The sequence below is a fragment of the Eucyclogobius newberryi genome, unplaced genomic scaffold, assembly GCF_026437365.1.
Source record: "Eucyclogobius newberryi isolate DKJ021-1_F unplaced genomic scaffold, fEucNew1.0.hap1 SCAF_2, whole genome shotgun sequence".
In the NCBI taxonomy this organism is placed as follows: domain Eukaryota; kingdom Metazoa; phylum Chordata; class Actinopteri; order Gobiiformes; family Gobiidae; genus Eucyclogobius; species Eucyclogobius newberryi.
In genome coordinates this window covers 40,432,604-40,499,340 of record NW_027315834.1, presented here as the reverse complement: position 1 = coordinate 40,499,340, position 66,737 = coordinate 40,432,604, and the positions used below count along the sequence as shown (strand labels likewise).

Genomic DNA, 66,737 nt, shown 5'->3' with positions numbered 1-66,737 from the left:
TCAGAATTCCTACTCAAAAACTTAAGTCAGAGTTAGAAAATCTAACTTGGTTGTGCCCTGCGTTTGGTGAAAGATAAACACCCGACAGATAAGATAATGCTAGTACTTTTATTTGCTCTGTCCACTCACTCTCTGTGAACCTGCTCTTGTGTTGCCTCTGAGCTTCTGCAGTTATTAATGTCCAGTTATGAGAATGTTCTGAACGTCTACATGGAGCTAATGTAAGCTAAAAATGTCTCTCAAACTTAATTGTATGAATTAAAATCTAATAACAGTGTCAGGTCAACTTAAAAGGACCCGCATTTTGTCTGATTTGTGCCCTTTCCTTCCTCTTATTACTGTAATATACTGGTAATTGTTTTTTCGAACACAGAAACTCTGAGAAAAGGTCACTCCACATTCTGGGTCACAACCTCTGTCACATCGCTGCACATGTCCAATCAGGAAGTAACATAAACAGGGTAAAAATCTTGAATATAACAATGTTCACAGTGAAAATAATAGTCTAATCCGTCCTATTCATTGAGTTTCACATATGAAGCAACAGCAGCTTCAGCAACGAGTAAAGTTCTGTTCCTCGACGAAGTGATGTGACGACTTTAGCTGAAATAATAATGTCCTCTGATTATAATCATGGTTCTGAAGTGGTGTTTGTAATTGGACCCCTGCCTCTCATCAGGGGCCGTGCAGGTCTGTGACACAGAGGCTGGAGCCGACAGCGACCTTGACATATCATCAATACTTGCTGTGAATGTTCTCAGAATCACACTGCGCTGCTGAGACGTCGAGGACCCGAAAGCAGAGCCTATTTAAGATGTTCTTGATATTTCTGTTTAAGAGCGCGATGTGGACTATTGCTACATGCTGTGTGTAATCATCCATGAGCACAGTGGGGTTGAGGCCTAAAAAGTACCGTGCTTTTAATATATTGCTTATATTGTACTTGTCACAGCAAACAAATCAATACCTTTTGTACTCTTATTGTGTGATTATTCAGATTTTAAGATGACTTTATAACAGTGCTTTTACTGGACATTTGGCTACTCTATTATTTTTTAAATTGTATGTACTTTTCATACAAATAGATCCATATGAAAAGTACATAAACTATTTCAATTTGCTTTTTTTTTTTGTGAAACACATTCATGAATAGCAATATTAATGACCAATATCAACTGTACACGAAAATACAATACACGTTCTAAAATAATGTGTCTCTAATGTGCGCTCTGACAAACACTTTTATGTCTACGAATATTACATCAACTTCTCTTTAATAATGAAACAAAAATCAATATGAGACACTTCATTTTCTCTTTGTGTTTTTTTTTATTCCCAGTTTGTCAAGCATAGATTATGTCAAGAACAGTGACGCCCACGGCTCGTCACTGTGGTGAATGTTGCTACTAAATCCAAACCATAGACACTTCTCAGTTTGTATCATTTGCTTCTGAATCGTTCTGAATCACATGACTCCCAAACCCGTCATCCATGAACACATCTTTTTTTTTTTTTTTACTCTGGCAACTCAACAGGTGCTGTGAACATATAGCACTTTTAATAATAATTGTATACTTTTGGGCAGCATCAATAATAAAAACATCTTTCACTTTTGTCAAAAAATAAAGAAAATAAAATTCACAAAAAGAAGCACTCATCACTTGTAAGACTCGGTGTGAAATGAAACAAACAAAAAAACATGGATCTCAACAGCTTGGATGCGCCCAAAAAACAGCTCCCACACAAATAGTCTTAAAGATATATCAATGTATATATATGTATGTGACCATATATATAGATTCTTTATATATGCTTCTCTATGAAAGCTTTACTCTGGCTATGAGTAAATACATTCTACGCTACAGTCACAGAACAACAGTGTACATTCCCAACCCAAATGAACGTGTGGCTATACCATCGACCAGGAAGTAAGCAGCAAATCGTGCGTGCGTGTGCGTGTGCGTGTGCGTGTGCGTGTGCGTGTGCGTGTGCGTGTGCGTGTGCGTGTGCGTGTGTGTGTGTGTGTGTGTGTGTGTGTGTGTGTGTGTGTGTGTGTGTGTGTGTGTGCGTGCGTGCGTGCGTGTGTGTGTGTGTGTGCGTGCGTGTGTGTGTGTGTGTGAGACGCCTAAAGATGTGTTCAGCAGTTGGTTAAGTTTGCATGGCCGGTGGAAACATGATCCACGGTCTATTTCTGCAGTTCAGCACGCTTCACAAGAGCCTCCCCGCATGAGCACGCCGCCCTCCTCTCACACACGTAATCGGCCTGGATGTGGTATGAAGTGGGCCAGCCAGGGATTCTCAAACTTTTCACCCCGTTAGAGAAAATATTTGGGTCTGGGGATGTGAAAATTGACACAGAACAGGATGCGTCTAGGAACAAACAGGAGCAAAACGAGCAAAACGATGTGAGTAGAGAGACTTCGTCGAGCTCTACAGCTTAAAAGGCCCATGGCGGATCTAAACTGTGCCAAAACAGAGCTAAGCAAGACCAAAATCAGGGTTGAAAGGTCTCAACCGGGTCAAAAAAAGGTTTAACTGGAGTAGACCAAACTAAGTCTAACCCGATCCAAAGTTAGACTGTGTTCACACTTGCACATTTACATTCACATCCAAATTAGGACTACATCAAGACCAAACCTGGACAGGATCAGGACCTAACCCTGACCCACAAAGACTAGAACAGAACCAAACCAAGTCTACAGCAGTTGCTCAAAATTTAGAACAAAATAACGACAAATGTGAACACGCCTTCAGTCCATCCATGAACTAATTAGGCCTAAACAGCAAAACCTTGACCAAAATCTAACTTGAGCTTAAAGTGCCTATGACAGGTTAGACTACTCTTTTTACCAACAAACAGTAGATAATAATAATAATAATAAAAGTAATATATTCTAGATTTAGCTAAAGATGTTACAAATGTTTGGCAATTATTCTAACTTCCTGGTTGTAAAAATTATGACATCACACTAGGAGATAATATCCCTGTTTCCTAGCAACCATGTTACACACTGGGCCAAGACTCCTTTGACGTTCAAACATGATTATTTGACAAACAAAACCGTATGAAAACACCTTCGTTTGGTTAAATGAGTGTTTAAAGCACGTCATTCTGAGTCTCCCTTGTGATGTCATCAATGTCTTTTAAAACTGCTCTACTTCCTGTACATTTTGACAGACATTTCAACATCACAAACGGCTTCTTATTGATTGGGTGTAACGTTTTCACTGGCATTTACAACAGGGTTTAATCCCAGCACATGAAGTAAAAATGAGAAAAATGGTCACAACCTGTCACACGCACTTTAACCTGGGCCTTAATGAAGACTTAATGAAGACCCAATGAAGACCTAATGAAGACCCAATGAAGACCCAATGAAGACCCAATGAAGACCCAATGAAGACCTAATGAAGACCCAATGAAGACCCAATGAAGACCCAATGAAGACCCAATGAAGACCTAATGAAGACCTAATGAAGACCCAATGAAGACCCAATGAAGACCCAATGAAGACCTAATGAAGACCCAATGAAGACCTAATGAAGACCCAATGAAGACCCAATGAAGACCTAATGAAGACCCAATGAAGACCCAATGAAGACCTAATGAAGACCCAATGAAGACCTAATGAAGACCCAATGAAGACCCAATGAAGACCTAATGAAGACCTAATGAAGACCCAATGAAGACCTAATGAAGACCTAATGAAGACCCAATGAAGACCTAATGAAGACCTAATGAAGACCTAATGAAGACCTAATGAAGACCCAATGAAGACCTAATGAAGACCCAATGAAGACCCAATGAAGACCCAATGAAGACCTAATGAAGACCCAATGAAGACCTAATGAAGACCTAATGAAGACCTAATGAAGACCTAATGAAGACCCAATGAAGACCTAATGAAGACCCAATGAAGACCCAATGAAGACCCAATGAAGACCTAATGAAGACCCAATGAAGACCTAATGAAGACCCAATGAAGACTTAATGAAGACCCAATGAAGACCCAATGAAGACCCAATGAAGACCTAATGAAGACCCAATGAAGACCCAATGAAGACCTAATGAAGACCCAATGAAGACCCAATGAAGACCTAATGAAGACCCAATGAAGACCTAATGAAGACCCAATGAAGACCCAATGAAGACCTAATGAAGACCTAATGAAGACCCAATGAAGACCTAATGAAGACCTAATGAAGACCCAATGAAGACCTAATGAAGACCTAATGAAGACCTAATGAAGACCTAATGAAGACCCAATGAAGACCTAATGAAGACCCAATGAAGACCCAATGAAGACCCAATGAAGACCTAATGAAGACCCAATGAAGACCCAATGAAGACCCAATGAAGACCTAATGAAGACCCAATGAAGACCTAATGAAGACCCAATGAAGACTTAATGAAGACCCAATGAAGACCCAATGAAGACCCAATGACGCCACAACCAGGACTAAACGAAGCGTCGCTCGGCGTGAACCGCATTCCACGTTCTGACCCTCCCGCCGTGTCAGAACCACCGACTTCACTCGCCTGAAACGTGCAGAAAAGCGTTTGCCTCTTTCGGACTCCCGTCTTATAACTCCCAAACCACCCGGGCGTCTCCCTTCTCCCTCCGCCAGTCTAAATCATCTCCCTCCAACCGCCCGACCTTTTGACCCCGGCAGAGGAGATGAAGAGGAGCCTCCGCCAAACGAAATCTGTAGCATACTTATCCGGCGTAATAAACACCGAGATGAACAAACATCAGCAAATGGGAGCGTGTGTGTGTGTTGTTTTTGTTGTTGTTGTTGTTGTTTTTAACGTCTCATGGCTCAAATCCTAAAAAATGACAAACAAGGCCAAACACTTGTCACTATAGATACAGTACAATCATATGTGTAATATCATACAAACGACAGAGCAAGGTACACGCCATGCAGTCTCAGTGTGCTCGGCTGTTATAGACGGTTTGACGATGCATCTGTTTACACTCTTTGCATACAGGAGGGTGTCAGGTAAGTGAGCCCTGAGTTACACGTGTGTCTCGATGCGGTTTGTGTACGTTCTGCGCCTCAGGAGGAGCGGTTTGTGCTTTTAAAGATGTCGAAACAAGTTGTGGAGGGAAAGGGAAGCGGTGTCGGGGAGGAACGCGGAACAGCCAACAGCTATTGCTCTCCTGTTTACACTTTGTGAGATACTTTGGAAGGACATGTGGTCGTTTGTGGATAGAAAGCGTGAGGTGAAGCTACAATACAACGCATGTCCTCTCTGGTGTTTTTGAGGAAAATAGAACTGTTAAAAAATGTGTTAAACCTGCAAAAAAACATATTCGTTGCTCAAAATTCTCAGACCAGAAGCTGTTTATTTTGTAGTATATTTTGAAACTGCAACTGTATTAATGCAGTTTCTCTTGCAGTGTTATTGTTTATGTCATTGTAGATTTGAATAAAAAATGAATCAAGGAAAATATTACTGTTAAAAAATGTGTTAAACCTGCTGCAAAAAAACATATTCATTGCTCAAAATTTTCAAACCAGAAACTGAAATGTGTAGTATTTGAATCCCTTTTGTCCTCTTATGTAAATTCCCTTAATTATTGCACTAAACCAGAATTAATTGTATTGAATTTCAACTGAAGAACATTTATTTTTGTAGTACATTTTTTAACTGTATTAATAAGCCTCTTGCAGTGTTATTGTTTATGTCATTGTACATTTGAATTAAACATGAATAAAAACAGAATAAAAACAAACAGAAAAAGCCATTACTCTCCTCGAAAGATATCGATGTTGCCATTTACTGCGCAGCTGCTAAAAGCGACAAGACGGCGCAAACACATCACGGCTGGAATCAAAAGATATTTCACGCTAGATGAACAAAAGAGGAAACAGTGGGATTCAAAAGGCCGAACTTATTTGGGCCTCACATGTTTCTCTCGTCTCTGGTTGTGATAATCGTGTTCGAACGGGAACAGCACAGACGCTCTACACTTTCTAAGCCCGGATGTAACTTTCTTTTCTCTTCCACATATTGCTCTTTGGGAGAAAACAATCTGTCAGAGTGGCACAAGAGAGCGGGGAATTGTAAGAATCCTGCAAATGCACAGAGGGAAAAAAGAGGATTTCATGTAAGTTTGGTCAGGGGCAAAAAATAGATTGCAAAGACGAGATATAATTGGCAAAGATGGATTTAAAGAGTATAAAAGTAAGAATCTGATGTTAGGCCAGTGACTTCTGTAACCACAAACTTGCCATGTTAATTGTATGTGTCTAAATAGTAATGTAATGTAACAGAGTACAAAAGTAAAAGTGCTGTAAAATATTGAAGTATCTGCATAATATTTGACATCAGATTCTTTTTACTTTTACCATTTGAGAGCGTCTGTACTTTCTATGACACGACTATGTTTTAAAAGCCTTTAGATGATTTTGATTTGGACTTAAAGAGTAAATACACATGACTAGATATGTATTATATATTCAGTTGCTTCCTCTGACCAAAAATAGCACCATTCTTTATCCAGATCTTTAATAGTGCCAATATCTGTGCGAAGTACTTCATGTCTGTGGGTTTAATTTAATGGATCATCTGAAGCTATTTGTGAATTTGTGTTTTTCAACGTTCGGTTAATAGTTATATTCTAAAAATGCATTTGATAATAAATTGTGTTAAAGCAAACATGACTATTTACTAACCTTTATATTCTAATTCACTATAAGAGTTTACAATTCTGCGACACATTTATGCACTGTGCACCGCGCAGGAGACACATGAAGGAGACTCACTGAACAGCAGAGTAACTGAACAGCAGAGTAACTGAACAGAAGAGTAACTGAACAGAAGAGTAACTGAACAGCAGAGTAACTGAACAGCAGAGTAACTGAACAGCAGAGAAACTGAACAGCAGAGGAAGTGAAGAGCAGAGTAACTGAACAGCAGAGGAAGTGAAGAGCAGAGTAACTGAACAGCAGAGAAACTGAACAGCAGAGTAACTGAACAGCAGAGTAACTGAACAGCAGAGAAACTGAACAGAAGAGTAACTGAACAGCAGAGTAACTGAACAGCAGAGAAACTGAACAGAAGAGTAACTGAACAGCAGAGTAACTGAACAGCAGAGTAACTGAACAGCAGAGTAACTGAACAGCAGAGAAACTGAACAGAAGAGAAAGTGAAGAGCAGAGAAAGTGAAGAGCAGAGAAAGTGAACAGCAGAGTAACTGAACAGAAGAGTTACTGAACAGCAGAGTAACTGAACAGCAGAGTAACTGAACAGAAGAGTAACTGAACAGCAGAGTAACTGAACAGAAGAGTAACTGAACAGCAGTGTAACTGAACAGCAGAGAAACTGAACAGCAGAGGAAGTGAACAGCACAGTAACTGAACAGCAGAGGAAGTGAAGAGCAGAGTAACTGAACAGCAGAGTAACTGAACAGCAGAGTAACTGAACAGCAGAGTAACTGAACAGCAGAGAAACTGAACAGCAGAGGAAGTGAACAGCACAGTAACTGAACAGCAGAGGAAGTGAAGAGCAGAGTAACTGAACAGCAGAGGAAGTGAACAGCACAGTAACTGAACAGCAGAGGAAGTGAAGAGCAGAGTAACTGAACAGAAGAGTAACTGAACAGCAGAGTAACTGAACAGAAGAGTAACTGAACAGCAGAGTAACTGAACAGCAGAGTAACTGAACAGCAGAGTAACTGAACAGCAGAGTAACTGAACAGCAGAGAAACTGAACAGCAGAGAAAGTGAACAGCAGAGGAAGTGAAGAGCAGAGAAAGTGAAGAGCAGAGAAAGTGAACAGCAGAGTAACTGAACAGAAGAGTAACTGAACAGCAGAGTAACTGAACAGAAGAGTAACTGAACAGCAGAGTAACTGAACAGAAGAGTAACTGAACAGCAGAGTAACTGAACAGAAGAGTAACTGAACAGCAGAGAAAGTGAAGAGCAGCCGCTATAACAACACAAACGCTGCTCATGTTTTCTGGCCGACAGAGAGCGGGGGAGGTCAGAGTTCAGGCCGGCTCCGTCCCTGAACGGGCCCAGTCTGCGGGGAAGTGAAAAGGTTGCTCTTTGCGATGTGAGCGTCTGTCTCATGAATGTGGGCCATCTGGACAGACGGGATCAGGCCGGGCCGGGGCAGAGGGGAAATGAAGAGAGATTCCTCGGCCACGAAAGAACAGCATCTGTATCGACTTCACTCCAGAGCAACATGAAGATGACGAAGGCTGGAACCTGGCGCGGCCCGCTTCTACTTTACAGACGAGAGCAGCAGATGTGACGAAGACGCTGGCGTGGCTCATGAACGTGGAGGGCTTTTCTCACAGCAGATCGTTTGGAAAGCCCAGAGATCTAGTTTCCTCTAAAGGCCTTAGCACCGGGATAAACTTAACTCACCGACGCAAGACGATCCAACGCCAATTGAGTCGAACAAATTCCAGCTGGTTATGTTCCGAGTAAGATTGATTCAAATGGAAGTCTGTTGACTAACCCTTCCCAGAGGCCTGAATAAGCTCATCTTACATTACTTAGTTGACAAATTAAAAAAAAAACCATGAGATTACTTCTTTTATGTGGTGGTACAAAGTGTCACATTTGACTTCAACCACATTATGTAATTATAATAATGGAAGAAAATTGGGTAATGCGTTCCGTTTCTTCACTTATGAGGCATTTGCCAGCATTTATCAGCTGGTTATTGAAAATAGTTTAATAAGCAGTTTAATAACGCTCTTACAAACAAACACACACACATTTTTTTTTGTCAGTGGCTTATTAAATGCCTTTTGAGTACATAAATAAGTAACTAGTGCTTATTATAACATTTTACTTTACTACGAAACTTTATTTTAGAGCGTTACCAAAAATGGTCGCTTCGTTATGTAATTAAAACACATTGTGGAATATTTTGCCAGTGTGAGGGCGATGTGGGGTATATATAACATTTAAAGTCCATTTCAGCCTCAAAGAGAAGACTTTATGAACGCAGTCTGAGCGGTAAATGCCAAACTGACATCAAAACATTCCAGTTTTCAGACTTGATCCAGACTCTGTGTTAAAAAGTCTTGGATGTTTTTTTCTTTTCGGTGCAGAGAAACCATCTGTTTGAACTAAGCGACCCGCACCGTTACAGGAGAATACAAAGGGCGCCCCGATGTTCGACCGTGTGATGGAACGTGTCTCAAAAACCTCTGACTGACTCGAGTTTGTTGAATCGGCGCCAACACAAACACCGGAGATCAAACCAGCGCCAAGATCAAGGTCAGTGTGAGAGATTCTGTGCTCATCTGTGGACTAAAAAGGACTGCTATAAAAAGACAAACAAAAGAGAGGAAGGACTATTTCTGTGGCTGTGGACAGTTCTGGGACACATTGATTTGCTCTCAGCGAGTGTCTGAAAAAGTTGATATATCCTGATGTATTACCTCTGTCCTATTGCTTTAACGTCAATATAATACAAGGTTGTACTTGTATCAAATATTCTTTCCTGAGTAATTTCAACAACAGACAATATCCATGAATTAAAATCGATGTATTGCCCTCCAAATTGGACATTGAAAATTATATTTGCTTCAACGTTTTATAATAGAAGTGACGTGGAGTTGATAATCTGTTCACACACACACAATAATAAATGCCACCACCTCCACCTTTAAGATAAAAAAGTACCCCCAAAATAGCCTTTTAAACTGCAACAGAAATCCTAAACTGTAAATGTAAATTAATTTAGACTCCACTTTCTGTCTCTGATGCCGGTCCAAACACAACTGCATCTACCACAATGGGGCAAACAACAAACAGCATCATATATTTGCTTGTAAATCTAAAAAAAAACTGTATTTTCTTGGCAAAAAAATAAAATAAAATCACCTTTAAATGATCTCCATAAATGACATTATGAAACACAATGCAACACATTACTATGTAGCACAGCGGACTTATTCTTTCCCTGCTCAAGATTACATAAGATTACATTCAAAAGTAGAGTATAGCTTCTCTTTCAGCTCATGCACATTTGGATATTGTCGGGTTAAAGCTGGAGACAGGCTGGCACAGGGCAGTGGGAGAGTAGTGTGTGTGTGTGTGTGTGTGTGTGTGCGTGCAGTACGAGTAATGGCTGACAGTCGGCTGTGCTTAAGGTCCTGGAGGTCATGGGCAGAGCGGACCCCGGCTCTGTATGTGGTGACCATGTGGCAGAGACGTGGGAGCATACAATGTACATCCACATACTCGGGACAAACGCATGTCTCTGAGGCTATAGAAAGTGTGCTTTGTGACTGGAAAAAGGAGAGTGCACTGGTGGGGCCGGGCGGTGGACGCGAGGGGCGCCTCTGTGCCAGGTTACGTGTAAAACCGACCCCAGAGCGCGCTCCAGAAAGGCTCAGAAAGACATCACAGATACAAGACACGTTTGAAAGAAAGAAAGAAAGCGTCACTACGTGTGCTACGACAGCGGGAGAAGAGTGGACCACTGAAACGCAAAACAAAGCTGACATTTTTATATCAGAATCAGTAGAAAACGAGCATAAATTGAGGTTAAATTAAAATGTCGTCAAAGAATGTGTTGTTTTTGTCTCTAGTAACATCATCATCAAAATGTCTAACGATGGGACATGTTGTCGTGTTCTATATTTGTGATGAATCAATCGCTCATGTAGTAAAATGAACAGAAACATGTACACGTGGCAACACTGATTAACAGCTTTTTTGCATACATCTGGCCTTGTAAAAAGGACAATATTGTGAGAGTGGAGCTTTTCTGAGCCAGTCCTGGTCCACTGTTCTCCCCCGTGTGCGCCAAACACCTACAACCGCAGAGGTGGAGCGGGATCACAACGAAAATATTGCATCTCCTATGACTAGCTTCGATTGCTCAGTGTATATAAAATTGGAAGAAAGCTATAATTGTGATATTACAGATACATTTCACTTTATAATCCTAAAATAATTTATAACAACAATAATAAGATTTGATAGCGTATTTACATAAATACATCGTATAGTAATATTATTGTCAACACGGCATTATAGAAACGTACACCATACATATATGTGTTCATAGTCTGTACTGTATATAGCCACACGTACCACACATACAATGAGTATACAATCAAATGAGATATTGCGATGCTGTGTTGGGTAAGATCCGTTAGACATTCACCTCTCCTCAGTAAGAAGTTCCATGTATTGCTATTAGAAAGACAGAAATCAAGTCTATTAAGGGTTTGCAGCAACATTGTACTCCCCATTCTCCCAAGTATTGCTTCTGGTGACGTCCGGCCCTCTGAAGTGATCCATCTGCTCCAGGGAAAAACTCAAAACTCAAAAGCATCACGGTCAGTGGGTCCGGTTGCTGCGGTTACCGGGCCACGAGCGCGTCCAGCCGGGTCACGTCAAGTCTCGGACGGTCGAGTTCAGCCGGAGAGACAGAAGGCGGCCGGCGGGTTTGACCGGAGGCGGGCGACGCGGGCAGAGGCGAGTCCGCTTCGTCCCGCCGCCGAGTCTAGAAGTCGGAGAAGAGATCCTGTGGGCCCAGGTGGATGATGAAGGGGGCGAGGGTCCGCGGCTGGTAGAAGGGATTGTCGATGAAGAGGCCGCCTGCAATGACACAGCACATGTTACACGGGCGGATGTGCACACCAGACAGAAGAGGGAGAGTGTCAAGTGGATTCGTCAAAGCAGCTTTGCCTTTTCTGTAGTTGAGGAAAACATCTTTTCTTATGTCGTCAAAACACCAGTGGTAAAAATACATTGACAGTTTTTTGACTCGATATTAACTTTCATGATGCAAGGCAGAAGCAATCGGGTAAAGGCAACAGGAATTATTACATTTGAAACGAGTTCGAACAACGGTGGAAGGAATACTTTACTTAAATAACATTGTTAGGTGCTTTTTCTCTCATTTCTTTGTGATTTTAATGATTTTTTTCCCTGTTGTTTATGAAATGTGCTCCACAAAAAAACTTGCCTTGCCTGTTTGACTTTTGCTTCACTACATTTGACAGCATTTTAGAACTGGTTTAAAAAGTATAAGACGTAGTACTTCTGCTTTGTGGTTTTGAGTTCAAGCCCCAGCTTTCAGCAAACAAAATATATATAAAAAACATCACAGGACAAAAGTAGGAAAATGATTGAAACGGCTCCTGTCGACCAAAGATCTGCACAATTCTTCATCAAAATCACCACATTTAACGCTTTAACAGTTCTCAAAATCAGTGTGAAATACTTACTTTTAACTTTTACATTTTTAAACGTTTTTGATGTTTGTATGTGCTACTTTCACTTAAAATCTCGTATCTGTACATCTGAGTCATCCACCACTGAGGTTAAGGCTTTGAGAAAGTCGTCCTCTGCATTTGCCCGTCCTTAAATCCCGCTGAAGCCACTCGTCAGGAGCAGCGCCACCTACAGGGCGTGTTGTGCTGATGGAGGGAACGGCAGTGTCCAGCGGAAACACACCAAGACACAGGAAGAACATGCAAACTCCATGAGTCACCGGGGACTCCTTTCTTCAGTCACAACCGTAAGTTCATTTTCAACTGTTTGCTGATAGTTTATTTACCGTTTGTAGTTTGAAACCCACATTGTAAAACATGTGCAAAAGCTCAAAGTGCACAGTAAAACCTTATACATTATAAAACACTGAAAGTACCAACACACATTTAGACACTTTGAAGTCAGAGAAAGTTCTAAAAAGAATAGAAAAGTGGTAGATCAAAGTTCAAAGTGCCTTGTTCAAGCTTGTGGGAAGAAGCTTAGTCGATTAGTCAGCTGGTATTCACCATAACGTTACAACATTTCCCCCTATGTATTAGATATAAATGAACTTTAAGCCAAGAGTGATGAAAGTCCAACATTTGTGTGGAAACGGACCAAAAGTAGTTTGTTGTTCTCGATTCTGCACATGCTCGAAAAACAAAAGCAATATTTCAGGATCAATATAAATCTTGGGTAAAGGCCAGACATTTTTTTGGTGGAGATGTTGAGCCTCATTTTCTATCGATTAAAAACTTTCCACGCACCACGCCCAGGATAAGTCTGTTAATAAGAGACGTGCTGCCAAACCAGTCGCTTTTTACCGGCAGCAAAAGGTGAGACAGATTCCTATAGAGACCAAGGGAATTCAATTATATTTAGTTTTCAAAAGGCCTCAAAGGCGCACATAAAATAAGAAATCCTCTTGAGCTGCTGGGAAATGCATCTTTAGGTCCTGAAGAAGCTGCGAGAATAGTGCTTAAAACATTTGAGTAATGCAGTGATGGCAGGTCCATGTGTGAGCAATCGTCTGCGACAAATGGAAATGAGCAATAGCGTAAAGATAAACGATGAAGAGGCTGTGGATCCATGCTCTTTTCCATGACAATTATAAATGGATTATTATTAACAGAAATTGTGCTGTTGACAAAAATCATATTAAATGGAGCAAACAAACCATTGGACCAATAATATGGTGCATTCCAGGCAACTGTGATTTGAACAATTCCCCCGGAAAGCCGCTGGAACTGGTAAATCGTCGTGGAGAAGTGGGAGACGGTTGAGGGACGCCCACTTCACATACGAGATCATGCTTTTTGTGTTGTCCTCGTCTTTTAGCATCTCGTTTTTTTAGTCGAATAACATGCTGTTCACATTACTTCATATCAGGTGTTTCCGTGTCAGGAATTGAGTTAGCGCTCCATCTACTTGCAGCAGAGTGAATTACACAGGGGAGATAAACCTAGCTTGTCCCTGACATTTTGAGTAGGTCCAGCTCCACTGTGGAACTCCTCCAGGTTTATACTTTTTCCCAAGCAGGTTTTGTAGTTTTTCCTCGCCGAGAAAGAGGGTCTAAAGACAGGGGACGCCGGGACATTTGTCTACATTGTTTCATCCGTTTTTCACTCTCGCCCTCCAAGACAACTACTGCTGGGATTTTCGGCGTTACAAAACTAAATTGAATTGAATTGTAAGGCAGGTACATAGTTGTAATTGACATGATTTGACAGGAGAAATGCCCCTAATGAGTCTGGCAAAGATTAGTGGACGTGAAAACAAGATCGCTCATTTTGAAACGGAGCGGGTTTTTTTTTTTTTTCTCAGCGGGAGAGGACTTACTAAACAGTATTCATCAAACAAGCGTGCATGAAGTTAAATATATGTTTTTAATGAGGACTCAGGTCAGTTAGGCATAATGTGTGTCCTTTAAATTCACCAGTCCTCATGCGTGAGAAATGCCTAAGCTTTAGCATTAGCCACGTGCTTTAAAACTCGTAACCTTCACGTGGTAAATAACAAACCTCCCAGTTGCCTTGGACCTCATATTTGGTTACCATGGAGACGTCATCAGAAGTGAAGGATGAAGTGATGACGGACCACTCTGTCACGGTGGGCTCTGACCTTTCATACGTGTGCTCCCCACGCTGCTCGTCATTAATATGCAAACTTCACAAAGGGCAAAGCAGTTTTCAGTTCATATAAAACAATCGTATTTTAATATGTATATTTCTATCTAAGCTCAAGCTTGGCGAGGTAATGATCGTGCCGCTGATGCAGAAAAGTACACACACACACTCTTTTTGTCTGTGCATGTACAAAGCCCAGGGTCACAGGGACAAACCATTTAACGAACGATTTCAACTCAATGCAAGCTTTGTATGCCCACCCAGGTTTAGAAGCATAACTGCTTATTAATGGTGGCAAAGCATTGATGAAAACTATGAATAAATGTGGGCTTTTTCTTTCCAAGGTCACCCAAGCATTGATCGGGAATAGGTTTTTCATCATGACTTCACGATACAAATCTAATGAGTTAATCTAAGAAAGAGTTGGACATGAGTCGACTCTGTAATAACTACAACATCTCAACCTGGTTTCCGATACTAAGGAAGAGACTCGATACTCTATTTCGATACCACTTTTTCCTTTTAGACACAAAATAAGAGTTCTTTCTTTATGTCACCGTGTCTTCTGTCTTACACTAGACCTGATAAAGCTGCAGAACATTCTAAAACTGTTCAGGAGTGATTTGTTGTAATATTGATTCCTTCTCAAATGAGTGTCTTGTTCCGATATCTGATTTTCAATACTTTTAACAACTTCTCTACAAACTGCTTATTGGTGGCCGAGATGATGCCTGCTTAGAGCTTTGACTATAAATTACTGTCTACACAACACCATTTGACAACCTTAAGTAACATCTTTGTCTTGACTATGTTGAGGCTCATTTTAACAACAGATAATGCCACATACACGTGCTGCTAATATACCTGGAGGTCAAGAATCAGGGTTGCCATGTCTGCTTCTTTATAGCAACTTTGGTCTTCTTTTTTTGAAAATCACATGGACTTTTCGCAGGTTGTGTCTTTTTGGGCTTGCTCCTGAGTTTCACGTCACATTAGTCTTTTTCCTGTTCTGTTTCACGTTAATAGACCCAGTAATGACCATTCAGTCTATGGTAATGACTGAAATACAAATACAAATACAAATTTACAAACATTTAAAGCAGTATTTGAAGTTAAATACGCCATTATTAGTTTAAATCCTTGTTAAAAACTGACCTTTTCTCTCTGTCCGTTTAAACACAAACTGAGCCGAGTCATTATTTTTATTAACTTCATGTGTATTTTAATTGTTTGTATCTATGTATTATTGCACTTTGGCCTTTCAAAGTTGTAAGCGTGCTTTAGAAATAAACTTTGATATTGATATTAAAGATACAGCATGCGCAGCTTATTTTTCAAACGCTCGGTCGCTTGTTGCGCTGAAAATCTGACCTTTTCGAGAACCCATCTGCATTTCAACAGTATTATCTGTGACTAATCAAACTGCTTTACAAGTGTCTCTGAGCTGACAGCCTCGTGTGAGATAAAACAGGCAGTAATCAGCTTGTAAAAGACATAGACTTTATTCAAACAGTCTCATTTCCATACATCCTCCACGCAGCACACAGTCGATATTTTACAGAGACGTGTGTGTGTGTAGATATGACAAAGGCGATAATCCTCTTCAAAGCAAAGAATAAACACAATAACCAAAAAAAAATGCTTATATATATATATATATATAAGTTAGACTCAAAAGAATGAGGTAACATTTCACAGTACAAAGCCTTCAAGTTTCATCTTTTAAGAACTTCCACCTGCAGTATTTCAATGTAATAAAAACAGTTAGAAAAAACAAAATAAACCAAAAAAGCTTTATAAATCTTTAAAGCTCGCGTCCCAAATCCTCTCCCACGTTATTGTAGAAAAACCCGGCTGCGATTCCCTTTTGCAAAGTAGCTATAGGTGCTTTTTGTCGCCCCTGCGCTAAAAGAAGTGGTAGTGTGGGACGGGGAAGGCAGGCAACAGAAGCATTCTCTTGGGCAAACCTGGAGGGAGACAACGAGAAGAGCACGCGGCATGAGTCCAGGGCAACAAACTGTACGTCCAGATGAGACTTCCTCAACTCTACAGGAGCCAAGATGATTTGGTTAATAATCATTCAAGTCACAATATAATCTTAATGCCGCGGTTATTTTATGACTTGGTTTACGGATCCACCGCACTTAGATTATTGATTTATACAATATAAATACAATTAATTATAATAATTTTTTTATAAATTACCGCCGACAGCGCAAAATAGCATTAAATAAAATATAAAAAGCGGTATTTAGTCAGAAGATAAGAGCGCATGAAGGGTGATGGAGCAGCTCCATTCTTGTTTTTATCTGACTGTTTTGTCACAGTAATTTCAATTTTGTCATTCACAAAGTTACATTTCATAAAGCTGGTCACACATTTGAGGAATAGTACTGTTTTAGACACTGGCAATTAAAGAAAATGAAAGATTTCACTGCTGTTTAGTCATGGTCTCGGTAATTGTGAACTACCGCTGGGCAATCAATCAAATTTGAATCGAGATCGAGATTCAGTCATGTCCAATCGTCAATTATGTTTGTTTGTTTTATCTAGAGGTCCAGAGCCAATCCTCAGCTAAATCATTTTGATTTGAGCACGGTTTTGACTTTTAGGAAGAAATTGGGCTATTTTTTCTGTTAAATGGTTCATGAAATCAATACAAAAAAAAAATTCTGATTTTGAAACGACAAAACGTAATCGAATTGAGATCTATCAATATGAAAAAATAATAAAAAATAGTGCTATCGTGAATAATCGTTAAATCGGGTCATTTTAGATTTAGAACATTTAGATTTATATTGTGACATTCCTTCACCACAGTACTTCAGAGTATGCCACAGGTCAGTGCCATCACAGACGGGGCTCCCACAGGGGTGAAGGGGCAGGGGTGAAGGGGCAGGGGTGAGACAGGGGTGAGACAGGGGTGCGACAGGGGTGCGACAGGGGTGCGACAGGGGTGCGACAGGGGTGCGACAGGGGTGAGACAGGGGTGAGACAGGGGTGAGAGAGTGTCAGATTAGCAGCAGCAGTGGGTGTGAACAAGGTGGCAGCCCTCACCAGCCCAGCACCGCAGAGAGGCAACAAGGAAGACAAGCATTTAGACTATTCCCACCAGCCGGCTCTGATTCTGCTCGTTTGAAGGGACGGGACAAAGCTCTCGTGAGGTGAAATTGCGCACACGTGTAGACGATTATCTTCCCCAAGTGTTTGAAAAAAGAAAAAGGGTTACACACTCTTGAGAAGCTGTGTTTCCAAAAAGCAGCGCGACAATGACAGCAACGATTTGAAATAAATACAAAACTGAGAGGCCAAAATTGTCTACCAATCTGCACAATTATCACAAATGGCTTGTCCCGTGGTAATTGTGTGTCTCGTCCCATCGCTGCCAGTTTAGTTTGATGAGTATGTATTACTATCATCCAGGATTAGAGTTGCACAATAAACAACACAAAACCGTTGGTACCAGAATGCAGTGCACCTTTAATTTAAACGACTTTAAAAATGCTTTAACAAATGCAATTGAAAGTGTAATGAGTATGTTTCCTTAATAGTACGTCATAATAATAAAAACTAAGTAGCAAAATTGTTGTATTGTCTCTTGTTTTTCACTTGCGATGGGCCATAGCAGGACAAATAAGCAGCAGATGAGAGTTACTATGTAGTTTAAATGTTTTATTTAGGCAAAAAAGTGTATTATAGAGCAAATGTATACCAGTACATGCAATTTATAGCACAGGTTTTACTGCTTTATAATGTGTATGAAGACTAGAACTTGGCTATTCCCTAAAATGTAAAACTACACTATTCCTGCACTTTCAGCTCAGGCGCTCTGGTCATTGCTCTCAGCAGAGGCATCATATTATTATTATTATTTTTTTTTTAAACTATAGGGCAAAAGGATATTTCAAACAGTCTCTCCCAGCCACAAAGCTGGAGGCAGCACAGAATAAAAAGTCATAAAAGCAAGGTCAAAGTTTCTGCAAAGGTGAAACTTCCCTCTCAAATAAACCTACTCAGAGTTGTTTTATTTATTTATTATTTTCTAATGCCCAAACTATCAAAGCACTGTACTTTCTGCCCACTCATGGGTTTAACAAATATTCTAAACTTTATATACAATTCATCCAAAACACTATTATATTCTAGTCAAATACAGTAACTATTTCACTTGGCGCCCTTCACATTGGCCTAAACAAGTACACTGTGATCAAACAGCAGTGGAAAGTGTGAAAGAAGAACAAGCATGTTAAATTAGAGTTGTATATAGCAATATATCGAATTGTAGGTAATATTGTAGGTAATATGTTGTTTTGAAAATATGCAAATAAATGTCATATTGAGTAGATCAATTACAGGAAATGCTACGAAAAGAGCTGTTTAAAAATGTAAATTCAAAAAAGTGATGCAGTAAAACTTTCAAATAAGGGTATAAGGTTTGATTTCTAAATAGTTGTGACTCATTTACAGACATTTCACATTCGTCTGATGAAAAAATGTCAACTTTAAGACACGTTTTAACACATTTCCGTTGGATTGACGTAATGTTGTCTGATTATCGTTATCGGGATTCATTTTTGTCATTATCGACCACCCCTACTCTAAACTTAACCCGTTTACGACTGTCCAATGTTCATTTTTGAAAACATGTGCTCCTAATATCCACGATTCTCAGGGGGGCAGTAAAAATGTACCTCAGGCTACCTTCTACCAGCACATAAGAGTCATTCAGTGTGTGTCAATGTGGCTCGTGTGCAGTGTCCACAAGGCCGGGTCTGTTGAGGTGTCTGCGGGGGGACATAAAGACGCGTGGAGTTGGCTTTGGACCAATGCTCGAGCTGTATTTCTACCTATAGTCTGACAAATCGCTATAGGGTCTTTACTGCAGCGTGCCTGGTGCTCTAGGAAAGGCTTTTTGGAACGAGAACAAAACGGGAGCGCTGCAAATCTGCCACGCTGCTGCGTCTTCCACGAGAGCGGAGCGAGGAAGTGACAGTCGAGTAATCCCAGTAGACAAACAGTTACAACTCCAGAACACAGATTTGTTTCGCCAAAGAGCATGAGGTCTTACAGCTACCTAGACACGATTGGAAATGGAGCAAGACGGGCAAAGAGCTTTACTGCCAGCAGCGGTTCGATCAAAAGAGATTAAGAAAATTAAACAAAAGACAAGAGCAGATAATTAGCAAAAACACAGAAAGATTGTTTTGCACAATTGTGGGCTGCCTGATTTTCAACCCTGATTAGGAGGAGAAGCGAAATTGAATTTACTATTGAAAGGCAAACAACACCGAAGATGGAAGCAAGAGTGAATGGTGAGAACTGACAGAGGATTAACATGTGTCATATTAGTGAATGTAGTCGTCATTATGGTCAAAGCAGCTTTGGGAAAGGCAAAGAGGTGTTAGCTGTGATCAGTGGTACTCACCGTAAGCAGGAGCAGCAGCTGCAGCAGCAGGACTGTAGCCGTACGGAGTCCCGAAACCTGTGGGTCAGAGGTCACACACTTCAGGTCATGGATGTTCGGTTTCCATGCTATTTGTGGGCATTTCTAACCCTGACTTACATTCATTTCTTACCGACTAACCCTCTTTATCACAGCTACAACTTGCCTAAACCAGATCCTTGACTTATTTTAACCCATATCATGTTGTTGATCTGATAAAGGATTTACGTCGAGGGGAGATGAGGACTTGAATACAAATGTTACACAAAGTGAACACATTCCAAAGCATGTGTACATATAAAATGTAAAGAGTATACACAGTGTAGGCGTTGTACCTGGTGTGACATAGCCTGGTGCTGCAGCGCTCACAAAGGCTCCTCTGGCCAGTGCAGCTCTGCCTCGTCCTCTGGCGACCTGCGCTGCCACCGCTGAGGCTGCGGCTGCTGCTGCCAACGCACTCTTAGTCTGGGAATAAACACCCTGATGAATGCACAGAATATTAATCATTACACAGGCGACACAAACTTAAAATATATTACATTGCATTAAACAAGAGACGTAGAACAGTTGGAAACCGTTGTTCTAAAGTAATAATAATGATATTTAGATTGTTGACACAGAAAAAGACACTTGTGTGACGAAGTGCATTGATTACTGATGTGTCAAACAATCGTCTGCACAGTCTCAAAATCCAATATTTCATGCCTACATTGCATCCATCAATAGGCTTGAATGAAAATAAAGATTTGTAGGGTGCAGAGGTGGGTTCTCTAACCTGAGGAAGGATTTTCTTCTTCTTGTTTGCTGCTGCGTTGGGCCCAGAGAACAGTTTATCCAGAGCTGCTAGAGCAGCGCTGGCCTTTGCTACCTTTTTGTTGGGGCCAGCCCCACGGAACTTCTGTCCATCTACCTCCACCTGGGTTAAACACAACAGAGAAAATGTAAGTCTGCATGTATTCTTCTCATTTCTCCATGCTTTTCAGTACAGTTGATCGTCTTATTGTTTACATTATGACATTATGACAAGCGATAATAAAGTGGCTTAAAGCTGCTGTATTTAGGGCATCAGCCGGAGTGTGTGAACAGGACAGCTTGTTTAGTGCAGCCCTGCTGTCAGGCAGCGCTGCTAATCAGTCAGCAGAGTGATGGAGCATGCAGCCATGTCTGAAAACACCCACAGAGAGCCGGAAACAGCTCCACGATTCCAGAAATCAGCTGCTTCTAAAAGTGTTCACCTCAGTAGTTTCTTTGTACATGTTTTAGACCTGAAAGGATTAGCAGCAGCTCAGTCTAAACCAGTACTGAATATTTGTACAGCTCTCACCTCCATCACAAATCGTTTGTCATGGCTGCCTCCACTCTCTGAGATCAGCTCGTATTTGAGACCTCTCCTCTTTTCATTCAGCTCCATGACCGGATTCTTCCCACTTGCCGTCAGTATGGGACCCTGAGTTCTCACCTGGGGTGTAGAGAGAAACAAACACATTAATTCACATGATCATTAGTGTCCCCCTGTCGGAAATACACTGAATACATCACTGTACAGTTCTCCTTGCGTACCTCTAGTGTGTTTGAACTGTCTGAGGAGTGTGTGGGGTTATTGCTTGAATGTGTGGATGTCTCGCTCTTCCCCTCTCCGTCTGATTTCTCATCTGAACTCATGGGGTCCAGGTCTGAGTCAAACCCGGTGGGATATCCCATTGCTTGAAGAACCTGACAAACATCATAAAGGAAAACTTTAGAAAAGTGCAGATATTGTATGTGCATGAGGTTATTGACCTAATTAAGTGAACAGAATTCCTTTTTCAGGCTGAGGGCTGAGCGATAGCCTAGACCAAATAAAAATGAACCGTGGAAGAGGGACTGGACTGTTCAAAAGGTGAGGAAAAGGGGAGAAAGAGAAGCTTATGAGAAAGAGCCTTATATGGGAATGCAGCGGACGGTGGATTATCCCGGCTCTGTGCTCCGGAGAGCCTCTTTGTTCACCACCACTTTGGGATTACAAGGATTTGACCAGCTCCAAACCTGCACCACATACACACCAAAATAATACCAAAATACAACAAGCAAGGGCTCACAAAGTACATATTGGATTGAAGACTAATCCAAAAGGAAGCCAAAACCCAATTGATTCCGAGATTGTTACATTTACTACAACTGCAACCGATATTATCAAAATCAACAGTAGGTGGGTTTCTCAGTAAGCGTACATTTAGATTAACATTCAAAGTAGAAAATGTTGTCCAGATGACATTTTCAACGATGGATGGACGAATGAGGGATTATACCAACTCATTATTAAACCATTATCAAACCAAAATCATATTAAATAACCCTAACCCAAGATATCAGATATTGATTTATATTGCTCTCACATGTATTACTTAAAGCAGCGTTTCCAATAGGTTTGTACAAAAGCCATGATTGAAGAAGTGATTCATATCGGATTCAACATTTTTGGAGTACAAATGTAATTCGTTCCTCTGCTAAAATAAAAAAAAAACACTGACTGTAGATTAAATATAGATACTCCTACATGTGTAAACCAATGACACAAGCATTTAAGTAATGTTTGTATTCAGACTACTAAAAATATACTATGGGGGTGCACAATTGTCTCCTCTATTAAAGGTAAACACTGCTTTAAAATAGATTTGTGAAGATGTTAAAGTAAGATGCTACAGTATAATATTCTGCTCCGCAACAATTGCTAAATGTCTACAGATTATGAATGAACAAGTAAAACAAAGTGTTTGGCCGCTCTTACTTTGACGGCGACGTGGAGCTTGGCGGTCTTCTTGGACGAGCCCGAGGCCTCATAGACGGTTCCGTCCAGGTCCACAGACATGGTGAAGACCGGAGCGTGAACCGGACCCGACTGGGACAGCAGGCGGTACTGCAGCCCCGGCCGGATCTGGTTCAAGCGCATCAGGGCATTCATTGGCTGGTTGGAGTCTATGGCTTTGCTGTCCAGGACTGATAGAGAAAAATGAGAGGTGTGTGGTTATGCAATTATCCTGCTGAAAAGGAACAAATTGAACCAATTTGGGGACACTGCTGGTTATAAATCACATTTCAAGCCGAAATTTTGTGATTTTTTTCTTCTCTCTGGTCCACTTTGCTCTATTTTACGAATATCTAAAAATGCTTCTCTGCGTCCATTAGCAGAGGCTCAACTTAGTCTGTTTGAAGAAAGAGATGGCGAAGGTTGGGTGGCCTACTAAAACGTTTTCAATCAATACTATTGATCTTCCTCCAAAGAATGAGGGAAGGTAAGAGAGAGGCAAACAAGAAGAAACAAAGGGCCTGAGTGGGGCTAGTTTGTGGACAGAGGCCGATCATTTGCTCCAGTGCAGTTTCTACCTTTCCGCAGGTTTCTCTTCATCTTCTTGATGAGGTCCTTGTCATCCATCATGTTGTCCTCAAAGGGCCTCTTCAGACCTAAACCTGCACAGACACAAGTGACAGAGAAAGTAGCTAATCAATGGCTTCAGGAGGTGTGCATCTGCAAAGCTGCTCGAGCGTGACAGAACAATGTTGTACTAAACACACACGAGGCATGAAGATGGATAACGTACAGGAGATAAACAGTAGACACACAACTCGACGCTGAACAAGGGCAAGACATACAAGACACAAATCCTAATCAGACAATCCCCTGGCTAATTTCCATGCCAAGAACTAAAGATAAATAATTTTCAGGAAAAATACAATCTGATCATATTTGTGAATAATGTAGTAATATTCCTGTCATGGCTGTTTAAATTGCTCTGATGAGGGGCAGTGGCACAGTGGTTAGAGCACTGAATGGACCAGCCAGGATTTGAATGATTGTTTTCTGCTCATGCCAGTGCCATACTGCCGTTGTGTCCTTGGGCGAGACACTTTACACATCTTTCCAAGTATGTGTGGTGTGTGAGAGATGGTGATGCTGGCAGCCTCACTTCTGTCTGTTTACCCAATGAAATCTAATGTCTTTGAGTATCCAAAAAAAGAGCTGTGTAAATGCTTTCTTATGATTACATTTACAATTGTTAAACTCATTTACAATTGCTAAACTCACCCAAAATGACAAAAACCAAATCACTTAAACAGTATTTAAGAATCTTTTGTTATGTGCATGGCATGTTCTGTTTATTTTGTTGGTGTAGGACATCGCTCTTTTTGAAAAACATCCGAGCAGATACCGTTTGTTCTTTAGAGGTCTTTTTTTTTCTTTTTCCTTTTTACAATGTTGCTTATCGTTTGTTTCTTTGGAGAGCACTTTGAAGGCTTGTGAATACTCGAATACTTTTGTTAAGTAGCAAAACAAATTAATCTTTTGCAAATACATTTAGATATTCTAAAAAAGATTTGTGACAGATCTGACTTCCTATCTGAAAAAGCACACATAATAAATCATGAAAGGTCATGTGATTTGTACATCTGTTTCATGTACAGAGTGCATTGGCAGCTTTGACTTTTATATTACACAACGTGAGCCAGAAAACTCCACATGCTGAGGTTGTTGTGATAAGGAGACAGAGAGACAGTTTGAAAACCACTGCGAATAAACAAAGAAGCGGAAACAGAAGACAGCGGCGCTGACAAACAAGTGGGAGTTTTGGACAGACACCTGACAGTTACACACCTTCTTTATCCGACCAGGGGAACTTCTGTAAGGGCTTGTTGTTTGGGAGAGGCTCCATTTCCAGAACTTTGTAGATTTGCCCGAAGGCCATGAGCCTGAGAGCATGCTGAAATGTAAAAAACAAATAATTAAGATGAAATTAACATGACTAAGCAACTTTAACAATCTACAAATTGTTCATGTTATTGTTAAAGGCCAAGCTCTTAAATTGAAAACAAAATATGCTTAAATAAAATAAAATGCTTTAATTTGTCCTAATGGCATTAGCAGAAAAATTGAATAATTTTGTTTATTTACAAAGCCTGATCTCAACAAACATGGAGGGATAAGCGGTGTGCTAATATAAATCCATTAGGGAGGAGTGTCTCAGATATTCATGAGTCGCGCTGTAGCTCATTGACAGAACAGCTCTGCTCTTCTATCTGCTCTTGTATCTGCTCCAATACAATTATCCCCATTGACATTCCAGCCTCGTCCAGCCTTCCTTCAAAGGAAATGGACGGCAGGATCCACTAAGCCATGCGGCTCAGAGGCTGCCCTGTTCACTCGACTGTGCATGCGTGTGCGTGTTTGTGTGTGTGTGTGTGTGCGTGTGTGTGTGTGTGAGATATGACAACACACACTCTTCAACACTGTCCTCTGGGTGTCAGAAATGGATTTATGACTTGCATTGGCAATAGTTTCTCACACTAATCATTACAATGCAGAGCGGCAGCGCGGTTGAGACGCTCCCTTAGATGTGTGAGTGCGCGGAGCGGTGATGGGGCGATCTGTCAAGTAATAGGTGCGCTGCTTGCTGATTCGCGCACGCTGACAGCCGAGGGTGCGTGAAGCGGGCGATAACAGTGTACTTAAGAGTGCGGCGCGTACCTGTGCGCTGTAGGTGATGGCCTCGGCCTGCTGGTCGCTCATGTGGGCCAGAGTGTTTGTGGGCTCCTTCTCACAGGGGTCGTGTAAACCGGGACCACCTACAAGAGTGCCAGAGGAGTAGAGACAACTTCAGATCAAACAGGGTCCACATTCGGCAAAGTATCTAATTATGCATTGTTTCTTTTGTTGTTTCTGATTAGAGGCTGCGGTTGGAGCCAACGCCTGCATCACTGGCCCACACTAGACTGTAGTAGACCCGAAGCATGACAAATCAACGGTTTTATTTTTTCATTTCAGATTTCCTTTCAGAAAAAAGCCCTCATCAAATGATTTCTTTCTTTCTTCGGACCATTGTATCCAACGCAATCCACTTTATTGCTATAGTATGATTTACAAACTAAATACGTTGTTTTATGTGCAGCAAATAGTGAAATAAAATCAACTGGTTAACATAGAAATTAAACCACAACCTAGAATAAAATAAATAAATAAAATAAAACTATAAATAGACAAATGTAAATAAATAGCAGAGATAAAATCAGTAAAAGACAACAGAGGGTAGTATTACAGTACTGCGGGTTAATCCTAACCCTTCAGCACCATTTTGGAGTGTGCTATGGCTTCATTTGATATTGACAATTCAAGTCATGTTTCCGTAAAAAGTAAAGCCAGTTGTGCATCATATTGATAAGTAAGTAAAACATCAGAAATCATACAGACATCAGAAGTCAACACAGACAAACTGAACCGTTCAGTGCAACCGGAAATATTACTAAAGATTCGTTTTCCAACACCAACTAGTGACAGTTGTTTAATCATTCCCATAGTCACTCCCATAATAGTTTATAATAGTTTCTTAACACGTGAATGCTTTTGGAAACAGTCCGGTACTATTTTTGTTTAATCTAGTGAGTATACTTGCATCTAAGAAATGCAAAGAGTTCCCAACAGTTGTAGTGGTAATTGAAACTTATTCTTGCACAAACTCTCTAGGACTCGGTTTGTTGCTGTTAATGTGTACCATGATAAACTGTATTTAATGATGCACAACAGCCATAATTAAAGCACTTTGAAAAAGGCAGCCATAACCTGCTTTAAAAAGTCATGGCTTATTGGTAATTTCTCTATCTATTTAGAGGAAAACATAAACGTGGAAATATCCCGAGTGCGGTCTAAATGAGAATGCTCCGTTGTCCAATTATTGCTTGTTTACACTCTCCCATGTCGGTGCGTGTGCCAGGAATGCAAATGCTTCCCAATATGCTTCTCCGCCACTTTCTTAACCATCTCCAGCTGTACATTATGCAGCGTCCTGGATCATAGACTCTTACCTGGCAGCAGGATGCCCGAGGCCAGGCACTCCATGACTCGACGCAGTGCTTCTCCGGCCCCCAGAGGACGATTACAGGTCGCTATGGCCTTCTCACAAATAAGCTCCAGGGGCTGTAGACGCAAACACACCACGTTTACCAAGGGGAAAAACACTACCATAACATACAGTCTATTGTTTCAATACTTTTTTCGCTTTTGGGGTTTTCACTGCAAAAATGCCTCCCAGGGCACTGCGATCAGGAGTAACTTCAAAATCTTGATGTTTAGGTGGGTCATATTTGTATTGATGTTTTCATTTCCAGTTTAAAAAAAAAAAAAGCATGTATACTGTAGACTATATATTCAATTATAGTTTATTTACTATGTCCAGGAATAAATGTAATGCAAGAGTAGAAGTGGGCAGTATATCGAGACGTAGGTAATATTGTGAATGTTGTTTTGAAGATATGACATTGAGTCTATCGTTTGGAGTAAAAAATGCTACAAAAAGAGCTGTGAAAGGGTAAAAGCTGATATTTCTACCCAGGATGTATTTGTCTGTAAAATTAAACCTCAACTATTTCTGTTGGACTGACATAACTATTGTTATCGGGATATTCCTTAAGAACTAAACACATTGTACAGGAAAAATGGGGGCCGTCAATTGGACAGACTCTCTTGCAGGTTAATTACATAGAACTTACCCATCCCTTGAGAGGTTCCCAAGCAGGATGTCTATTGCACATGTCCCTAAGTATCCTGAGAACTATAACGCAGGACTTGAGCCCGTTCACTCGAGCCTGAGGGAGGGGGAAGATAAAGACATGATTAAACCCCACGCGAGACGGTACAATTCAGCAGAGTGAAAAGAGAAACAGCATTTGTGCAAGGACATACAGATAACAGCCTGCTTTACACCACAAAGCCACAGTTGTAATGAAGTGATTTGAGCTGGCTGCCACTTCCCTCAGAAAAAAACTGGAGAAAAGATTTGATTCCCTCGTCTTATTTTTCTCTTGACTAAAAAGGCTTCGTTTGAGAGCTACAGTATGTGTGCATATGTTTTTGTAAGTAAGGTAAGTGCACTGTGGACAGATGGGAAAAGGGGATGGTTGGAGGGAATAGGGGAAGCAATGACATACTGTACAGAGCAGGCAGGTTCACATAATAGGCAAAAGGAAAAATGAATATCAATCAATGCTTTTGTAGCCTTACGATAAGATTAATAACCGTAAATCTAACAATATTTGATCTGGTGCAAGTATAGTTCGTGCCATACAGATACATTAACTATTAGCGCTTTATAAAATCAACTGGCCTCGCTAAATTCGTCAGGCTACAAGAAGCGTCAGGCATTGAAGACAGGAAGTGAGTGGGTGCCGACCTGGAACCACTTGGCGTGTCGCAGCGCTGCCAGGGCCAGCAGACATCTGTGTCTATCCAGCACCTCCCCCTCCTCCTCCTCAGCCTCCACTCTGAGCGCAGCAGCCCCAAACACTGCCACAAAACAATAACAACCCAATATAGAGAAGGTGAAACGCACACGTCCGCTCAGACAGTCAGACGGTGTGTGTTTTTCAAAAATGGTGTGTGTGTATGTAGGCACGCACACATGAAGTCCGCGTGTGGATGCGCACATACACACACATGCATGGATATCTGGTACATACAAGGTGCTTTTCATGCCATAAAGTTGCCCCCATCGCCTGGTAGAAAGTGCGCACTCTCTACAATCTGTGATGAATGAATAGAAAGCTTGCCTCGCATTTTTTGTTTTTTTTGTATGTAGTGCCATTTTCAACACCGTGATCAATCTTGGGCCGGTTAAGTGCGGTACACTTTCACATCCTCCGTACAAGGTATAACAGGATGCGCTGTGCTTTGGTGCGCATTGATGTGTTGAAAATAACTGACATTACTCAGCCGGAATTTTTGCCCGGTTCTCATCCATCTAGCACACCGACAAATCAGAGAACCCGAGTGACCTGGATCACGAGGTGAGAGACAACTTTGTGGGATGCAGAGCGCCCCACAGACATACACCAAACAAATACCAAAAGAGTGCTTGATTTACAGAGGGATGCGGGTGCAGCCGAGACGTAGTCCGGCGCAGTAAATCAATCCCCTCTTTATGTATTTGAAGAGGATTTCGGTTATTTTGATCCAGTCTTCGCCAGGCAGGAGTCAAAATAGGAGTTTGCTGTTCAGAAGGATTACTTAAGGTGCACTTGATTTCGCTTGTGGAGAGATGGTGGGGAGAGAGTAGCAATTAAAAAATGAAACTGTCTGGGCAAACACAGAATCAAGCGCTCCTAAAGTAGAACTGAAAAAAGAAGGAGAAGACTACGAGAGTTTGGCCCAAGTCTGAGACAAACACAAGACAGGAGGGGTCAAGGCGGGGTTTAGTCAGAGCATCGTGTTTGGCGCAGAGCGTTCGTCCGTGTGTAAGTTTGATTCATGCCCCACAGACACAACTACCACTATGACTATGTACAATGCGCCGAATACAACAGGTAGCAAATGAATGAGTGCGGTCACATGGCGGTTCCCAAAAGAATATTCTAGAGACATTCAGCAAGCTAAAGAAAAGCCGTTTCTAAAGCTGGTGTGAGAAAAAAAAAAAAAAAAACCTTAAATGTCACGTGTGCCTATCGTGGCTCAACGGCAAGAGGACCTACACCTCGCATTATCCCTGAACTCATCTCGCTATTGCCGCAGTGCTTCGGCTGTCGTTTCTACGTGACGGTAAATCCCAAGGTCTGTGGAGGGTCCCAGCTGTGCGTTGGACCACTCTGCCGCTATAGTGGATCATTATCGGCTTCCAGGCGCCCCTCTCCTTGGCGTCGGCGGCCACTCTCTCACGCCCGCGCGGGTCTTTTATCATGATCTGCTTTGTGTTGCTGATAGCATCTTATCGCTTGAGCTCATCAGAAAAAATCCCCGCTATCAAGTCTTGCCTAATGTACTGAGTGTCTCTCCGTCTCTCTAAAGTGTCTGGTAGTGGTCTAGTCTGGTACACAGTAGATCAAGGGTTCCCAAAGTATTGGTTGAAAATCTAAAATGAGCTGGGAGGGGTCACACAATGATTTGAAGATATAATTTCATAGTACTGACAGAGAATTCAGTCAATATTTACATAGAAAACTATATATTTACAGTGAATATGGGTGAAATAACCCAAAGAACTATTATTGTTATATTATTGTTAAATTATGATTATGTTGGTCACATGGTATTTTTTGGGGAACTTAACCATTTTGATTGTGATTCAGGAATTGAAGTGTAAACATCTGAATTATCTACTGTCTTATCTACCAAACAATTCCCTCCTAAGTCTGTCTCCTAAGTCTAATTAAAGCTGTACAACGTCACTTTTCTGGTAGACACCTGCTTTGTCTCCATGGAAAGCTATTGATTTGCTCCGAATGTTCCACAGTATGCCATTAAATCTATCGTGCCTTTACTCGATTACAGGCGTTTTCCTGGCTAAAAAAATACCTTGAAAAACATGCTTTCTTACTGTCAGCAGGGGTCGCCTCTCCACAGATCTGACCGGTAACTTGGCCTGGTGGTGTTTCCATGGAAATAGATAAGCTGAATGCCTTACTGTGGAACATTCCAGCCAAAGCAATACAAACGCCATGGAAACAAGCAGCATAGTGCACCTTTGAAAGACCCAAACCTTCAGATTTCACTTGCGACTGAAGAGCGTTCAAGTGTGGTTCAACGGAACGAGAATTTCTCCACAAATTTAAACTTAAATTGCCAATTCATAAACATGTTATTCAGCTGTGTGCGGCCCCTTGAAATATATGGATTACCGTACAGCTTCCTTAGGCGTGAAAAGTGTTTCAGAGGTGAGGATAGCTGCACATCAATAAGAAATATTTACGACAGCCTTTGATTTGAAGGAGTGTCATAAACGAGATGAAGTGCATTGATTTTCCAGGCGTTTCATTTAGTGCCGCTGCGTCCGTAGAAAATACCACAATCTACTTTTGACAATTATTTATGACTTTTTCCAAAATCTCATAAAATATACATTAATTACGTCCATCATGGAGCGTTTTAAGATAATACGGCCGGGGACGCAACAACCCGAGACAAAGTACCTCTCCGTCTCCTCCTGGGCTAATGAATTCCGGGCAATTAGACGGCTACCGCGGTGACCATCTTTATTCGTCACTTACGAAATACGGCTGCGTGAATTTCTCCCGCTCGGGGCCGCGCGCGTCGTCTCTGATGGGTCGGGAAGAATATACGAGCGACCGTCTTCATCTGGGCGAGGCGTTTGGCGTGATGTACGGCTAACCTTGGCGCTATCGCTCATCTCGACCTGGGCCCCGGGTGTCTATGAGGGGAAGGGGGCTGCAGGATGGATGGGCAGGCCACTACTGCCTGGTTATTGATTGGGTTCGGGCTGGCTGCTGCCCGCACTTCTCCTTAGCATCAACAACCACCAATTATCACAAGGCCGGCCGATAGGGACAGGTGGCTTGAGGCAGAACTGGTTATGAGAACCAGAATGATTGGATGTTATCTTGGGATTTTATCTAACCGTTATGAGTTTGTCGTTGATGGATCGCGTGACAGTTATTGACCAATCAAACAAAAGCTTTAACAGGAGGGGTGTCGAGATGATTCTGTTAATCCGATAATTGTGATAATTCAGGTCACAATAAAATCGCAAGAACTAAAAAATCATTATCGTGCCAAATTCAGAAGCAAAAATAGGTTGATTCTGTTCAATCTATAGTGTAATAAAGTAGATTTTAATGTTAAATACTTTTTTTTGGGGCTGTTTTTGTCAGATTAACGGTTTCTATAATTGTGAATAATTGTAAAAACGTGATGTTTTTCTCACAATAATACTTTAATTTGAACGGCAAAGCCACATTCAAACACAATCTACTCTGCTGTGTAAAGGATGTCACGATATCAAATGTTAGTGTCACGATTATTATTGTGAGAAGAAACGTCACAATTTAACGATTATTCAAGTCCAAACTACACTAAAATACTTTCTCTCATTAAAATTGTCAAATAGATCCCGATTCCCCGATTCCTGCTTTATGAATCTAAAGTCAAAAATACACATTAGTATGAGTATAGATTGAACTGAAATAACACATGTTGACTTCTAAAATGGTCACAGTTATTTTTAGTTAGTTCGATTACATTGCGACCTGACTAATCACGATTATCGATTAACCAAATAATCTCAACATTCCTACTGCTGTATTTACACGTTCTCACAATAATAAGATCACAAACCCTCATTTTTTGCTTTTGAAATGACCACATAACAGTTTAATCTTGGCCATTAAATCATACTTTGGCATAACGAAGTAAGTATCGCTGAGAGAAATGATATATATATATATATATATATACAGTGCGTGTATGAAGCTTACGTTTAAGTTTATGTGGGTGAGAGTCCATACCTAGGCCATTGTTCATGTCCGGCTGCTCCTCTTCCTCCGGCGCAGCCACCTCTTCCTCCTTCACTCCTTCCTCTCCATTTTCCGCTTCCACCGCTTCCTCCGCTTCCTCCGCCAGCTCTTCTTCCTCCTCCTCCTCTTCCTCCTCTAGCTCTTCATCATTCAGGTCGTCTCTCATGGCGGGCGAGGTGAGCGTGATCTTCAGATTGAGTTTGGGATCTGTCGTCGTTTGTATCAAGATGGCGGCCTCGGGCAAACAGCTTGTGACCTCATATTTCTCTTGTGTCAGCTTCTGCAGTGCATCAAACAGACAACAGTGGACGGTCAGGGGACAAGGACAGGACACGGAGAAGATGAGCCAGGTGTTACGACCTCTATACACATGTTACGGTGCACGGGCTGAACCATTGCGCGAAAAAAGATCCGAATTGCATCAATGTGTCTGCATTTCGATTGCGATGTGTGTTTTGATTCTGTTCAAAGTGCACATTTTAAAACGTGTCCAGGAGCCGTGATGTTTGAGAGAAGAGGAACTCCTAAATGAGAATGTTTTTTTTAGAGGTTTAAACTGTGGGGTTTACCAGGTCTTATACTTAAAAACACAGGCTATTTTGTTTTTGCAGAGGAAATTAATTGCAGTTGCTGTTGCGATTTGCTAATTGCGACGGATCAAACGGCATTTACAATTTGATGGCAACAAACGAATCCTGTAAATAATGTTCTTGATATACTATAATATAGAGTAAAATATAATATCGATACTGACTGGTGCGCATATATTTACTTTTCATATTAGTTCAAAGGAGGTTGAAAGAAAGAACGATAGCAAAGGTCAAATGTTTCATAATCAAGGAGTTTCAATGCATTTTAGTACAAAACTCATCGGTATCGGTATCATTGTGATTACTATTACTTGATTACTTGAGTCCGAGTGAGTGAATGAATGAGTGGTATTGTCCATCACTAATTGTTGGGCCACATAGTTTGTTTTAGACGTGGATCAGCAAACTTTCTGGCATCATTTGAGCCTGACAAAGGACATGAACGTTCAGTAAACATCTCCTCAAACACTTCAGCGCAATAAAACTATAAAACTGATTACATGTCTAAGCCTTTCATTACTGTTTTCATGTGTTTATAGCGAGTAGAATTATAGTAGTCTCTCATATTACATCGAGGTTTTGTTCAAGCGCCCCCCAAACAAACTTGATCGTGAGAATATTTGTGATGCCGCTCGAGCGCACATCGAGAACCGTCTATATTCACTTTGGATGAGAAAATCAGACTGCGGCCGCTGGGTCGAGATATGAGATTACTTCTGCCCACGCTCCAGACCAAACACGAGGCTGTAGTCCAGCTCCGAGCACCACTTCGCCGCCAACAAACACGAGCACAAAACGAATGAGCGCGTTTTTACAAAGCTGGGGTGAATGTTCAACACCTGCTGGTTGAAATTGTCACATATTATCCCACGAGGAGGAAAGGAAAGTAGCACAGTCAAGATTTTAAATGGAAAAATAAGCGTTGATTTGTTTACGGGATAAAAACGTAGGGGCAAAAAAATTACTTGATGTTTGCTCTGAGATCCACAAGGCATTTTGACATGATAAAAATAAGTAATAGCAGCTTGAAAGTGACTCGATGTCAACTGGGGCTTTAAGTCTTTAGTTGATGAAACAGTCGATGGAATCTTACGTTTAATAATCTACTATATATTCGATTAAAATTATTTATATGTATCCGAGCACAAAGGAGAAAGTGTGGAGTGAATTGTGAGTTTGATCTGTTGTTTTAAAGATTAATACACTTTTTGCCAGAAGTTGCAAACATAACTATTTATGTGGTTTCCTGTGATCTTGCAGTCTTGTCAGTCCTTTTTTTAAATTTCAATTTTTTACTTGTTTTTGAAATGAATATTTGGTGCAGGTCACATGTAAAACAGATTTGCATAAGATGATGGAAAAACGATGCTTAAAAAAATAAAAATCATCCATAATTATAATTAGCCTATATTATAAGGCCCAAAAAAATAATTGGGTGTTTCCGGTAACCCGAGCGACCTGAAATTCAAAATCCGACCTTAAACATTTTATTGCATATTTACTGGCCGTACGTTTCGAGAATGTCAAATTGTGAGAGAGAATCCAAAAGCTGCGGGAAAAAATCCTCTGTGCTGATCGTAAGATATGAAAATCACTGCACTTTTGGTAGATTTTGTTTTACCTATGGGTGCATCTATGTTTGCAGACGCTCATATTTGGTCAGCGTGCAGACTGGCTGGTTAGATCATACACTCCTAACTCACGGAAGTCAGAATGAGTTAGGAGTGTATGATCTAGTGCCGACCCACTGCCCACGCCCAGGGCAGCAGCGGTGAAGATATTTTGTGTCACGGTCAAAAAGTGCTCACATCACGTAGTGACAATAAGAAAAATAGTGCGACGCCGACACTACTGCTACTTGTTGCTACTTGTTGCTACTTGTTGCTACTTGTTGCTACTTGTTGCTACTTGTTGCTACTTGTTGCTGCTACTTGTTGCTGCTACTTGTTGCTGCTGCTTCTTACTGTTACTGTTACTGTTACTGTTACTGTTACTGTTACTGTTACTGTTACTGTTACTGTTACTGTTACTGTTACTGTTACTGTTACTGTTACTGTTACTGCTACTGCTACTGCTACTGCTACTGCTACTGCTACTGCTACTGCTACTGCTACTGCTACTGCTACTGCTGGAAATGCCTATTAGCAAGTGATCCATTAGGTCCAAAGTACGGCTGGGCACTTACAAGCAATGGTGCTTTGGAAAACTTTTTGGGACGAGTGGATCTACAGCTCATCGAACACGCGCACAGGACCACGGCTCGGACCACGGCACGGGGGTGCTCTGTTGCCCGCTCTGTTGCCCGCTCTGTTGCCCGCTCTGTTGCCCGCTCTGTTGCCCGCTCTGTTGCCCGCTCTGTTGCCCGCTCTGTTGCCAGCTCTGTTGCCAGCTCTGTTGCCCGCTCTGTTGCCCGCTCTGTTGCCAGCTCTGTTGCCAGCTCTGTTGCCCGCTCTGTTGCCCGCTCTGTTGCCCGCTCTGTTGCCCGCTCTGTTGCCCGCTCTGTTGCCCGCTCTGTTGCCCGCTCTGTTGCCCGCTCTGTCGCCCGCTCTGTCGCCCGCTCTGTCGCCCGCTCTGTCGCCCGCTCTGTCGCCCGCTCTGTCGCCCGCTCTGTTGTTATCTGTTAATGGCTCTTTTCCTGTGGTTGGACTAGTATAGATGTAGAGAACTATTTTATTCAATATCTGAATCCAATAAGGCCACTTCAATGCGAAACGCTCACTTCTGAGAAAAGAAATCTGTCTGCAAAACCTGTGCGAGGATTTTAAAATATATCAAACACATTTATTTAAAAAAATCCGACCTACCTACCTGAATTTTTTCCAATGTTACCTGAAACACACTATTTTATTTGGCCTCATTTGGAATATAGGCTTGAATTGAGGACCTTGTCAGTAAACCTTTGATCAAACACCTGGTAAAATTATAGAGATACTTTTGAGAGATTATGCCATCAGGACACGTCACTTATAATTCGTTTTTATTGAGTTGTGCAAAATGTAGACGCAATTATAAAGAAACTGTTTACTTTGCAGGCTTTATCAAAATAGTAATAGAAGACCATGACCTCTTTTTTCCCTGGCCGCTCGCTGTGCTCCGTGCATTTGTGTGGATCGTGCAGAAAGGACAGCTTCACTTTATGCTGTGAAACTCAACACTGATGCATTGACGAGAGCGGTAATCACACATGACTCATCCATAATACAACAGCTCCAGAGATCACACTTCATGATATTACTACTACCTTCGTCTCCTGTGCAAACACCCTCAACAGCCAGCTTTACACTTCTGTCTTTATTATACCTTCTAATCTAATAGAACATGAATTAAAACACTCGGTAAAGAAAGAGCTGATGGAAAGAGACAATGGAAATGTCTTCTGGATACTTGACACTTAATTGTCAGCACCGTCTTCTGTACGGGAAAGTAAATAACTGTCCATTAATTTCAAACAGTGAGTTATTGATAATATGTTTCTCCATTAGTATCTTCATTTGCCGTTTAAATGATGTGTTAACATGTCCAGCACTAGTTATGATATATTAGTTAGTTAGTTAGTTAGTTAGTTAGTTAGTTAGTTAGTCAGGGACCGGCCTCCTGCAGGTGCCAGAGTCAGAACTAAACATGGACCGGCCTCCTGCTGGTGCCAGAGTCAGGACTAAACATGGACCGGCCTCCTGCAGGTGCCAGAGTCAGGACTAAACATGGACCGGCCTCCTGCTGGTGCCCAGAGTCAGGACTAAACATGGACCGGCCTCCTGCTGGTGCCCAGAGTCAGGACTAAACATGGACCGGCCTCCTGCTGGTGCCCAGAGTCAGGACTAAACATGGACCGGCCTCCTGCTGGTGCCCAGAGTCAGGACTAAACATGGACCGGCCTCCTGCTGGTGCCAGAGTCAGGACTAAACATGGACCGGCCTCCTGCTGGTGCCAGAGTCAGGACTAAACATGGACCGGCCTCCTGCTGGTGCCAGAGTCAGGACTAAACATGGACCGGCCTCCTGCTGGTGCCCAGAGTCAGGACTAAACATGGACCGGCCTCCTGCTGGTGCCAAGAGTCAGGACTAAACATGGACCGGCCTCCTGCTGGTGCCCAGAGTCAGGACTAAACATGGGGAATCTGCATTTCAGTTTTATGCAGCTAAAATCTGGAACAGTCTTCCTGAAGATGTGAGACAGGCTTCTACTCTGACAATGTTCAAATCGAAGCTAAAAACAGTTTTGTTTAGCTGCGCATATGACTGAAAGGATTTTTTCTTTGCACTCTTCTCTTTTGTTTGTGATTTTATTAGTTTAGACAATCAGTTGGATTGATAATTTTTTATTTAGTTAATTTTATTGTATTTCTGTTTGTCATTTCTTTGTGATTTTAATGCATTTTTCCTGCTGTGTGAAGCACTTTGAATTGCCTTGTGTATGAAATGTGCTCTACAAATAAACTTGCCTTGCTTTGCCTTGCCTAGTTGTCCAGGTAGGTTCCATAGCAAAATAAAATGACATTTAAATGCATATAAAGGTTTTAAAAATGGTATGATTGTCCCAGTATGAACATGCCAGCCACAGTACTCTGAATTATTCATGTTTTTCACTGGCCAAACACGCACAAAACGGCTGCAGTCACACTCCTCCTGGTTTGAGCCCAGTTTAGGCCTGATGCAAACTATTTTAGTCTCAGTTCGAGGTGGGAAATATATAGAAATGTAGATAATACTGTGAAGAGAATATTCTTTGACTATCATTATCGGGATAATCTTCATCAATATCGCCCACTGCTGAACTCAGCTTTGTTCCACTTTTGATGTGAAGTGTGTAAGTGTGAACGCGCCCTAAACAGAATCCAACCAAAAAGTTGCAATGTCTGAAATATCCAGAGTGTCCCGATTTTCTAGCCAGAATAATCTCTCTGACTTGACCGGTCTCTCCATGCATTCTGACTGTGAACATGTCCTGAGCCCCGTGTCTGAGGGTCTGCTCGTGTCTAACCTGGATTTGAGCGGGTAAACTGTGACAGACAGTGTCCAGCAGAGTCTGTGTGGGTTTGTCTCGACACATCAGCACCAGCTCCAGCTCCATGTCGCCTTTGATCAGCAGGCCTTTAGCCACCAGGCCGATCCTCATCACGCCACACAGCACGCCACCGCCACCACTGGGCTCCCTGCACCAACACACGCACAAAACAAAGCACTTAAACCACTTTTAAAGCTGCCAGTACACACCACCGCTGCTTTATTCACACCAACATGGTGACGTTATTATTCAGTTGTTCTTTTAACCTTTTTAAAATGTAATTGTTTTTATTGAACAGCCACAGGTTTAGAATTCTGGACAAAAAGAGTATATGGTGAGTAGGGCTGAAGTGATAATTGAGTAATCTTGACTGGTCGACTATAAAAACTAATTGTATTTTGATAACCTTAATTGTTATCTGGACTATACAGATTATAATACATGTTTGAAAATACTTTTTTATAACAAAAATATTTTCTATTTAGAAGCCTCCAGTGAAAAGTTTTCAACATTTAATTGGTCAAAAACATGTTTCAAAAATCACAATGTGCAATAGAAATAATTGTTTGACTGTCATTTGTCTTCTACTAAAATCATCGTTAGTGACAGCCCTGCGGGAGAAGTAAATAAGGATATTTGAATTAAATAATTGAACTGGCCAAACCTCCAGATCTATACATGAAGAACTCTGTCATCTTTTCAAAGATAAACCCAAATACTTAATCTGTACTTTTTTGCACAGACATGAAAATTTAAAAAACGACTGACTAGGGTCATTTTTAGTCAGGCAGACTTTAATCTAAAAATGGCTTTGTCCTGAAGTAAGAAAAGTTAATTTTAGTGCTCATGTCAAAAATATGTCTTGAGGCTTACAAGAATCTATGAAAAAGGAAAAGAGTTAATGTTGCACACAGAATTCTAAATCGTGTTAAATGTGACAGAAAGAATTGACGCTCAAAATTGCAAAAATACTTAACAATGACAAAAGAGCCAATTCCAGCATTGGTTCAAACAGAATTCTCGTAATTAGTCATTTAATTCTAAAAATCTCAATATGACATGCCTGTAGCCTTCACCAGGTTCCTCCGCCTCGGCCGCCGCGTCTTTGCTTGGCTCCGCCTCCTCCCGCTCCGCGCTGTCTGCTGGTTGGCCGTCGTCCTGGTTACACACTTCCCCGCTGCTCTGGTCCAGCCAATCAGAGACGTGCTTGAGGGCGCACTCCACTGTGGACACGAGTGTCTGGACGGCCTCCAGCTCGGCAGAAGAAGGGTAGATGGTCGAGTGCTTCGCCATGACGTGGCGGTCATCGTTGCTGAAGGAACGAAAGGACCTCTGCAAAGACGAGAAGGCAAGAGTCATTAGGGAAAATGTTTGATTGCTTTTTTATGCTTAGTTTGGACCCTAAAAACATTGGGTCTTTAGACAGTTCTCACTATTGCCACAAGTTTGATCTCATGAAATAAAAGTTTACCAGGACTTGACTAAGATGCATTCACACGTAGTAATAATGATGTTCATTATTTTGTCCTAAATTGAGCTGATTTAAGTCCTGATGGTTTGATTTGTTCTAGTTAGGGATTCAGATAAACGTGATAAAAAAATGTTGACCATTTTAGAAGGAATATTAAGTATTTTAAATTCAATCTACAGTCCAAAAATGACATATAAATGTGAAGTAAATTTTTATCCGGCAGTTTTTGTCACTTTTTTTTTGTCAATTTCATAAAACTGGTCACAATTTTGAGGAATATGTTAGAATCAAATATAAGTGTGTGACAGTCTCAGCAATCGTGAATAATTGTGATGTTTTTCTTACAATAATCATAACACTAACATTTCATTACAATTTCTAGTAAAGGTTTAGTTTTGGGTTTAGTCCTGGATTAGTACCGGCTTCAAACCTGGTCTAAAACACGACTGAACCAAGATCAAAACCAGGACTCAAGACTAAACAGGGAGAGAGCTAAAAGTCGCCAGTAGTTATTGGTACAAAGACGAGCAGACCTTTGTTTGTTGTTTTTATAAAATTGGTCCGGACTTTTTAAAAGTATAATTTTTAGAATTTCAGGTGCAGAGAACATTGTTGTAACTTGAAAAGATGTTTGAGGCAATGGAAAAAGTGACAAAGATCTTGATCCAGCAAGTGCAGATGCAATTGAGCAGAGTTGGATTTGAATACATAAGTCAAGGGTTTAGATATCAGCAAACACCGGACAGAACAGCCACTATAATGTTACAAACGTTACCATCAAAGACTGTGTGCGTGAGTTTGTGCTACGTTCATCATTAGCATTATTACACCACCAAGATATGAACTGCTGTGTATTTTGGAAAGAGGTGACAGGCGCGTGTTTACTTTTCAAATCCACACAGAGCTTTTTTTTTTTAATATGAAAAACACAACATCTAATTATCTATTTTTACCAAGAGAAATAAGCGTCAGCATTTGTTCTTAGATCCAAAATAGATCAAAACCACACATTTGCTCCTGCCCAGAAGAAAGGCGCTGTGACAAGTATTTAGACAAATTTGCATTTTGTCAGTGTATTTTAAAACCTTTTGATGACAAATATAATCCAGCAGAGCATAAATAGATTCTTCAGTGAATAAAAAAAACATTAGAGATGTCTCCTGTCAACTGCTTGATGTAGCGTATCTACAAAAAGCTTTCTGTGTGAAGAGGGCATGTCTCTCAAATGGAAAGGAATCCATTTTTAACTGGCAGATCCCATTAAGCAGCGCTGACCCCAACGCATGCACGGACAGACACGCACGGACAGACACACATGTGCACGGACAGACACACATGTGCACGGACAGACACACATGTGCACGGACAGGCACACGTGTGCACGGACAGACATGCACAGACAGACGCGTGTGCACGGACAGACACGCGTGTGCACGGACAGACACGCGTGTGCAGGAACAGACACGCGTGTGCAGGAACAGACACGCGTGTGCACGGACAGACACACATGTGCATGGACAGACACGTGTGTGCACAGACACGTGTGTGCACAGACACACACACACACATGTGCACGGACAGACACACATGTGCACGGACAGACACGCACAGACAGACACGCGTGTGCACGGACAGACACGCGTGTGCACGGACAGACACACATGTGCACGGACACACACGTGTGTGCACGGACACACACACACACGTGCACGGACAGACACACATGTGCACGGACAGACACGCACAGACAGACACGCGTGTGCACGGACAGACACGCGTGTGCACGGACAGACACACATGTGCACGGACACACACGTGTGTGCACGGACACACACGTGTGTGCACGGACAGACACGCGTGTGCACAGACACACACACATGTGCACGGACAGACACACATGAGCACGGACAGACACACATGTGCACGGACAGACACACATGAGCACGGACAGACACACATGTGCACAGACAGACACACATGTGCACAGACAGACACACATGTGCACCGACACACACACGTGAGCACGGACAGACACACATGTGCACGGACAGACACACATGTGCACGGACAGACACACATGTGCACGGACAGACACACATGTGCACGGACAGACACACATGAGCACAGACAGACACGCGTGTGCACAGACAGACACACATGTGCACAGACAGACACACATGTGCACGGACAGACACACATGTGCACGGACGTACACAGACAGACACACATGTACACGGACAGACACATGTGCACGGACAGACACACATGTGCACGGACAGACACGCGTGTGCACAGACACACACACGTGTGCACGGACAGACACGCGTGTGCACAGACACACACACGTGTGCACGGACAGACACACGTGTGCACAGACACACACACGTGTGCACGGACAGACACACGTGTGCACGGACAGACACACGTGTGCACGGACACACACACGTGTGCACGGACACACACACGTGTGCACGGACACACACACGTGTGCACGGACAGACACACACACGTGTGCACGGACAGACACACGTGTGCACGGACACACACACGTGTGCACGGACAGACACACGTGTGCACGGACAGACACACACACGTGTGCACGGACAGACACACGTGTGCACGGACACACACACGTGTGCACGGACAGACACGCATTTACACGCAGCTTCTCTGCTCTCGTCCTTTCATCCCATCCACCCGGGCTAATTCAGCCCGACACTCCAACCCTGGGAATACATGTCCACCACTTTCTCTGATTCTTCGTCTTACTCTGCGCGAGAGGAGAAAAAGTGGGGATCTGGATCTCAGGTGGGCTGCAACAAATGAGGCTAAAGCCCGGAGGAGGGTGAAAAAGGGAACGAAGGAAGTGAAAGATAAAAGGACACGGATGAGGACTGAAGGAGAGAAGAGTCTTGAGTTGTATTAGGAGGAACGCAGGTGCAGCCCAGGTCTCTTCAACGTTCAATCTGCAATTAATGCTCCGCAGATGGGCCCCGTGCATCTGCTGCCTTAGTGAGAGTTAAACTTTGTTGTAAAGGCGGGCGAGATGCCAATTCTGATTAAAAGCTCATTAGAAATAACGTTCCAAATACAGCCGCACAATATCAGAACAAGGCTGCACCTCAATTATTTTATAAAGCACAGACAAATAGTAACAACTTAATTAAGGGGCTAGGGTATTGATTAATTAGTTGCATAAGCATGAATCATTCTAAATAAACTATTTGTTCGTTATGAATTAAGTATTTTTTCATGCTTGATTAAGGATAGTAAAAGGATAGTCATTAGGAAGTGTTCATTTACAATTCCCATCCAAAATGAAACCAGCTGGACAAAGAACCATTAAAAAAGATTTTTCAGGCCCAAAGTCTTTATTAGGCAGGACAGTTGTAGCAAGAAATGGGGAAAGAGCGGGTAGAGACATTTGGCAAATGGTCGAGGCCACGAAGCGAACCCACGACTCCGCAGAGGAAGCAACCACAAGTGCACTTAAATGTATGATCTTTATTATGCTCTTTATCATATCACAATGACTTGACTTTTTCATTCAGAAAGTTTGATTTCATCCAGCTGATCACACACTATTGGAAAAGTAATAATAAGTATCAGAATGACAGAAAATTAAGGACTGCACTTTTGTTTTGTCCCAATAGTCTTTTCTGAGCATAAACCAGGAGAAAAGAGCTGTAAACATACATTACATCGTCGTCCCCCGCATAAAAACAAAAACCAAACAGCAACAAATAACAAGCCTCGTCTTTTCATTTGGACGCTATAACATTTAATTAAAGCGCTGATTAAACTGAGCCACCGTTAATGTAAAGACTAACGGTGTAGACACGCAAAAATAAATAACATGCGCAATTTGTTCACTCATCTCACACACGCACGTTGCCATTCACACGGGGCTATTTAATCGAAAAGGAGCAACAGAAAGAATCGCAGACATAAACCTGAGAGTGGAAACAATGTGTGGACTTCCTCGTATGAGACACGTTCCACGATGAAGCCTGAACTGAATTCTCTAGCGTGGCTCGTAGTGTCTTTGCATGTGCGCAGACCTTCAATGAACATCATAAATAATTCTCTCTGCTGCCCTCTTTGGTAATTGACATGCCGTACAGGATCACGCAGCTCTACAGGGAGCACATACTAACCCTTAGCACCACATAATTACATTCCAATTGCGTTATGATCTGTTCTTTTATTTATGTCCAACACTTTCTTGCAATAAAGGCGGTATTAATTCTAGGGGGCAGCTGCATAATTAATGACATAAATACTCCACATCATGTAATTAATACACAATGGAGCTAGTCACAATGCATTATTTAAAGTTAATTCATCAGCATGTGGCAAGCTGCAGTGTCTCTACTACAATGAGCCTAGACTTTATTACTCCATAATCTGTGTGACTTTAATAAAACAGGTGTCAAGCGCAAACTTCTATACGCCTCAACTTTCAATTTAATGTTTTGAAGGACGCGTCTTGCTCGATTTTATTCACTTGGGGCTCTGCTTGGGGGTGCCTTTTCTTTATAACTTTGTGCCTTTACTTTTGGGAAGTAAAACAATTAAGTTAATGAAGTGACGGATACCAAATACTGATCAGGATTATGACACGCGACAGAGAGACCACAAACGATCTCTTCATCGTGGCGGGGAGGTGAGGGTGCTGCAGTGTAGGGACGTCCTATCTCGATACTATATCAGATATTTGGCTTTGCTTGTGTGGCCGATAACCGATATTTCCCTATAACAATATATACATTTTTAAATCCGCTGCAAAGCCCACAAAATCTATTTCAAGCAGATGCTCAGTCAAATGTATTGCATTAATGTGTAAACGTACAGACATATTTTTATCCTAATTTCCCTCCTCTTCTGTTTCCATTTCCCCTCCTTATTCTGTTCAAAAAGACTGATCTGATGCTCTGAGGACACACTGGGGATGACACATGTGGTGCACTCAGGCTGGGGCAGTGCAGAAGAAATATCAGCGCCAAATATCGGCCAATTTGATCTCTTATAAAGTCTTATATCTCGTCACAATTTTGTGCATTATTCATTCATTCCTCACTCAGTGTAAAACTAAGATAAGATAAGATATTCCTTTATTGTCCCACATGGGGAAATTTCATTGGTGCAACGCAGGTAGATACAGAGGTAGATACAGAAGAACAGATCACTTATAGGAAGTCTGAAAAACACTCTCAGTAGAAAATCTCCTATAAATAAATAAAAACTCCCATAGACAAATAAATAAATAAATACATGCAATGGTATTTATGTATTTATTACATGCAATGGTATTTATGTATTTATTACATGCAATGGTATTTATGTATTTATTTATTTGTCTATGGGAGTTTTTATTTATTTATAGGAGATCTTCTACTGAAAGTGTTTTTCAGACTTCCTATAAGTGATCTGTTCTTCTGTATCTACCTCTGTATCTACCTGCGTTGCACCAATGAAATTTCCCCATGTGGGACAATAAAGGAATATCTTATCTTATCTTATAAATACCATTGCATGTGATCACGACAGTAATTGCACATGAATATGTGTCACGACAGCACATAGATTGTACATGAATTTCACAGTAATTGCACAGTAATTGCACATGAATTCCAACAGCAATTGCACATATGACGGAATTGCACATCAGTATTAGGTTAGGTCAGTATTGTGAGTGTTCAGTACTAACAGTTTTTGTTATAAAGTCTGACAGCAGCAGGAAGGAAAGACCTACGGAACCTTTCCTTCACACAGCGAGGGTGGATCAGTCTCTCACTGAAGCTGCTCTCCAGAGCGGAGAGAGTGTCCTGCAGGGGGTGACACTCATGGTCCAGCATAGATGTTGTATTGTTGCTATTGTAGCCACATCTGCCCTGAAGCAGAATAATGGAAACGAGGCTGCCAATTTGCGCCATCGGCCCCTCCAAACACTCGCGTACACCAGGTTTGTACTGGGCAATACGGGCGAGTGTCTTCGCCAAGAACACGCAGATGTCAGAAAGAGAAGTTCATTCTCTTTTGTTACGTACAGCGCGTTTAATACACAAGATAATCCTCAGACTAGATGCGCTTAATAAACAGAGCTCATATTGTAGGCGATTTGAATATTTTCTGACGATCACGTGTGAAGGACTTGAGGTGCGTAACATCGCTCAACACGCGGCTTGTGGAGCTGCTTATCTGCCAGTCCACGCTTCCCTTTTAGTTAACGCAGACGGGCTCAAAACCTTTGCAGTGTACGAGATGGTGCTTGTATTGTTACACATCTCCTCAGAGTCCAAGGCCTACCTGCGCTACACACACACACACACATGCACACGCACACGGACACGCACACGCACACTATGCTAATTGAACCAGTGACATTTCACAAAGTGAGCAAGATAAAGCCATTAACAGAATGAAGTACAATCACTGCACAATGGCCCCGTGTAGCGCCGCACGAAGAGTCTGCCACAAACATTTGGCAGTTTAGTCCGACAAGCCTTCACTCCTAATTGATTTTACATTAATTATCACAGCCGTTGGGGTTACATTTTCCACTTGCATTTTCAGTAATGGATGGATTTTTTTAATCGTTATAATCAGTCGGGACACTTAGTAAGTAATGAGTAAATGGTATATCGAAATTCAACACAAACTGAATGAGTAAAATCTGCATTTGTTTGCACTGGACCTCTTATGACTCGCTCATTGAAGTTACATTGAAGTTTATAATCTAATCAAACGCAATACCATCAATGAAATAAATAGGCAAAAATCTCCAGATACATGAGGGCGTATCATAAAATATGTATTATGAGTGATAGACTGGCTTTTCCCCCTCGTCTTCATGAATTACGATTTTTGATTCCACTTCATTTTTCCTAATAATAGACAAATAAAAATGCTTTCAACATAATTTCATCAACAAACTTTGACTCCGTGCCATTTATCACAAAAAATAAGTCATATGTATCCTCTAAATACAAACTATAATCGACGCAAGCTTTTTTTGACAATTTGAAATGATTAGACATTGATTTGATTTGAAACAAGCCTAATTATTATACAGAGAACTGCATCTCCAATAAAGCCAGAACCAATGTATTACCAAATCCCTTTGTTTAAGTGATTTAGTGTTCACAGTTTTCTTTTGCAGTTACATTTTCCCATTCCTAGTCATAATGTATTCAACATTTAGCTGATATTCTCTTACTAAAATACACCCTTACACATATTATTAACAAATCCTTCCACATCGACCCTTCATTCACTGTGTGCCAGGCTGCATTTGTACAGTGTTGTGTGTGTCTTTATACTGGTGTGCCAGGCTGCATTTGTACAATGTTGTGTGTGTCTTTATACTGGTGTGCCAGGCTGCATTTGTACAGTGTTGTGTGTGTCTTTATACTGGTGTGCCAGGCTGCATTTGTACAGTGTTGTGTGTGTCTTTATACTGGTGTGCCAGGCTGCATTTGTACAATGTTGTGTGTCTTTATACTGGTGTGCCAGGCTGCATTTGTACAATGTTGTGTGTCTTTATACTGGTGTGCCAGGCTGCATTTGTACAGTGTTGTGTGTGTCTTTATACTGGTGTGCCAGGCTGCATTTGTACAGTGTTGTGTGTGTCTTTATACTGGTGTGCCAGGCTGCATTTGTACAGTGTTGTGTGTGTCTTTATACTGGTGTGCCAGGCTGCATTTGCACAGTGTTGTGTGTGTCTTTATACTGGTGTGCCAGGCTGCATTTGTACAGTGTTGTGTGTGTCTTTATACTGGTGTGCCAGGCTGCATTTGTACAGTGTTGTGTGTGTCTTTATACTGGTGTGCCAGGCTGCATTTGTACAGTGTTGTGTGTGTCTTTATACTGGTGTGCCAGGCTGCATTTGTACAGTGTTAAGATAAGATAAGATAAGATAATCCTTTATTGTCCCACATGGGGAAATTTCATTGGTGCAACGCAGGTAGATACAGAGGTAGATACAGAAGAACAGATCACTTATAGGAAGTCTGAAAAACACTTTCAGTAGAAGATCTCCTATAAATAAATAAAAACTCCCATAGACAAATAAATACATAAATACATGAATACCATTGCATGTGATCCCGACAGTAATTGCACATGAATATGTGTCACGACAGCACATAGATTGCACATGAATTTCACAGTAATTGCACATATGACAGAATTGCACATCAGTATTAGGTTAGGTCAGTATTGCGACGGGATAACGTGACGATCTCCGGGTAAGACGACTGTTGTCCGCAGTTTCATGAGTTCCTCCTTTGTGGAAACGCGGTACGGCGCCGGCCGGGGGGCGGGGCCGGAGCCGGGGGGCGGGGCCGGAGCCGGAGCCGGGGGGCGGGGCCGGAGCCGGGGGACTCAGAGCCAAAACACATCGCAACGACACGACGAAAACACTCAATCCAGCCGAATAAAGTCAAAACAAGTTAATTTAAAGCGATTCCAGTGCGTGTCCCGATCGTTCGTGAAGTTCCTCTTTCATATAAACGTGTACATAAACGTGTACCGACGACACGCCGTACTTTAGCGCGGCCGGAGGGCGCGGGGGGGGGGGGGGGGGGGGGGGGGGGGGCTGGTGGGCTGGTGGGCTCGCTCGGAGCTAGCTCACGTCACAACAACACAACGAACGCAGCGAAAAACTCTCAAATCCAGCCGAAAAAAGTCAAAAACAGTTGAATTAAAAAACTATTCCAGCGCGTGTCCCTATCGTACAGTAAAATAGAAAAAATATACTAACTATATTTACAAAATATAGGAGATAAAGCACAATAAGTGTGAGAAAGAAGAGAGAGCGTTTACACCGGGCTGCCAGCTGTACCAGCGCCTTATGACGCAACGTGTTGTGTGTGTCTTTATACTGGTGTGCCAGGCTGCATTTGTACAGTGTTGTGTGTGTCTTTATACTGGTGTGCCAGGCTGCATTTGTACAGTGTTGTGTGTCTTTATACTGGTGTGCCAGGCTGCATTTGTACAGTGTTGTGTGTGTCTTTTTACTGGTGTGCCAGGCTGCATTTGTACAGTGTTGTGTGTGTCTTTATACTGGTGTGCCAGGCTGCATTTGTACAGTGTTGTGTGTGTCTTTTTACTGGTGTGCCAGGCTGCATTTGTACAGTGTTGTGTGTGTCTTTATACTGGTGTGCCAGGCTGCATTTGCACAGTGTTGTGTGTGTCTTTATACTGGTGTGCCAGGCTGCATTTGTACAGTGTCGTGTGTGTCATTATACTGGTGTGCCAGGCTGCATTTGTACAGTGTTGTGTGTGTCTTTATACTGGTGTGCCAGGCTGCATTTGTACAGTGTTGTGTGTCTTTATCCTGGTGGGCCCGAGCGCAACTGTGTTTAACAGAGCAACATTCATGGACCTTATGAAGCGTTGCTAATAGGAGCTTCTGCAGCCATAAAGCAGCGTGTACGAGTGTGTGTGAGTGTGTGTGTGTGTGTGTGTGTGACGCGGCGCTACTCGACCGTTGGGCTGTTATCGCCAGGCGGCTCTGATCACCATGTAAATCACAGTAGTTAAGGAAGCCCCCACTGACAGCAATCGAACCCCGAGGCCGGCGTTGGCTCAGATAACATCGCAGACATTTAGAAAGGTGGCACAAAGAGCTTTATACAGCCTTTTCTCATTCATTTTGGCAGACACATTCTCTAAATGTGGTGGGGAAAGCGTAAATGACAAGTTCAAATACTAATTTCACTAAAACTACTTAGTAAATCATTAGTATACGGTTCTACTAATGATGTTACCTTGTTTTCCCTCATAATTGTGCTTCCTGGTTGGACGTGGGCAGCAGATGTGACAGTGTTACGTCCTGAATACTGAATAACCGCATTCAAATATATTTTCTAACATATTGCAGTACATGGTCCAATCAGAGTGATAATATACTTTTATATTGAACTGCATTAGCTAATAACATAAATGTTGTTATTTGACTTGTAAAAATTGTGTTTATTTAGTAAAAATCATGGTTCATCCATATCAAAACAAATATGGCTGCTTATGAGGAAAAAAGAAGGGCATCTTAAAATCTTGATTTTAGTGATTTTTGCCTGTGTCCAGTGGTGATCCAGGGGCTTCTTGGGTTTTTCCAAGGCTCCGTTGTCTGTGTAGACTCGCAGTTGTCCGGGTAGATTACACCAGTGGCGTGCGCTCAGGCTAATCAAGGCAAACAGTGATTGACAAGGTACCTCACTGAAAAATAGCCACATAAGCCCGTTTCCCCTCACTTCTGCTGCTGAAGCTTAACAGTGTCTTTTAGTGGCCTCTACAGGCCGCTGTGAAATACTGCGTGGGAAGCTTGGCTCTTCTTCTCCCGCAGAGGCCGTGTTCAGAGGCCGTGTGTTCAGAAGCCGTGTGTTCAGAGGCCGTGTGTTCAGAGGCCGTGTGTTCAGAGGCCGTGTGTTCAGAGGCCGTGTGTTCAGAGGTCGTGTGTTCAGAGGCCCTGTGTTCAGAGGCCCTGTGTTCAGAGGCCGTGTGTTCAGAGGCCGTGTGTTCAGAGGCCCTGTGTTCAGAGGCCGTGTGTTCAGAGGCCGTGTGTTCAGAGGCCGTGTGTTCAGAGGCCCTGTGTTCAGAGGCCGTGTGTTCAGAGGCCGTGTGTTCAGAGGCCGTGTGTTCAGAGGCCCTGTGTTCAGAGGCCGTGTGTTCAGAGGCCGTGTGTTCAGAGGCCCTGTGTTCAGAGGCCGTGTGTTCAGAGGCCCTGTGTTCAGAGGCCCTGTGTTCAGAGGCCCTGTGTTCAGAGGCCCTGTGTTCAGAGGCCCTGTGTTCAGAGGCCCTGTGTTCAGAGGCCCTATGTTCAGAGGCCGTGTGTTCAGAGGCCATGATCAAAGGCCGTGTTCAGAGGCCCTGTGTTCAGAGGCCCTGTGTTCAGAGGCCCTGTGTTCAGAGGCCCTGTGTTCAGAGGCCCTGTGTTCAGAGGCCCTATGTTCAGAGGCCGTGTGTTCAGAGGCCATGATCAAAGGCCGTGTTCAGAGGCCCTGTGTTCAGAGGCCGTGTTCAGAGGTCGTGTTCAGAGGCCGTGTGTTCAGAGGCCGTGTTCAGATCCTTTTAGAATCAGAGCGGACAGCAGCTTGTTTTAGAGGCCTGCACATGCGCTCTGAGGACCACACAGCCTCAAACCCATAGATCTATCCTCAAATCACGCTGAATAAACCTGTGTGAGAATCTTGGATGTTGGCAGGGTGAGCTCTGACCTACCATCTGCAGAGCAGAGACTTCAAAAGTCTTTGTTTGTAGCCAAGGCTCTGCTCATGTTTCGAATAGAATAGTTAGTCAGAAATATAGGCCTTTATAGTCATTTAACACAGAGCGCTAATCATTACAGAGAATGTGTAATGAATTGATCAGTGAAGTGATTTAGTCCATTTAGTCGATCAGTATCATTTACAGATATTGGAGTTTAGCTCAGTAGGATAGGTGTTCGCCCTTCACATGGGAGACCGGAGTTTTCAAATGTTGCAAATGTTATACACTAAATATTGATGACCAGCCTGAGTCTGCTTGCCCATCCATAAAAGTCACCACACACCACTGGGTTACACAGCAAACAGAATTACATTTTCTTTTGCCACAGCTCTTTTGTCTACTTTTTGTACATTGTTTTTGCTGATGCGTTTTGCCCAGTGGACGTTTTACACGTCCGATCCCAAACGTTACTTCTTTTTTTTTAACGTTTAATACCAAGCTCTATGACACAGATGGAGGGATTCATTTTTAGAACTCAGCTTTACGTCTTGTACAATTTTTTTCCACAAACTGCCACTTGACCAATATTTACCACAGGTACTATCCCACCAAACTAATATTTAGAAAAGTCATATGCACTTCAATACATGAATTTCTCTTTGTCTATATATATTCATGTTAATTACTTTTTAATTTAAACTTTTGTTCCTTATCATCCAAAATACAATACAGTCTGGTTCCTTTAAACAGAACTGCGATTGCTAAAGGCAGTGGAACAAATGAAAGCAAATTGAGCAAACTACAGTCGTTACCCATTTCCCTTCTTTATTTTAGTTCACAACAAATAACTTACATGGATCTATGACTTTCAGCACCAAAACAGTAGCAACATCTGTATGTAGTTAGAACTGCTCATGAAGAATCAATCATGACAGAAAACAGGTCCAAGCGATACCTCACCAAACATCTGAATTAAAGTTAACCCCCGGGGGCAAGTAATGTACAGTATGTACATTCAGTTTGTCGGAATCAACACTACGAAAAGTACTGCGCAAACCATTAAAATCCACACAACAAACCGCAGCTATATATTGATGCCATAAAGTGTCCATACATTTGTGAAACCTCTGGCCTCTCAACGCCTCCGCACACGGACGTTAACAAGCCGCCCGCTCCTCCGCAGCCCGTAATGTGGCACAGGAGTACGGCGCTTCAGACCGCACGTTCACCAATTACACCACATTTCACGCTCCGTTGAGACCAAGCAGCGGTGGAGCCCGTGTTACATAAGCACATTACACAGCATTTACAGCTAATGTGCGCGCAAAAGCCTCACACGACACGACCACATACCAACTATAGCAACGGATGCCGTTTAAAGAACAATTGGGACCAGACTCAAGTTGTCTCCATTTTGATAATCGCATAATTTCACTTCCTGATTTGACATGGAAAGCAGATGAGACATAAGAAGGGACAAATATTTAATGTCACCAAGCGATAATACAAGGTCCAAAGCTCAAATAATTTACATAACAGGCTATTATTAATTGAACAAAATAATACAGTTGTCGTATGAAAACAACTTTGTGACATCAGATTTATGGATGGAACTCCCTAATGTTATATTAAGTATTATTAACATATTGAATTTGTATCAAACCAAGTAAACATGTACATTTTGCATTTGTCAGAAAGATAACAGAAGGAAATACTAATATACAATAATAAAATCAGAACATTTACACATTTAATAAGAGTCAAGCTCAATCTATTTGTTTTAGTAGCTCATTTGCCATTTTTGCCACAGCTAAAACCATAAGTATTTGCCACGGGTATTATTATCATGCCACCAAACATTTGAAGAAAAAAAAACGTATCTTGTGCACAACAAAGAATGCCAAATGTCGCCAGGTAAAACGAACGTTCAAGGTGCAACTGGACTTTGTAACATAGCGACTTTCCCGCTGGGTCACGGTGCTTTTTCCGGCTCGTCCTGTGCCATCCGTCTCTCTGACCATCTGCTGTAAATTACCTGACCCTGAGCCAAGGACACGACACGCTGGGGCAACATCAGCTCGGATTGGAACCATATTTTAGCCCTGTAAATTTGAGCGGAGGCGAGTTCTCGGAACAAGCAGCAATTCTTGTGGGTTTCCATAATATGACAGCGGAGCGGTTTAATCAAACATGAGTGCTCTTGGATTAAAAGGGTCAATATTTGGACTTGAGTTATTAAACTAGAGACTCTTCAAACGTAGAGATGTTTTCCCTTGAATTTATTTGAAAAGATATGAACATAATTACATTTGATTATGATTATACACGAGGACGCTTGGACATGTTCTCATTACAGGGTTGGAGTATGCTGCACAAACATGTTTTGAAATAAATATGCGCCACGAAATCTGATTAGATTTGTCATATATTGTTTTCAAAAAGTAGGATTCTGTTCAGAGTGCACATTGTTAACAACTCCAGACTGACATTTGGACTGATAAACCAATAAAAAACAAAGACATGCCAGACATTTTAGAACATCTTTCTGAGTTCTAACTTGAGGTAAAAATGCAGCATATTTTGTTCTTTGCAGAAAACATTCTAATATGTAAATAATTGCAGCCATTGATTTGATAAAGGCGTAAACTCAAACTGCGATTACCATGCATTTGATTGCGATGTATTGTGCAACCCTTTCCAGGATGTTTCAATTAGAATGAGCTTTTTTACCTATCAAAATGCAGATGTTTTATGGTTAAAAGCTCTGTAAATTACAAGATCTATTCACATGAAACAAAAAATCCATCAGCATAAATACAAAAAATGCTATTATGCTTTTTTTATGGCTTCAGAAAGAGGTAGCATTAGTCCTTCCTTAAGATGTGAGATGTCTCAGTTGGGAGGATAAATAAATAAATAATAAAAGTACTGTTATTAATATGCATCGTCAGAAAAGCATTGCATCGGATGGTGAGTTTTTCTGTGTGGATTTTTGGCTACACTATATATAAAAGGAAGGTGTGAATAACTGCTGAAATGATGAGTCGTTACCACTAGTGTAACAAAACAAAACAAAAAAAGTCAAAAGATACTGCGAGATAACAGAAATATGATAAAAAACAGACTGGAGTGAGCGCTCAAACAAATCAACAATATGAACCAAAGTTGGGGCTCACAGGAGGAAAATCTTGCATATTTTAAACAACAATTAAACTTTATAACTTACAACCGGCTTTAAAGGAGGTGTTCATGAACAGATTTTAGTTATGAACCCCCCCCATGAGAACTCAATAACCAACAATTCCACAAAAACCAGGCTTGCAACGCTTGGACAAGTGATACAAGAAAGAAGTGCTCTCTGCAGCACATGGCTAACCAAAGAGGGCGGCTTTAAAAATTCATGGTGTGATTTCGCCGCACTCTTCTTGGCAGGGCAGACCATCACACTCAGATATCCGCTCTTATTGTGCTCTCAGCCCTTCCACATTTACACAAGCGCCCGGCACACCAACAAGCACAACAGAATATAGGACACCACACTGTACACTGCAAAGAAGGACCACAACAACACTAGCCATCCACACAAATGCTGGTATATACTGTATGTGTACTGTATGTATATAGAACGGACAGTGGCAGCATCAAATAAAAAAAGAAACAACTATTTCTGCAATAATACCCTTTATGTAGAAATATTCTCCATCTAGAGACCATCAATCACCATATTTCCAGCTTCATTTGGTAAAAATAAATACATCTCAGTGTATAAAATAAATCATCATTAAGTCAATCACTAAAATAATCATTTGTTGAAGTCCTAGTTACAAGTTACATCATTCTTATAGAACATAAGTTAAATGTTTTTCAACTCAATAGGACATATTACTATCTATGCATAAGGTATTGGACAGCGTCTCTAAAAATGATGGATTTGAAGTAGCTCAAGGACCAACATGTACAGAGACAAAAACTCCTGGGACCATCAGCAACACCGGTCATTACTTACAGAACAAATGATGTTATGTAGTTGCTGGCAGTGCGACAAAAGCCCCTACACATAACACGGAAATGCGGTCTAAACTGTTGCATTGTACCATTCGCGCTGCCAAGGTGACCCGCGCTGGATTCGCTGCATCACCATAACTTAAGACTAATCACCAGGCCGCGCGCACCGAGTCTCATTACCACTGGTTATGCGTGTCCTCTCCGGGGTTATTCAAGCTCAGCACTTTCAATCATTCAATCTCACGTTTTCCCCTTTTCCATCTACATCCTTCAATCCTTTTATCCTTTACAAGTCAGGCTCTCTTCCCCCCTCTTGTTCTACTTTTTAATAATTCATCTTCACTCTGCGTTTCCCTTTGGGTCACAGCTCCCTCTGTCACAGGGCAAGAGCATTAATCAATTGCACGTCTCTCTCTCTCCTGGCTCCTAACCTCTCCTTCCTTCCCTGCTGCGTCTCCACTATAGACTTCTCCGTTATAACGTCCGCACACCACTCATTTTTCAGTCCATTATCCAGGCTCCAACTGTCTCCAATTTGTTCTCAATCCCAGTCCATCTCGGCTTTGATCTTGAGCGGGCATTCTCCAAAATGCATCTGTTTCCTAGTCACTGATTTCTAGCCACAGCAAGAAGCACTTCAATATGAACGAATGTAGTGTGAATTAATGAACTTTCAAAAGGTGCTTTCAGGTAGAATATCATAAACATTTTACGGGGGTGAGAAAAACATCTGCTGAGGTTAGTTAAGTTTATCACACAGTGAAAGCAGCCAGTGCAGAGCTAATCAAATGCACCGCATGTGTTGTTTATGCAATCTAATGATAGATGAAATAATAACATTTCAAAGAAGAATGTGTGGCTCATTCAAGATATGTCAAAGTACAACAGTTTGCAGAAGGGAAAAAAGATCTATATTACAAACAATACCAATAGGCCGGTATATCAGGCAGGTATTTGCACTTTTTAGCATATCGGAACACTTAAGAGTGTAGAGAGTACTGCAAAAATGTGATCACACTGCTCGTTTACACAGTTTGTGCTAATAAAAGTTTGTAGATTGCTTGTAGTGAATTAAAATGAAATATTTGGGGAAAATAATACAAAAACATACTGTATTGGCTCAAAATCATCAGCAGAGTTTATCAGCCATTGGTTTCTCTGGATTTTAATAATTTGAAAATTTTAAATGAAAAAACAGTCAATCCCTACAATACAAAGTAATTATTTTTCCCCCACAAATGGCTTCAACTGGCATATTTTCCCTGGCTGCAATTTTACAGTGCAGGGACAAACCCATAACCTCTGCAGTGTGTTTGGGATAATCCCTGTGTCCTGTGTTCATTCCTGTCCTCTAGTGAACAGTTAATTTAATTTAAAATAATACAAATAATATTCAATTGTAAATTTCCATGCATGATTTACAACACAACTGAACAACCTTGGAGCTATGAAACTGCTGTGTATCGACTGGCATCCCATAAATTACATGTTTAACTCAATATAGACCTTCACTATCCATTAATCTTATATTAAATGTAACTATATACGCCACAAAAAGACCACAAAGACCATTAAACACCCACATAGCAAACTAAACACTTCTGATGCAAAAATGTCACTAAATCGCCGTCCAAGCCGACTTCAACCCCGTCTTCTGCCAACGAGGAACAACAAATAAACACATCTCAAAAGCAGATCCCTGACATTATTAGGCCTTTTCTGTAGGGGTTTGCCAAAATGTCACACATCAAAATGTACCCAAGAATGACTTATTATTATTCATTACAACTTCCATGTCAAAAATGAAACTTCCCCCCCTCCAAAGCTCGGTTTTCATTGCACATCCCTCCACTATCTCTCCTCTCTCTCCTAACAAGGTAAAGCTTACGCAGTCCTTGTCTGCTCTTCTCCCTAAAACAGAAATCCATACTTTTCCATCTACAGGCGCTCTAATCGGGTATCCCTCCATCTCCCGACACTTACGCACTGTTGCCACGTCTAGATGCTGTAATCAGATTGAACTCTACGACCGTGCATGTCTGGAAAGCATGTGTGTGTGCGTATGTGTATTGAGCGGTCGGGCAGTTCTTTACCATGCCTGCAGCAGGAGTGGGCGTTGGTTTCTTCGCTCGGGACGCCCAGGTCTGGAGATGGGGAGGTGGGCGCGGGGGGAAAATTCAGAGGGTACCGGGTCAGGAAGCAGAACTCCGCCTGTGTCCGCTCCTCATGTGCTCTGCTGTCAACTCGACCGCCGCTCAAACTGCGGGAGAAAAACACACACGGATATTTGAATGATATGTGAATGTGGAGTAGGGCCAGTGTGTATTGCCGATTGTACAACTGCCTTTATACTGTAGGGCGGTAGGATTTCAGTTGTTTAGTCGGTTAATGGTGTCTCGGTCTCCCAAAACCTGTATTAGTCGACTAATTATTTTATTTCGAAATGACATGGGACAAGGGCACATAGACATGGAGTGAGTTAGAGAAAGATTTGAGAGTGAATCTTCATTTTTACATATAAATACTGTTATGATGTCATGATAATCAAATGTTCGAATATCAAATGTTAGAGTTGAGCATATTGTGAGAAAAAACGTCAAGATTTATTCACGATTATTGTGACTGTGACCAAACAACAGTGAAATCATTATTTTTCTTTCATTCCCGTGGTCTAACACAGGGGTTTCCAAACTTTTCAGGCCGGGACCCCCAAAATAATTGTGCAACCGATCTGAGACACGCACTGTCAAATTAAATTGCCTGTGAGCATTTCAAGTTGCAAAACCAGATATTTTAAAGTTTTGAGCATGTCTTTGGTCGACGACAGAACAAACCTTTACTATAATATTGTTATAGTGAGATGATCTATTGCCATAGCAGTAGTTTGCAGGAAAGGTGTTGTACTTTGCATGAATCTATTGCATTGTTTATTCAGCACATTTCCAATGGCTTTTTAATCTTTTATGCGCTGCATGAGTGTTATTCTGCGTATACCATCTCTCCAGTCAACTCCTTTATGATCAAACGAGAGAGATGTGCACTTTGACAAAAATAGAATCCATCACACAATGATGATGAATCAAGAATGTATTCTATCTATGATGGTCAAGAGAGACTCTGAGAGGGCATCTGGTGTAATATCTTCAGCAAAGGTTTCATGCATCTATATTTTTAACCATAATAATGCTTAACATGGTTGATATTGTATGTACTATTGGACATAGCTGATATTGTATAACTACTGTACATAAATTGTATTTGAATTATCATAATCGTTATCTATCTCAAACACACACAAAAAAGACATTTTTTTTATAACGCAGACAGTGCTATTATTAAATCACAATATCAAAAAAGAATAAACCATTTCAAATGTTCATAAATAATGCACTTCAGTCATAAATATGATCTTATCTAGAAATCTTCAGCCACAATATTACATCTTTAATTTTTTTTTGATAATGAATAAATAACCCCAATGTGCCATATTGACCTTTATTTAACCAGAAAAGTCCCACTGAGATGGAGCATCTCTCTTTCAGGAGAGTCCGGGCCCCAGAGCGGAGGAGCGGATTCTACATGTTTTTAGTGGTAGAGGAAAACTGCGCAGAAACGGAGAGAACATGCAACTCCACACATATAAATTATTGTTTGACTAATAAAAATAATAATCACTGACAAGTGGACAAAAACAAAGTCTGCAACACAATGCAGCTACAATTCCATCAGAACAAATTAAATAAGTATCAATCGATCTGACATGGAACCAAATTGGACCAAAGCCCTTCGCTCACAGCGGGTGTAGCCTGTCCTTGTCCTTGAGGGGAGATCTGACAGAATGGTTGATCATGCACCGACAGACAGACAGGTTGATCATGCACCGACAGACAGGTTGATCATGCACCGACAGACAGACAGGTTGATCATGCACCGACAGACAGACAGACAGACAGACAGACAGACGACCTGAGAGGGGGCAGGGTAAGGGCTGTAGTACAAACATACTCTTGTTTTTATACACGCTCAGCTCTTCATGCACACACACAACTAAAGCAAACACACTGTGCATTCTATCTTCATCACATGAAGAAACAATGGACGACACAAAAACATCATTCACAGGGTTTGAATAATAAGAGGTGGAGACAATCTTTATACGAGTAAGAGCAGTTTGCATTTACTCACAAGTGAAAAGACAGTGAGATCATGAGTGAAACTGGTACACACAATTACATTCAAATAAAGGGGTTCAAACTGTGGTAGTAGGGTGGTCAAAATAATCTATACACAGATACTAATTGATAATAAAAATAGTATTGGAACTAGATACTCATATGAGCAAGAATTGATACCAAAAAAAGTTCTATAAACATGTCCTTGACTGAGAGGTTTTATATGGTTTTGATCTATATTAGAACTTGTATAAAACCACATGGTAATATTAAATAACTATTTAGAGTTGAACATTACATTATATTGTATGAAAAAAGAGTGTTTGTAGTATAACTGGAATTAAGAATTGACTCTTCTCCTCAGCATGTCATCTTAAGAGACATATCAATTCATGTTTCTGTCCTTTTTTGGTAAGTCATTATTTGGAAATATCTTATCCAGTTTAGTCTAATTTTAGACCTGGTCTAGTCTTGCAGCATGGTGGCAGAGTGGCTAGCACGTTGCAGGTTCTGTGTGGAGTGTGTTTCTTCACGTGTCTGGGTGGGTTTCCTCCAGGGACTCTAATTACCCCCATCAACTCAGAACATGCAGAGTAGGTAAAATCCTCCAGCTACAGTCCTGACCAAGCCTGAACTCAAGATCTGGAGATAGGAAGGATCGCTGCTCCTGACAGGCCCCAGCGGCACTGAAGCATGGGTCAAATACAGAGGACAAATTTCCCTTGGGCGACAATAATGTAAACCTTAAACTTAGTCATGTTCAAGACCATATTTATCCCTTATTTAGAACTGATATTGTCCGGGTTTAAATCTGATGAGAATGTGTAAGCAGACTATATCTCAGGTGGTGCTTGATGTGAACAGTTTGAGAACAGAACAGCTAACACCATTTAGTTCAGAACTGAAGAAGAAATTTGCAACAGAAAGTTAATGACAATGTTACATACACCAAAATACAACCATATGACTAAGCAATATCATTTTACAATTGGCTCTAAAAAACTTAAAAAAAATAAACAAATACTTGTTTTGCCTATTGCCCATTGCAACCCTGTATCCAATGATAATCTTTTAGTTATTTTGCAAGTGGATGCACCAACAAACAAACCATTGCTAAACCAGGCAGAAGCTACAGTCTGTGATCATGATTGAGAGATATTTTTAGAAACCATACTAATGTATAAGCCTTCAGCACATCACTCCTGTGCTGAATGCAGGAAGAGAGGCACTCATAGGAGAGCTTGCCTGAGAGAACAGCATTCAGCCCTGCATGTGACAGTAATGGTCCTAACCTAGACTAGTCCTGGCTTTTATTCTCCTCCCTGAACAATAACAGAGGTGACAGCATAGTTTAACTCAGCCCCTGAATGTAATCTACAGACACAGAGCAGTGGACTTCAGAGAGCACGCTGCAACGCTACATGAAAGGGTTAAAGGGATTATATGAAAAGGTGCAATATTTGCATTTCAATGAGCAGAAAACAACTTCACATCTCTTTTTTCTATTCCATTAAATGATTTTAATTTGATCCCACTACTGCTGTCTAACACCAGTCAGTTTCAATACAATGGAAAAATAAGTTTAATTTACTTAAAAGAAAATATCATTTAGATTTTTGTATATTTTGACTAATCACTTGTGGATAGAGAAGGTCAGGCTTTTTGCTCCCTTATTTCAAAAAGCACAGTATGCAACTTTCTGGGAAATTCATTTGCATAATTCCATGGAAATAGAAAGTTAAAGCCATATTCCATGCAGAAAGCACTTTTATGCCACATTGTGGAATATTATGGCTAAAGGAACCACATTTCCATGGAAACAAGCAAAGGAAGCTCCTCCAGGCCAAGTAAGAGTCAGGTTTGACCAGATGCGTAGTTTATTTTTTGGCTAAAAAGGTACCTATTGTGCCTTGGAGTGGAATCTGATTTGTTCCATTGGTATTTTCAAAATCTGCTCAAAACGAGATAAACACTTAATTCGGGCAATTTTAACATATTTACAATTGTCATTTTAGAGTCTTTGTCCTGTGTTCATCATATGCTATTCAAGTCTGTGCTCATGTCATTTTAAATCAGTGTAATAAATGCAGGCTGAGGATGTCACAACATTATTATATGTGAGAAGAAAAGTATTCACAATTATGAACACCAAGCAACAATGAAAACCTTTATAAGTCTTGCTTTATAAAGTCAAACTTTCAGAATGAAAAAAGCAATGACACATTGACACATAAACATCCAGATGAAAAAGTACTTTACATGCAGTTAGACTTTGTGGGGTATATATTGAACTGAAATCACTAATTGCTGCCACCTACACCTCACAATCATATATTTTTTATTTCTTACAGTTATTATGAACAATCACGACTATTAATTAACCGAATAATCTCGACATCCCTAATCCTGGCGTTTCTGTTACTTGGCATAACAGTCCAACACAAATGAACAGAAAAAGGCGCCACAGACCAAGTAACAACACCACGTTTACAGTCCACAAAATACAATTACAGGCGCGAGAAGCATGCGACGCCGCCTCCACTACATCCACGGCCTTCACGTTTATTGAAATGCCACCATAATCCTGGCAGAGTCACACGAGTCAGCGACAGATATAAGCAGATTCTAAAATGGCATTAGTATAAAGAGCTGAGGTGAAGGGATAAACAAGACTTGTACTCCCAGCATGAAATGTCAACATCTCTGCATCTCTGCCACTGTATACATGCACAGATGCTCCTGGTCACCCTCAGACCACACTGACGTTCACACAGCGCTGCAGCTTGTGTGTGTTTGTTTGTGTGGGTGACTGTGTGAGTGATGTCACAGGGTCGCGTCACTATAACAAATTAATCAGAACTGTAATGTAATATTAATTTGACCTTCACAACATCGGAAACCAGACTGAAGTGGACAAATGCTTCATGTTTATATATATATAACTGAAGAACATAAGAGGGCTTAGCCGCAGATGACGATCCCAGCAAGACGAAAAACACACAGGAGACGAGCTTATTAAATGCAGATGCAGAGTCTTGCTGGACATTTAGTCCTAGTTATTCTTTTGATTTTTGAAATAGCTACAATAACAATGACTAAAGCTAAAGCTGTTCATTATTAAAATTGTATCAGGGTTAAATCCTCAACCCAATTAAAACTATTCCATATACTTATTGCATATTGCACATTTCTCAAAAGGTAACCATTATTATTTGATTAGACTATTTAAGGATACAAGTACTATTAGTCCTTGAGAAGAGCAGTGAATTGTACCATGTCACAAAAGCGGCCTTTTGCTGCACTGCACTAAAAAGCTGCATTCATAAAATTAGACTCATTTTAAGTGCCGTACATGAGTTACATTATTTCCCTGCTCTTATTTCTTGCCAAAAGCCTGGCAGAATAACGAGATCTGTCCTCAAATGCTGCTTGATGAATAGTAGTGTGTTTTAAGCTGTGTATCTCTACCTGGGGACTACACACACACACACACATATGCACGGAGCCTGGGGACTCTGACAACTGTGTGCGCCGTGTGCTGGGCCCTGGTGCGCTGTGCCGCTGGGCCCTGGTGCGGTGCCGCTGGAGGATTACAGCCTGGTCATGGCACTGCCTCTCAGTTAAGGCTTAGTGGCTGAGTTGAGGCGAAGAGGGGGTCGGACAGCCGTTAGACACAGACACAGAAAAGGCAATTGGAAACAGACATGTGGCGGAGCAATAGGGCAGCCAAGGACTCACTGCAGCCGAGTACAAAGTGGTGCAGGGGAGCGAGGGCACAGGTGTGGGGATAAACAGCACAGGCAGATATCGAGTCGGCCCCTGGGGCAGACGGACCCACCCCGGCTGGGACCCACTGGACACTGGCCTGGAACTGCTGCTCTCTCACTGCAACAACTACAGCACTGTGGGGCTGCTGCAGCACAATTATAGACGGTTTTACTTTTCATTTCGTTTGTGCGAGCAGTGATCGTTTACAATTTAATTTAACCGACGTGAAGGATGCTTAACCAAATGTTGTCTGGCTTGTTTGAGAAAACGAGTGCAAGTGAAAGAACCTACGCAGCGTTAAAACTAACTTCAGGAAAGCTACATTTTTTCAGCTGATATCTGATGGTGGCCCTGCTTTTGTGTCCAATAACAAATATTTGCCTATATTAATAAAACATAAAAATGGACCACAAATTAGTTATTATTAGTTTATTTGAACTGCTTTTTGTGTTGATCTCTGCAGCTTCATTGCGCTTTTATTACCATTAGAAATAGAAAATATCTGAATATATCAGGGAATATAACTGAAACCTATAATTGTTCGCATTCCCAATATAAGTACACTCACACCCACTCAACAAATCCAAATCCACATTGTTTTGTCTGGTTTTGTCCAGCTTGTTGACCAAACCCAGTTAGAAGCACTTGGAGCCACACTGGACTCCTCACGCTCCTTTGACTGAATGCACCGTGCTTTCACTTCTGTGGCAGAATTCCTGTGACAACAATAGTCACAGATCCAAGCGCCACACCGCTCCTCTGCTCAATTTATTCACCATTTGCTCCGCTGGCTGCCTGTGTCCTGATGGGTCATTATGTGTGATTGTGTGTTTTCCTCTGGAGCAGGACAACAGAGAGGAGGAGGAACTGACAGCCTACTGCCTCATTAATGCTGGAGCTGCCTCCTCCTGGACATTAGCATGAGCTCACACACACACACACATACACACACACACACACACACACACACATACACACACACATACACACACAGCGAGCACTTCCTCAGCCTCGTTATTTGATAGATTCAGAACGGCAGAAGTTGGCGCGGAGGGAGGCACACCTGAGGTTCGGCTTGTCTTCTGCTGGATCCACTGATTAGATCCATCCACGGCTGCTTCTGCGGATGAAAGGCAGCGGGCGACGGGCAGATGAGCGATGGATGGAGAGCCCGCGATATGCTGATGTGGCTCTGAACGGCAATTTACACCTTTCCCGTCTGATAACCATCACAAGAGATGAGCCGAGGGACAGACAGGCGGCCCATCCACAAAGGACTAAGGATGTGCTAATTAGAGTCGGAAGAACGCCGTGGAAAAGAGCTGCGGGCATTTTATATTTGGTGAAGTAGTAGGACTAGTTGTGAATTATGCAGATACCGTTATATTTACATGGTTGTATTAATGATTAAATTGAGTCGAGTCTTGATTTTAGTGCTAGTTTAGTTTAAAGTGCATGTGACAGATGTTTTTCTAATTACGGTATGACTTTGGTGGGATGGTTCCTGTGGTAAATATTTATCACAGCTTCACATCAGTCGAGCGGCAGTTTATGAAGAACGTTGAAAAAGTTGAAAATGACAGGAATCAGCGCCAAAATATTTTTTTTCGGGCAGTTTAAACAATTATTCAACCAAACAAAGGCTTAATCAGGTATTATCAGTAGTAAAATTATAACTATTGATAGGATAAGATAAGATATTCCTTTATTGTACCACATGGGGAAATTTCATTGGTGCAACGCAGGAAGATACAGAGGTAGATACAGAAGAACAGAACAGATCACCCATAGGAAGTCTGAAAAACACTTTCAGTAGAAGATCTCCTATAAATAAATAAAAAACTCCCATAGACAAATGAATAAATAAATACATAAATACCATTGCATGTGATCACGACAGTAATTGCACATGAATATGTGTCACGACAGCACATAGATTGCACATGAATTTCATAGTAATTGCACATGAATTGCACATGAATTCCAACAGCAATTGCACATTTGACAGAATTGCACATCAGTATTAGGTTAGGTCAGTATTGCGAGTGTTCAGTACTAACAGTTTTTGTTATAAAGTCTGACAGCAGCAGGAAGGAAAGACCTACGGAACCTTTCCTTCACACATCAAGGGTGGATCAGTCTCTCACTGAAGCTGCTCTCCAGAGCGGAGAGAGTGTCCTGCAGGGGGTGACACTCATGGTCCAGCATAGATGTGAATCTAGCCAGGACCCTCCTGTCCCCCACCTCCTGCGCCGAGTCCAGAGCAAAGCCCAGGACGGAGCTGGACTTCTTGATGACTCTGTCCAGCTTCCTCCTCTCCCTCTCTGTGATGCTGCTGCTCCAGCAGGCCACACCATACAGGAGGCCTGATGCCACCACAGAGTCGTAGAAGGTCTTCAGGAGTGGCCCTGTCACTCCAAAAGACCTGAGTCTCCTCAGGAGGTAGAGCCGACTCTGGCTCTTCCTGTACAGTGCGTCTGTGTTATGAGTCCAGTCCAGTTTGTGGTTCAGATGAACACCCAGGTACTTGTATGAGTCCACTCTCTCAATGTCCCGTCCCTGGATGTTCACTGGTGAGGGGGCAGTGGCCACCATCTCCTTGGTCTTCCCCGCGTTGATGAGGAGGTGGTTCCGCTGACACCAGTCCACAAAGTCCTGCGCCAGTCCTCTGTACTCCGCGTCATCGTCGTCCGTGATGAGTCCGATGATGGCAGAGTCGTCAGAGAACTTCTGCAGGACACAGCTGTCCGTGTCATGTCTGAAGTCTGCAGTGTAAAGGGTGAAGAGAAAGAGCGCGAGGACAGTGCCCTGGGGCGCCCCCACACTGCAGGTCCGAGTGTCAGACACACAGTTCCGGGCTCTCACAAACTGGGGTCGGTCTGTGAGGTAGTCCAGGATCCACTCTGCCAGGTCATACTCCACACCAGCCGTCTCCAGCTTGTCCCTCAGGAGCAGCGGCTGATGGTGTTGAAGGCACTGGAAAGATCGAAGAACAGAATCCTCACAGAGCTGCCAGGCTTTTCCAGGTGAGAGAGAGAGCGGTGCAGCAGGGAGATGTCGGCGTTCTCCACTCCGATGCCAGACCGATATGCAAACTGCAGCGGGTCCATGGCTGAGCTCACGGTGGAGCGGAGGTGGTCCAGGACTAGCCGCTCCAGTGTCTTCATCAGGTGGGACGTGAGAGCCACTGGCCTGAAGCTGTTGAGGTCTTTGGGGCGCGGTGTCTTAGGCACAGGTACCAGACAGGAGGTCTTCCAGACCTGTGGTACCACCCTCAGCTTCAGGCTCATGTTGAAGACATGCTCCATAACTCCACACAGTTCATCTGCGCAGCACTTAAGGAGCCTGGGGCTGATGCCATCAGGTCCTGCTGCCTTCCTCACTTTAATCCTCTTCAGCTCACTCCTCACCTGTGCTGCTGTGACAGTCAGTGGTTGGCAGGGGGACCGTGTGCTGGGGGGATGGGTGAGTCCAGGCGAAGTGGGGAGCTGATGGTCCGGGGCAGATAAGCGAAGAGGAACAGATGCAGGGCATTGTCCAGCTGTGGAAGAGGGAGCATGCAGCTGTGCAGGGGGAGGGGCGGGTGACCGATCAAACCTCAAGAAGTGAGCATTTAAATCATTCACCCACTGTAGATCCCCCTCTGTCTGGGCAGGGGGGATTTTGAAGCCCGAGATGGTTTTCAGGCTCCTCCACACTCCCTGAATGTTCTTTAGGTGCAGCTGCTCCTCTATCCTCCTCTTGTAGCCGGCCTCAGCCTGCCTGATCTTCCTCCTCAGCTCCTTCTGCACAGTCCTCAGCTCCTCCTTGTTCCCTGACCTGAAGGCTCTCTTCTTCTCCTTCAGCAGAGCATTCAGTTCACGGTTAATCCATGGCTTGTTGTTTGGAAAACACCACACCGTCCGGGAGGGAGCAATGTTCTCAAAACAGAAGTTGATGTAGTCCGTGATGCACTCTGTGATGGTGTTGATGTCCTCCCCATGTGGGTCATAAAGCTCAGTCCAGACAGTGGTGCTGAAGCAGTCCCTCAGAGCCTCCTCGCTCTCAGCAGACCACATCCTCACCTCACGGGACACCACAGGCTGCCTGCGCACGATGGGTTCATACACAGGCCTCAGATGTACAAGGTTGTGGTCCGAGCTGCCCAGGGGAGGGAGGGGGGAAGAAGAATAAGCCTCCTTGGTGTTGGCAAAAAACAAGTCCAATGTTCTATTCTCTCTGGTGGGGCAGGTAACATACTGGGTGTATGTTGGTAGAACAGAAGAGGGAGAAGCGTGGTTAAAGTCACCAGAGATGAGGAAGAGAGCCTGTGGATGCTGTGTTTGCAGCCTACAAGTGCAGGAGAGCAGTGCTTCACAAGCATTTTCAGCATTGGCAGACGGGGCCACATAGACTGCGATCAAAATCACATGTGAGAACTCCCGGGGCAGATAATATGGCCTC

General features: G+C 42.0%; 1 protein-coding gene across 2 annotated transcripts; it reads right to left on the bottom strand.

Annotated features, from left to right (window-relative positions):
• Window positions 1-10,890: 10,890 nt before the first annotated feature.
• On the bottom strand, window positions 10,891-56,612 carry strbp (spermatid perinuclear RNA binding protein). Of its 2 annotated transcripts, none has more exons than XM_072455326.1 (17): window positions 56,448-56,612; window positions 38,727-38,999; window positions 37,644-37,811; window positions 32,065-32,353; window positions 28,005-28,117; window positions 27,325-27,420; window positions 26,641-26,752; window positions 25,310-25,407; window positions 24,440-24,545; window positions 23,173-23,256; window positions 22,577-22,785; window positions 21,370-21,522; window positions 21,134-21,268; window positions 20,585-20,725; window positions 20,145-20,289; window positions 19,792-19,848; window positions 10,891-11,583 (listed from the first exon to the last, which is right to left on the bottom strand). In XM_072455326.1, exons 1-17 carry the CDS (start codon window positions 56,448-56,450, stop codon window positions 11,489-11,491), a joined length of 2,277 nt encoding a protein of 758 aa, XP_072311427.1. In that variant the 5' UTR covers window positions 56,451-56,612; the 3' UTR covers window positions 10,891-11,488. The 2 variants fall into 2 exon arrangements, with proteins under 2 accessions (XP_072311427.1, XP_072311429.1); XM_072455328.1 differs by lacking the exon at window positions 10,891-11,583 and adding an exon at window positions 15,850-16,333.
• Between the last annotated feature and the right edge of the window lie 10,125 nt (window positions 56,613-66,737).

Excerpts from the sequence above, each read along its gene's own strand:
- strbp (XM_072455326.1), bottom strand. Across the intron at positions 22,786-23,172 it reads GAAGAGAAACCTGCGGAAAG|TCCTGGACAGCAAAGCCATA; the intron begins GTAGAAACTGCA and ends TTTCTCTATCAG. Across the intron at positions 19,849-20,144 it reads ACCAGGCTATGTCACACCAG|GTTTCGGGACTCCGTACGGC; the intron begins GTACAACGCCTA and ends TCTGACCCACAG.